Below are 72,089 nucleotides of genomic sequence, written 5' to 3' on the forward strand. Positions count from 1 at the left end.
GCCATAAATTCTCAATAAATATGACCTATCAGTTCTTTTTACCAGGTCCCGTTAAAAATGTATCAGAGACATCAAACAGACTTTCTCCCCAGCTTTGATCAGCCGGAAAACCAGAGACACCCTGAAGCAATGGGACCACTGCCCAGAGAAAACTTTCAAGGCCCTTATTCTCCCTATGCTTTTCATTAATGTTGGCCTTAACCTCACTTACTGATTAAAAAGAAACAAGCAGGTTTGTGCTGTAATTATTCTAAGATCCTGAGAATATATTTCTTCAAAAGGAAACAAGAAAAAGAAAGATCTGGTCCTCTAGAATTTCTGTTACTATTAATCACATTCCTCCTTCTCCTCCTAGTAAAGCTACAAAACTTTTTAAAGCCTCCTAAAGTCTCTTTTTTTTTCTGAAGAGTTTGAAGAACTAGGACCACTGTTATTCATATAAGTCCTAGAGGAGCCCATGTTCAAGAAGGGCCAAAAAGCAGACTTTGGTTAGCAAGGGTGAACCTGGAAGAGACAAGTAGTGAAATAATTTAATTATGTCAAGGACATATACAAAATTTCATAGCTACTTGGCTGCAAAGTTCTGAGCAAATCAAATGAATGAATAAATCCAGTTGCTCAAATACAATAATTTAAAATACATGTAATGATATGGCATTTTGTCTCCTTTCCCGGGATTTCCTTAAATCCTTCTTAATTTGCTTAAGTGCTATCAGATTCCCACAATAGTAAACTATGCAAAACTGGAAAAGATTGAACAAATGAATCTTGAGGCATAAAGTCAAAATTTGCATCAGGCACCAGTGCTGGGCTGGAGAGCTGGTGAAATTATGAGCATACCTGGAGCTTTAAACCTCAGTATTTCCCTTCAGTGTGGCTTTTTATGGCCAGGTCCTTCCCAACTCCAAGCCCTGTGAGAGTGTGAAATGATGGTGTGCAGCCTCTTCATGTAATCTTCCCTCCCTCCCGGGCCTTATTTAGAAATTCCAGAGGCAACTTAGTGGTGAAAGGTGTTCAAGTACTTTCCTCTCCTTTTTATTCTCTTCAGAACAAACACTCAAATACTCAGAAAGGCAAAGCCACTGCCTCCCCCCAGGTCTGGATCTCAAAGCCCTGAATATTTATAGGTCTTTGAGAATTCCAAGTCTCAAGTCCAGGTAGGATGCTATTTTTACTCGGTTGCTGTTTGGAGACTTACTTGCTATGGTTAACACACTAGAAAAATAACTTTTCAGACTATAACTGTAATGCATTCTAACTTGGAAAATGGAGAATGGTACAAATAAGAAAATAAGAATACCCATAATACCACTATCAAAACTTTGATTTCTTTTCCTCTCCGTGGGTGTGCGTGCATATAGACACACAACGTTCAGATTTTTCTGATGCTTTCAAATTTTATATACGATTTTTATTGTGTTTTTATTAGTCTATTATTTTATTATTTCAATATTGGAACATAGGTATTTCCTCATGCCAATAAATATTTTTTTGAAAATATCATTTTAACAGCTCAATAATATATTTTTTTAAAATAATGTGAATAGGTTTCTTATCTTCCTCTTTTTTTTTTTTTTTTGCTGGGAAAGATTCACTCTGAGCTAACATCTGACGCCAATCTTCCTATTTTTTTTTCCTCCCCAAAGACGCAGTAAATAGTTGTATATTTTAGTTGCAAGTCCTTCTAGATCTTCTATGTGAGCTGCTGCCACAGCATGACTACTGACAGACAAGTGGTGTGGTTCTGCAACCAGGAACCAAGCGTGGGCCCCCCAAGCAGAGCACGCCAAACTTTAACCGCTTGGCCATCAGGGCTGGCTCTCAATAATATTTTTGAAAATGTTATTTTAATAGCTAAATAATATTCTTTTGTATCCATGGACAGCATAAGAAAAGTGGTTTTCCTATTTCTCACTAATGTGGCAGCCCTGGAACTAAATAACAGAGAGGTAATTACCACAAAAGGCAGGAAGCTGGGAAAAGAGGCTCTAGGAATAAACAGAAGATAAAGGTTTGGATAGAAAAGATCAGACAAACCTGAGGTGTCAACCTCCTTAAGCACTGCCCTGATCCTCTTAGTCCTTTTCAATGGCTCATACTCTTGAACAAAGCCCAAACTCCCAAGTCCTGCATTCAAGGCCTTCCACAATTCATTACAACTCACTTTTCCAACCTTAGCTCTCATTGTTCTCTTTTACACTCCCCCATGTTTCTGCCAAATGTGCCAATTTACTCGTGTCTACAATAGAAGTCTAAGACTTTTGCTCCCTCCATACCTAAACTCACTCTTTCCCCTTCACTTTGTATGTCTCTGCCCTTCCTCATAGCGACTTGTCTACCTCCTATCCATTGATTCATGACATAGCTTGAAAGGCACCTCCTTCATGGAGCCACACTTGATTCCTTCAATCTCTCCCAGCCAGAGCTAGTGCTTTCCTGCTCTCAGTTCTCATCTCTACCAAAGCATCAAATTTTACTTGCATTATGGCTGTGTGGGCACACATCTTACCACTCCTCTTAGATTACGGGTCAAGGCTTTTGGACATTTTCATGTCACAGTATCATTTTGAGCATTATAATTTTTATTGACACACACTAAGGAATTAATAGCATCCATGGTGTTACATTGTGTCCTTGTTTGAGTAGAACTGCCCTGACTCATCTCTTTTATATTCATCAGAGAAATGTTTTCTGTGGTAGCTGGTCTCCAAAGATGGTCTCTCACATTTCTTCTTCACTCTGTAGACACATGGTCCCATACACATCAAGATGTGGAGCTACCTCCCACATCCAACCCTCAAGATCTGGGCTGGCCTTGTGAATTGGCTTTGACAAGTAGAGTGCAGTGGAAATAATAGTCTGCAACTTCCCAGCCCAGGCCATGTTGTGAGAAACTCACATTCCAAAGCGAAGAACCAAGGCTCTGTGTCGACAGCCACAGCTGAGCTCCCAGCTGACAACCAGTGCTGACTGCCAGCCCTGTGGGTGAATTGTCCTGAACGTTCCAGTCTAGTCCAGCCCCTGGAAAACTGACCAGCTAGCAATGGTGCCTGGAGCAGAAGAACCCAAACCCACCCAGCTGACCCTAGTCAGCCCAAGAATCAGTAGACGTGATAAAATGGTTGTTGTTTTAAACCATAGAATTTTGGAGTGGTGTGTTACACAACAGATAAACCTAACACTAACGTACAAGTTAAACCATGTGGATCGCTAATATTGGACAGTTTTTGACTGGCAATTTCATATAGTTCAACCTAATACAAATAATGCCTTGCTATTACTCTATCCTTCTTAGCTCTTATAACCTTCTTGTCTCAGAACCCACTCAGGAAAGGGTGGTTGAAAGTCATCACCATAACCAAAACACCATAATATGGTGTTTTATTTACAACAGTAAATAAAAGTGAATAAATATTATGTGTTGATCAAAATTGAGCAGTCCAATAAAGAATTATGTGTTGTATATACTAGTGTTCCATATACAATACTAGGGAGAATCATTCTCAAGTTCAGCTTTTACAAGCTTCAGTTCTTTACATACCACCTTCATGATCTGGGACACATCTTCACTCACTGGGACAATACACTCACTGTATGATTATCTACATGGTTTTTACTCAAAAAGATTCATTTTAATGAGACATTATATCCCTTTCATAAATGGAAAGTCAGTGTACTTGTTGGCGTGAGTACAAACTCTTCTTTGTCCTGTTGAACTCCAAGAATTGTTCCCCTTGCTCTTATTGGGTGGTCCTTTCTCCAGCTGAGGGTAGTTTGTAGACAAAAAAAAAAATCACAAAGAAAACTATATGAAGGTGTATCATAATCAAGTTTCTTAAAACAAGTGATAAAAATATCTTGAAAGCAAGTAGAGATAAAAAAGGCATTACATTAAAAGAACAAAGATAAGCAGATTTCTCATTGGAAAACACTGTAATTCAGAAGATAGTGGAGCACTTTTAAAAGACTGAAAAAGAAACCTGTTAACCTAGAATTCTATACCAATAAATATGTCTTTCAAAATGAAAGACAGACCAAAAAAAGACTTTCTTAGATATAAAATACTGAAAGAATTCATCGATAGTAAACGTGTACCGTGAGAAATGTTAAAGGAAGGTTTTTAAACAGAAGGAAAATGGTATCAAAGGAAAATATAAATCTATAGAAAAGAATGATAAGGGCTGCAAATGGTAAATACATGGTTAAATGTAAAATTTTTTCTTAATTTTCAAATATATTTAAAAGATAATTGACTGTTTAAAGTAAAAATAACAACAATGTATCGTGTAGGTTATTACACTTGTAGAATAAAAATGACCTATTAGTACAAAGGCTGGAAGGGAGAAAAGAAAATATACTGTTATAAAGTTCTTATATGTGAAGTGGTATAACAGTAAACTGTGATAAATTAATGATGTATACCATAAACCCTATAGCAACTACTAAAAACAAAAACATAGAGTAATAACTATTGAGCCAACAAAGATGATAAAGTGGAATTATAAAAAAGATATACAATCAATGCAAAAGAGAGCAAGAAAATTAACAACCCAATTAAAAAATAGGCAAAGGACTTGAATAGACATTTCTCCAAAGAAGACATCAAAGGGCCAATAGGTGTATGAAAAGATGCTCAACGTCACTAATCATCAGGGAAATGCAAATCAAACCACAATGAGATACCAGCTCACACTTGTAAGAATGACTATTATCAGAAAAACAAAAGACAACAAGTGTTGGTGAAATGTGGAAAAATAGGAACCCATGTACACTGTCAATGGGAATGCAAAATGGGGTAGCTGCTATGGAAAACAGTGTAGAAGTTTCTCAAAAAATTAAAAATAGCACTGCCATATGATTCAGAAACCCCACTTCTGGATATTTATCCAAAAGAATTGAAATCAGAATCTTGAAGAGACATTAGCACTCCCATGTTCGTTGCAGCACTATTCACAATAGCCAAGATGTGGAAACAATCTAAATGTCCATTGATGGAAGGATGGATATAGAAAGTATGATATATGCATACAGTGGAATATTATTCAGCCTTTAAAAAGAAGGAAATCCTGCAATTTGTGGCCACATGCATGAGCCTTGGCAATGTTATGCTGAGTGAAATAAGCCAATCACAGCAGGACAATTACTTCACGACTCCACTTATATGAGGTAGCTAAAATAGTCAAAAATCAAAGAAGCAGAGAGCAGAAGAGTCATTGCCAGGGGCAGAAGTGAGGGGGAAATAGGGAGTTGCTAACCAATGAGCATAAAGTTTCAGTAATGAAGGATGAATAAGTTCTAAAGATCTGCTGTACAACATTGTGCCTACAGTTAACAATATTGTATTGTATACTTAAAAATCTAAGAGGGTAGATTTCATGTTAAGTGTTCTTACTACAATAAAATTAAAATTAAAAAACCCAGATGGGACACATAAAAAACAAATGATATAATGGTAGATTTAAACCTAACCATATCAATAACAATAAAGGCAAACAGTCTAAACATTCCAATTAGAAGGGAGGGATTGTCATGTTGGCAAAGCAAGACCCAACTGTATGCAATAAATCCACTCTAAACATAAATACACAAATAGATTGACAGTAAAAGGATAAAAAAAAAAGGATACAAAAAATATAACTAGTACTATCTACGTATGCTATGCTAGTACAAATTAAAAGACACCTGAGGTGGCTATATTCGTATGAGAAAAATTAGACTTCAAAGCAAAAATTACTACAAGAGAATAAGAGAGTTTTTACATAATGAATGTCAATTCATCAAGATCATATAATAATTCTAAACAATTTTGTACCTAATAAAAGAGCTTAAAAGTACCTGAAGCAAAACTTGATAGAACTAAAAGTAGAAATAGACAAATCCAAAATTATAGTTGGAAATTTCAATACTGCTCTCTCAATAACTGACAGAACAATAAGACAGAAATATAAAGAAATATAAATGAGGAGCTTATGAGATATTACTGAAGATGACCAATATTCCTCAGGAAGTAGGTTGAGTCTTGGAATGTACCTTTGAAGTCATGATCATATAGACCATAAGAAGGATGAGGTCATTGAGGGAGAGTATATAAAACGAGAAAGGAGTCAGTATGGAATCCATCGTACAACAACATTCAAAGCACATGTGAAAGAAGATTGTGTAGAAAAATGAGAAGGAAGGGCCAGAGAAGTAGGAGAAAAACCAGGACAATGTGATGTAAGGGAAACTAAAAGAGAGAGACTCAAGAATTTAGGAGTGATCAACTGTCGATGCTGAAAATAGAATCAAAAGGGACAGAAGATTGTCCATTCCATATAGTACCATAGCAAGGCTGAAACTTTCACACTATAATTCATACGTACCAAAAAAAGGTAACTTTATTGTCTAATATTGATTTGCTGTTGCCCTCGAGTCAACATCAGAAAAAAAACAAAGTTTAATTAATCGAAAGCATTTCCTTTTAGTTTAAAATAGGCTCATATTTGCTTAACCGTTCAGGCTGCCCTCTTCTCCCCTGCCCTCTTTTCCTCCTCTCAGGTGTTACAGGGCATGTGGAGGCAGTAGGAGTCTTGCGGTCCCCATGCTGTTGGCTGGTCCTTTCTGGCCTCTGCTCGATGACCTCCTCTGTCCTGTAGCTGGTGTAGCTTGTCCTGCCTGGTCTTTTTTAGGCACTAACTACTGAGAACTGCAGACCTTGCCATTGTGTATGGTCCTAATGTTCCCATACTTGGTGGTTTCCTAATTCCAGTTCCAAACCACTTCTGGTTCACTGATTTCCTCAGTCCTCTTCTCCAATGCTGCTTTTCTGTTCCTACACCTCATTAGAAAATGCTGAACCCAGGTCTTCTCTGAGAAGCTTTGGGGAAGGGAGATTTTAGCTCTTATACTTCTCCCCAAACTTATTTGGATGATTCTGCTGCAGTGCTCCTCCCATAATATTTGACCCCAAAGCAGAGAGTGGCAAGGAGGTTTGTGTCTAATATCCTGCCATTCCTTCTCTTTCTTGGCTCCTCCTCTCAGCCTTAGAACAGCTTTTTCTCCATCTGTGTGTCAGAGGCTTACCTTACATTCTTTGTCTTCTCCATGCTATAGCTTATTATATTAGACCTCTATGCTCTTGCTATGTTAGGGGAATTTTTGGAATGTAGAAAGTGCTTTACTTTCTCTATATAGTCTGCCTTCTAAAACCATTGTCTTCCTACGGATTGAAATAAATCCGGCTTGAAATTTAAAACTGAGCAATGATTCTGTCTTTCTCACCTGGGTTCTCTCTGCCTCCACAAAACAATGAATGGGTTAGCGGGGAAGCCTTGGGACAAGTAGCAATTTTAGAGATTATCAGAAATAAAAATATGCTGGCTTCATATTTCGAAATTATTCCCATTATATCAGTTAAGAGATTATTACTGACTTTAGTAGGAGCAGACTCAGAAGCTAGACAAGAGTTTGTTGCATGATGATTGAGAATCAGTGAACTATATGGCTATTCCCTTCTAGAATCTTCCCATGAAAATAAAGGTGAAATAGGGGTGTAACTAGTAGGAAGTGCAGGATTAAGAAAAATTTTTGTTAGATTATTTTTTAAAGTGGAAAAGATTAGACTCTTATAGGAGCTAGTAGAGAAAGGAGGCTGAAGACAGGAAAAAGTGTTTGAATGTTAGACCAAAGTTCCAGAAAAGATGAGAAGAGATGGTTGCAGACAAGAGAAATCCTGCAAAAATTCAAGGCTCAGTCAATGACCTCTAGGGATGAAACCTCACTGAATAAATACTTACTTTTATTAAAACAATGTTTCCCAAATACAGACATAAGAATCATCAGGGGTGTTTATTAAACTTTTAGATTTCTAGGCCCTACCTAATTGATTCTAACTCAGTAGATCTGGGATAAGGCCCAGGACTCTATTTTTAGTGAGTACCCAATGAAATTCTCATGATGAAGAGAGTTTGGGAAATACTGCCAGGACTCTGCTAAATGGCCATAGACTATGCAAGTGTGTAACATAAGGGTTAACTCTAAAATGACTAGACCACTCAAGAAGAACTCAAACACATAAGGAGAAGCAGGGCATTATGAGATTGTCAACAAGGGAAGATGAACTTGTCTGTTGGGTTTTCTGCCTGGGAGCATAAAGTTATTTTCATGGTAATGTAGAAAATGTCTGCAAACCTTGGCAAGGCAATGACAGAAACTCCAATCTAAAGCAACTCCTTGAGTCTGCTGCTTTTTAAGTGGGCTTCACGTGAATATTCCTAAATTTCTAAATACCAAATATGACCTCAAGCCAAAGTAATAATGTTCATTTTTACCACACGTTCAAAGTCCTATATTTAATATCACTTCTTGTTAGATTTTCAGCAGGAAAACATTAAACGTCCTGGTAATGGAATGAATTTTAATTGAATGGAAATTGGATTAAAGAAAGATAGTAATAACATCCTTAATTACAAATCGTGATTTTAAACATCCTTTTACACAGACTGAAACTTTGAGTTGAGAAAGTCGGTTGAAAATCTTCACAAGACAACTCAATAAAGAACTCATTCCCTGTGCCTCCTTTGCCCAGTTAGTCCTCTCCTTATTCTTTTTCTTTTCAAGACTGAAACATTGCTTTTTCGATCGCTGGATCAACTTGGATTTTTGCTCCAGAATGCCCCTAAGAGTTCCTGCCAATGAAGAAAGAACCAAAAACAATAAAATGCTGTCTCCAGACAGCAATGTCCTTCACTAAAAAAAACCCAGACTTTGGTTCCGTTCAATTCGTTAGAATCTTCTCAAGCGCGCCTTACAGATCAGTCTCTTTTGAGAGAAACCACGTTCTTCAAGAGCAGCAAAGCCTGAAAAGCCACTGCAGACATTTTTTTGAGAAGTGAAATTTTCACTATCATTATGGTTAAAATAAAAGACGTTTCAAAAGACATTACAGATGTCCCTCTCCTCTTTGTAGGGAAGGGTAACTATTATGAAATCTTGCAGAAACTACTTCCTAATGTTGGGATTAATTTAAATGTTTAAATTTTTTTCTCAAACTCTTAAAGTCGATTAAGCAAGGGATAAAAAGAAGATCCCTAGGCCTTTTTTTGGCTAAATACAAAAAGAAATTCCCTAAAATAAGTGAAAAAAAATTACCCAAGACACATGTGTAAATTTTCATAGAACCATTGTGCTTGAGAGTTGGAAAGGACCTTAAAGTTTACTAATAGAAACTCTTAATTTTATGCACAAGAAAACTGAAGCTCCTTAATGTATAAGGTGATTGATGCATAAGGTAATTTTAATGGTCACTTCCGTTGGTATTAGCATTTTCCCAAAATCTGCAATTAGCAGAGCAAAAGAGGCATTTCTGGGGATACAATATGGAAAGCAGATAAAAAAAGAATCTGCTTTTCATCAGAAGTTTTGTGGGCCTGTACCGCTTTCTTTTATTTGTAAACAATCTTCAGTTCTATTTCATATTTTTCCTACCTGATTTACCCAGTTCAGGAAAAATGATGGCAACGGTTGTAAGAGGTGGACTGTCATGAGTTTTTTCCAACCTGTTTATTAGTCTTGGTTTGACTATCACAGTATCAGAGCAGGAGATGGCAAACCTGCCAGTCTCATAAATTAAAAAAATGTTCTGGTAATTGGGAACCAATACTACCACAAGTCTGTAACAAGATTTGAACCCATTTCTAAGAAAATCAGACTATGAAACATATTATGAAGGAAATGAATGTTCACCAATATCCTGAAAGTCCTTGTGTGCCTCCCCAAATCAGCCATCTGTTTTCTTCTCACTACAATATTAGGCAAATGAATGAGTTAGTTTCATGTTCATACTTATAGACAATACAAAGGATACCTACTTGAGAGGGAAAGCCCTGGCAGGTACCTTCACTGTAATACCAGTCAGTCAGAAAAAGTTAACAGTAGTGTCCAGTACAAACCACGCCTACTTCAGGGACCAGGAGAGTCAAATAAGAAATTCTCTTCTTCCCAAAGATCCGGCTGCTACTGTCAAAGTGTAAGACTTGCCTGTCTTCCTTTACCCATCTTCAATCTCTATTCTGCTACTTCCCTATAAAGGTTCTTGTAACCAAGATGAGGAAAAGGAGGTGGGGATCTCTCCGATCTCTAGGGGAGAATGATTCATTATTTTTCCCCTTACTCCAGCATCGAACTTCTGGAGGTAGAGAATCCAACTCTATTTCTAAAATGACTTTATAAGTGCCCTGGGCTATTGACAAGGGCTGGGGCTCAGTGAAGTCTCTGGTCATGGACAGGCATCTTTCTGGAAAATGAACAAAGTTTACAGGCAGCTGTTTATTAGAAGGCTCTTTCTAGGTAGTGATGAGGAGAGCTCATCTGACTTCTCTGCGAAGGTGACAGGATGGACTCTAGTGAATAGCAAGGGTTGTCTCTATGTAGACGTCAGCTCCGCTTCGAGGGGCTTCCTTGTCTTTACCTGTCTCTCCATGCTGAAGTCTCTCCTTCCCCTGTGGCCTCCTCAAGCCAGGTTATCCTGATCAGCACAGGTCATACTCCATTTCCTATAAGATCTTTTTTTTTTTTTTTTTTAAAGATTTTATTTATTTAATTTTTCCCCCAAAGCCCCAGTAGATAGTTGTATGTCATAGCTGCACATCCTTCTAGTTGCTGTATGTGGGACTCGGCCTCAGGATGGACAGAGAAGTGGTGCCTCGATGCGCACCCGGGATCCGAACCCGGGCCACCAGCATCGCAGCGCGCGCACTTAACCACCAAGCCACAGGGCCGGCCCATCCTATAAGATCTTATCACATCCCTCTCCTTCCTATTGCCCAGGACGGATGAAAGGTGGGGAGCGGGGTGAGCAAGATCATCTGTTCTCTCTTTGTTCTCTTCCCAACGCTTAAATCCTATGCCTTCCTTCCCTCTAGGCCTTTGATTTTCAAGCATCTACCTTTTTAATGTAAATTTTATTAAAATTACCACCACCTAGATCAAGCAACAGAACACAAATAGAACCCAAAAAGTCCTATTGTGCTCCTTTCCAGTCACTGTCACCCAAAGAGTAACTAATATCCTGACTTCTAACACCATGTATTAGTTTTGCATACTTTTGAACTATATACGAATGAAATCATATAGTGTGTCCTCTTTTGTAAATGGTTACTTTCACTCAATATGCTTTTTTGTGAGGTTCACCTATGTTGTTTCATGTTGTCATAGTTCAAGAAACTACCTTTGAAGTTTAAAAAAGTACATTAACTATTCTTCTTTTGTGTGTGTGTGAGGAAGATTGGCCCTGAGCTAACATCTGCCAATCCTCCTCTTTTTGCTGGGGAAGATTGGCCCTGAGCTAACATCCATGCCCATCTTCCTCCACTTTATATGAGATGCTGCCACAGCATGGCCTGACCAGCGGTGCTTTGGTGCGTGCCCGGGATCAGAACCGGCGAACCCCAGGCCACCGCAGCGGAGTGTGCGCACTTAACCGCTTGCGCCACTGGGCCGGCCCCAGATATTCTTTCTTTTTTATTGAGATATAATTGACATATAACATTATATTAGTTTCAGATGTACAACATAATGATTCAATATTTCCATATATTGTGAAACGATGACCATGGTCTAGTTCATCCCTTACCACACACAGTTACAATTTTTTTTTTCTTGTGGTAAGAACTTTTAAGATCTACTCTCTTAGCAACTTTCAAATAGACGAAACAGTATTATTAACTATAGTCACCAAGTTGTACATTATATCCCCATGATTTATTTATTTTATAACTGGAAGTTTGTACCTTTTCACGACTTTCACTCATTTTGCCCACTCCCCACCCTCATACCCTACCCCTCTTGCCTCTGGCAACCACCAATCTGTTCTCTGTATTTATAAGTTTGGATATTTTTTGGTTTTGCTTTTTTTTTAGATTCCATGTGTAAGTGAGATCATGCAGTATTTGTCTTTCTCTGTCTGGCTTGTTTCATTTGAGCATAAGTCTCTCAAGTTCTATCCATGTTGTTGCAAATGGCAAGATTTCCTTCATTTTAATGGCTGAATAATACTCCATTGTATATATGGAGTATTCATATATATAATGAGTTTTTTAAATCCATTTATAGACATTCAGGTTGCTTCCATGTCTTTATTATAAATAAAAATGCAATGAACATGGGAGTGCATGTATCTTTTTGAGTTAGTGTTTTTATTTTCTTTAGATAAATACTCAGAAGCGGAATTACTGGATCATATGGTAGCTCTATTTTTAATTTTTTGAGGAACCTCCATGTTGTTTCCCATAGTGGCTGCACCAGTTCACATTCCCACTAACAGTGCACAAGGGTTCCCTTTTCTCCACCTTCTTGCCAACGCTTGTTATCTCTTGTCTTTTTGATAACAGCCATTCTAACAGGAGTGGGTGGTATCTCATTGTGGTTTTAACTTGCATTTCCCTGATGATTAGTGATGTTGAGCACCTTTTCATGTATCTGTTGGCCATCTGTATGTCTTCTTTGGAAAAATGTCTATTCAGATCCTCTGCCCATTTTTGAATTAGATTGTTTGTTTTTTTTGCTATTGAGTGGAGTTCTTCATATATTTTGTATATTAACCCCTTATCAGCTATATGACTTGCAAATATTTTCTCCCATTTGATAGTCTTTTCACTCTGTTGATGGTTTCCTTTGTTGTGTAGAATCTTTTTAGTTTGATGTATTTATTTTTACTTATTTATTTTTTACCTTTGTTGCCTTTGCATTTGTTGTCAAATCCAAAAATCACTAAGACCAATGTCAAGGAGCTTACCACCTATGTTTTCTTCTAGGAGTTTTATGGTTTCAGGTCTTAGATTCAAGTCTTCAATCCCTTTTGAGCAAATTTTTGTGCGTGATGTAAGAGAGTGGTCCAGTTTCATTCTTTTGTGTGTGGCTGTCCAATCTTCACAACACAATTTATTGAAGAGACTGTCTTTTCCCCCTTGTGTATTCTTGGCTCCTTTGTTGTAAAATAATTGACCATATATGCATGGGTTTATTTCAGGGCTCTCTGTTCTGTTCCACTGATCTATGTGTCTGTTTGTAAGCCAATATCTTACTGTTTTGATTACTATGGCTTTGTAATATAGTTTGAAATCAGAAAGCATAACTATTTTTTCTATTTGCATTTTTTTATATCAATCTAAAATCTCCTGGTAGCAATGTGGATACTTGTGATAAACACAATCTATCAAAATCTGTGTAATGTCCTAAAGCAGCAATAAAAAAGAACAAACCACTGATATATGTAATGACATAGATGAATCTCAGGAACATTGAGCCAATTGAAGGAAGCCAGACATAAAAGACTGTCTGCTGCACAATTCCATTTACATAAAATTCTAGAAGAGGCAAGACTATTGTGATAGAAAGCAGATAAATGTCTACCAAGGCCAAAGGTGATGGGAGAGCGGGGAGGAGATTTACTTCAAGGGGCCTGAGGAAACTTTTTGAAGTGATGGAAATGGCTTATTTCTTGATTGTGATGGTAGTTAATGAATTTAATTGTATGAAAATTATACCTCAATAAATATAATTTCAAGAATACCATGAATAATAATATAAAAAACATAAATGCCCTAGAAATAAATCTAAAAAAAGAGGAATAAGTCATTTATGAAGTGAAGAAAATAGTAAAATTGTTCTACAAGATATCAAGGATAATGTAAACATGTAAGAACTATACTTTGCTCATGGATTGGAAGACTCAATACTTTAAAAATGTCAAGTCTATCCAAAGTGATCTATAGATTCAATACCATTTTAGTCAAAAATCTCAACAACATTTTTTGTGGAGCTTGACAAATTGTGACTTTAAAATTTATATGGAAGTACTAGAAAATTATACTAGTATTTCTAGTATAAATACTAGAAAAACCAAGATATATTTGAAAAAAATTAAATAGAAGGGGAGCTGGCCCCGTGGCTTAGCTGTTAATTGCCCGCACTCCTCTACTGGCAGCCTGGGTTCGGATCCGGGTGCGCACTGATGTACCGCTTGTCCGGCCATGCTGAGGCAGCATCCCACATACAGCAACTAGAAGGATGTGCAACTATGACATACAACTATCTACACTGGGGCTTTGGGGAGAAAACGGGAAAAAAAGGAGGAGGATTGGCAATAGATGTTAGCTCAGGGCCAGTCTTCCTCAGCAAAAAGAGGAGGATCGGCATGGGTGTTAGCTCAGGGCTTATCTTCCTCACAAAATAAATAAATAAATAGAAGAGACTTGCCCTATCAGTATGAATTAACGGTATATTATTGGCACAAGAATGGACAAATATCTTAAGAGAACAGTATAGAGATCCCAGAAACAGATCCACAAAGACATTTGATGTAAGACAAAAGTAATATTACAGAGCTGAGGGAGGAAATAATGAGTTTTTCAATAAATGGTGTAGGTGTCTATGGGGTAGGGACAATTGTTTTATCATCTTAAAAAGAAGAAATTGGATGCCTACCTTGCATTGTATACAGAAATCAATCCCATGTGAAAAAAAAAATACCCCAAAACTTAAAAGCAAACTACAAAACTTTTTTGAAACAGCATAATGTAATTTTCTACCTTGAGACAGAAACGGATTTCTTATGATACAAAACACAAGCCAGAATGGAAAGATTGATAAATTTGACTATATTTAAAATTAAATAGAGGCCAGCCCAGTGTCATAGTGGTTAAGTTCATGTGGTTCACTTTGGCAGTGCAGAGTTCGCGAGTTCTGATCCCAGGCACAGACCTACACACTGTTCATCAAGCCACGCTGTGGCAGTGTCCCACATACAAAATAGAGAAAGATGGGTACAGATGTTAGCTCAGGGACAATCTTCCTCAAGGAAAAAAGAGGAAGATTGACAACAGATGTTAGCTCAGGGCTGACCTTCCTCACCAAAAAAAAAAAGAAATTAAATTATATTCATCAAAAGATAGCAAAAAAGGGCTGAGAAGACAGGTCACAAACAGAGTAATGACGTATATGGGTCACAAACTGGGTAATGTTGTTTGCAAAACATAAAGCCAACAAAGGACTGGTATCCAGACTATATATATTTTTTTAAATCTCCCAAGAATCAATAAGAAAAAGATAACCAGCCACCAGAAAAACAGCAAAAGAAATGTACAGATATTTCACAGAAGATCCAGTTCAAATGATCCTAACACAAAAGGTCCTTAAATGTATGAAAAGATGTTCAACTTCCATGGTAATCAGAGAAATACAAATTTAAACCATTATGAGAAATCATTTTACACCCATGAGGAAGGCAAATTTTTAAAGGGTAAACAATGTCAAATTTTGGCAAGCTGTTTAATAGTGGCAACTCTTATTCACTTCTGGTGGGAGTATAAATTATTTCAGCCACTTCAGCAAATAGTTTGGCTTTCCCTATAAACTTGAACATGTACATTTCCCACAACCCTACAATTTCAGGAGAATGTATAGACTCTAGAGAAATTGTTGCAACCTAGGTTTCTTACACATGTTAGCCAGGAACATGTAAAATAATGTTTATGGAAGCTTTGTTCACAACAAAAAAAAACCTGGAAACAGCCCAAACATCCATCAATAGTAGAACAGATAAATAAATTGTGGCAAAATCTTAAAACGGAATACTACAGAGTAATAAAAAATGAATGACCTACAGCTATATACAACATGTATGAATTATGCCAAAACATAGTTTTGAGTGAAAGGATAAAGTCACAGGCAAATATACCATTTGATTATATTTATATAAAATTCAAAACCTGGCAAATCTAAATAATGTTCTACTTAGGGCTACTTATATAGGAATAAAATCTCCACAGAAAGCAAGGGAATGGTTAATACGTAATTTAAGATATTGGTTCCTGCTCAGTGAGTGGCATCTAGGCTTTGAAGAACAGTAATGCTCTAGCTCTTGGTCTCAGTGGTACGTGGTACCTAGGTGTTCATTTGTTGCCCTTTAACACGTGCATGCTCATCTGCATTCACTACTCTTGTCTATGCTACATTTAAAATCTTTTAAATTGCAAATCCAAGGACACAATACCACATATTTCAAATCAGTAGTTTAGAATGCCACCAGGAAATCTAAATTTTTACCATGGTCCCATGATAATTCTGATAAAAGTGGTCTCAGGATCACACTTCAAATGCTGCTCATTATTTCTGTGGGTTTGAACTCTTCATTCTTGGAACATGGCATTCCCCAAAGAGCTACAGCATGGTTAAAGGAGGTCGTTTATAATCAACAAACACACAACTCTTCCAGTTCCAGAAATTATCACTTTACTATACAAAAAGACTAAACATTTACGAATAAAAGAAAATTAAAAGGAGTTGCATTTTTAGGCCACATCAGGGAAGTCACATAACAGTCTGATGAACAAAAATCGTTAACAGGTCTCCGTACCATGTCAGTACCATCCAGAGAAATCCAGCCAACCATTATACCACAGGTTCAAGTGTTTAGTACCTGAAAGTTAACCAGTGCCCTCTTGGTTTATCATTTACCTATAAAAATATGAAACCCTTGGATCTTTACAAACCATGAAATTATTGTCAGTGAACTTTATAGGAATTAAATTTTGTTAAAGGAAATAAAATATAAGAAAGATGACATAGGTCAGCTGCCAGTCAATATTAATGTTAAATTTTCCTAAGATGTATTAAGTTACAATAGTCAGTCCAAGCAACACTGTTTAATTATTTTAGGCATCTGAGTATAGACTGTTGCGATTCCATGCAATCTTGCTATGGCATAATTTTATTTTACATATGTACAGATCATGTGATTGTATATACACATCAAGGAACGACTCCAGCCATCACTTCTCAATGGTAGTGCCTATTTCTTGGGCAGAAAGTTTTCCTTTGGCTTCTTGTTCACAGCAAGTGGCGTAGGTAGCCATTTCCTTCCAAGAGTTCACTACATTTAGGGAAATCTAGACTTTCAGCTTGTTGTTTTCCTCATGGAATGATGAGTAATATTAAGGATTTGGACTGATAAATAGTGTCTCTGGTTGAACGTTTCAAACATTAGTTACACTTTTGATTTCTGTGCTTCTACAAGACTGTATGACCCTTTCATATTGGCTTTTCTTGCAAAGTAAATGATCATTCCAATGGCGGGTATTATTAAGGAGGATGCACAATACAGCACGAGAAGTTCAGGAGAAAAATAGTCCTTGTTATTTTCTCTTCCTGGAAAATAACAAAATGGATGCAATTAATGTCTAGTACAAAAAAAATTGTTTAATAATAATAATTACATATTTTATTTTAACAGTACAACTAGTTCTCTAAAGAGAAGTGAATCAAAGTGCTGATAAGCACCAACAGGACCCAAAATGCATATTTCTCTGACTTATCCAAATAATCAGGTGGTATTTGCTATGGACATGATGGGTCTCAAGATGACAGTTGTTGACTTCCACAAACTTAGATTCAGGTTCAATTGTAGAATGGAAGGAAGGGGGTAACTTTTTAGGGTTCATTTACAAGAGCTGTAGTTGGAGAGGCGTGTTTGCTTTGGGAAATACAAATATCTAATAAAGAACTAGGACTCGGATCACCATGAGTTGAAATGACTAACCAGTTCTCTAAGAAAATCCTTGCAACATCTAGAGTATAACCTTGATAGTCAAACCCCCATATATAAAAAAGTGAGGGAATCCATTCTGCCAGTGGATTTTCAGAGATATATAGAAAACTTCATATTTTGTATCTCTGAAGTAGGGCATCTTAATATATGTTATTCCTCTTCAGCACTTATATTGTGTATCGATAAACTGAAGTTCTTTGGATAGTATCATGTTTTAGCTTAAATGTTACTTACTCAGAGAGGCATTCTCTGACCCACATCTCCATCCTAACTTACTTTTATAACCCGCTACCCATTCATAGCTCTTATCACAGCTTATAATTAAATATTTGTATGATTAGCTATTAAATTTGGTTTCCTCCTCCAGACTGTAAATTACATAAGGACATGAATCTATTTTCTTTTTGGGCCACTGTTGAATAGCCAGTACCTGGCTCACTGCTTGGAGTATTTGGCACTCAATAAACATTTTTTTTGAATAGTAATACATATATTTTTTTTTCTACAGCCTGTCATTTTGTCATTGAGTTGTAACTTGGGTACAGAAGGTAATAGTATACAAGAAGTTTAAAATTAGTACTCTTACTAATCTACCAAAAATCATCTGACAGCTGCAATACTATTTAACAACTTAACCTCATAGAAACATCTAAAGAAGACAGCATAGCATTTACTAGAGACTCATCTCCATTTATACTTATGTTTGTATAGCGTCGTATGACCTCACAAGTATTCAGTTTCTTTAAGTGGCATATATGTAGTCTCAGTCCTGGAAGAAATGAGTGATCTGATTTTAGTGATGACTACATTCTCTTTAGAGGTTTCTAATCACTGGAGGTCGACCAAGTAGAAAGAATCACTAGGGTCAGGTGATGGGAAGTCGATTTTTTCAAATTATTGAAGTTTGTAAATTTTACTTATGTTTATTTCATCGTGAGTGTAATGATAATTGCCTCATTTTTCTACTTTCTCCTACTAGAGTAGAACTAGTCATAGTATACAGGTAATATTTTAATGGAATTTCCATTATCATAATCATGGTGAGGCACCAATATTGATGACATGCTGGGCAATGGTATTTCTGCTCCCATTGCTATCTTCTCAATCTAATAAACATTATTTTTTGCTTTAGGTTTTCCCCTCAGACATCTGCAGTAAAACACAAACTTGCTGCTGAGTCGGTTACCAGGACAACCTTCAAATACAATTTTCTATTAGCTGGATAAACACTGGAAATTCTAAAGACTCCCAACCATTTCTATCATTGGAATACATTCAAGCCAAAACAAAACAAAATGAAATAAATTTTAAAACTGAGCTAAACACAAAGGACTAGTTCAAAATACCCAGGAAAGATGTCAAATTTTAACTCCATTCATATGTAGTTATTTTAAACCATATTGAGTTTGGGGGCCTGAATTACTAGCTTAGTGCCTAATATTCTTTGATTGTTTATTTAAGTAATGAGTGAAAATTGGCAACTATGTAAGACTAATTTAGTAAAGTAATTAGAAAAGACAACAATGTGTGAGAGAGAAAGAGTTAATAAGTGGAGAAGCAGCTTTGATATGACTTTAAAAGAGAATCGTTAACTACAAACAGAATTACAAAAATGTTAGGAGTTCAATTTCCTGGGATTAGGCTTAGTTAAAGGTGGAGACATCAAGGATTAAAGAAAATAGGAATGAATGAATTTCAACCTACTCATAATTGAGATCTCAAACTGTCCAGAATCATCCCCAACCTCATTGGAAGCGCTGATTACATACACCCCCGTGTCATTTTGAGTCACATGATACAAGGTAAACGTTCCATTCTTTGAACACATAATAACTTCATTGGCCAGATCAACTCTTTTCAGGATAATCACTGCAGGCGGATGACTAAAAGTTTTACATGTAATTGTGATATTTTCCCCTTCTTTAACATTTCTAGATGGATGTATTGATATTGTCATGTTTCAAGGAGGTACTGTGAAGACAAAAAATAAATGTAAGGCTTGCAATCTTGAGAAATTTGGCCAGATGAGTAAAATTTTTACTCATTTTCTGACTTAGGTTTAAATTTTTTTTATATTGGCAAGTGGTTGCTAACTCTGATGGCCAAGTGCCAGAGGCTCTTAAGAGTTGCCATTTGTTTGCTGTCTCGTTCACTCCAAGTATGGCTTCCAATACACAATGAAAGATCATTAGCACACAAGGAGTGGCAGACTGATTAGTGAAGGCTGACATATTCTGCTTACACCAATAATATCAACAGATCCTACTGTGGGTTCACAAGAGGAGTTAGGAGATGAAGGGGCCCCTGAAGTTTTGCCACTGAGACCACTGGCCCGGCCCTCTCTCTCTCCTTTAGAATAGGGTAGGATGGACAAGGGGCTTGGATTTTTAAGAAGGCAGTTCTGTAGCCTAGAGATTCTTTTATGTTGCTGAGCATCAAGACTGCCACTCCTGATTATTATCCTGAAGTGAGTCAATCCAGAAAATACGCAGTTACTCCATGTTCAGAGAATGGCGTTCTCTTCTGGTAGGAAGCAAAAGGGTCTGGATAGAACCCTTCTTTTTCCATGTGCCAATCCTACTTCTTTAGTTTCCTCATAACCCCCAGGAAAAAGTTTTGAAAATATGTTTAAACACTTAGGAAATGCAAGACCCCAGAGACCAATGATGAAATGATGACTTTGAAAAAACAAGAATTCTACACACACCAGTGATTAATATCAACTTCCTGGCTAAACTCCATAGGACAAAGCAGCTGTGCATGATTATTTTAGGAAATATTAAGAAATAACCACAATCAACATGGAACTCAGCTTCATTTTGCCAACTCATCTAATTTGCCAATTCATCTAATCCTGTAAATTCTTTACAATCCATGAAACCTCTGACTTATTATAAATATAATAAAAAAACAAAAACAAAACCTCAAAACTAACTAACCTTTAACATCAAGTGTTATACTTCTTAACTGCAAGCCAACTTCATTTTTAGATTCACATTCGTACACTCCTGCATCCTCTAACTGGGCCTTGTGGATGGTATATGCACCATCTGTAGACTTTAGTACTGTATCTCCTGTCTTTGCTTTTTTCTTCAGGATTATCCAAGTCTGGGGAACATTTCCACATGTACAGGAGATAATGACAGTGTCTCCTTCCTTGACGCTCTCAGAAGGAAAAGCTGTAAGTTGTATGTCTTTTGGAGCAACTGTAAAGAGAATTGAAAAGGCACCTCTGAATGGAGTGAAATATAAACCAATTCCATATTAATTTAACAACAGCAACAAGAGCTGTCAAGGGGCTATTTGTGCTTACTGTTTGCATTAAATGTTTAGAAGGGTATGTAAAGAAGGCAAGCATTGACTGGATTGTTGTAAATGATCACGTTTTTAATAAAAGAAGACATGTCTTGTGCTTCTCTCATGTCCCTCAATATAATTTTCTACCTAGCCTAGACAAAGAACTGGTGTTTAATAAACAACTATAGAATTCAAATGTGAAAAATAAAATGTCTTTTTGTCACACTGTTGTGCAAAATTTTTCCTTGAAGTACAACTTTTACAGGCTTCTGAGTTTTGAGCTGAATCCTCCCAGATCAAGAAATTAAGCTGTGCAGAAATGGCTTTTTTACTCTCCTTAACAACCACAAGTACCATTTACTAAGTGCCAGGCACTGAGCTAAGTACTTGACATACAACATCTTTATTACTATACAATTCATAGAAAGAAGTATCATATCACCATTTTACAAGTGCGATTCCGTTCAGTTAATCTATTTTGTGACTTGATTTGAGATTCTTTCCCCCCAGGGCTACAGTACCATGACATCCATCCTAAGGGCTTTCTTTAAGGTTGTCAATTGTCCTTCCAAGGTTCTTCCTTTAAAATTCAAGTTCTCATTGAGATGAGGTAACAAAAAATTCACTAATACTTTAGTGGAAATAATATCAAGGGGTAAGAGAGGAAATGACAGCCTCAGAGAAGAAAAGGACCTGGAACCCCAAAAGAGAAGGAATGGGGGAAAATCCAAGCTGATCACTTCATCAGTTTGCCCAAAACTGCCTATGGCTTCAACCTGTCAACCAAGAATTGTTTTGTTCTCAGTCTTGGCTCTCCATTCTGGAGAGAGGGGTTCTGGATTTGATAATTTAATCCACCCCAGTGGTTTTATGCCATCAGGCTGATGAACCAGAGGGCGTGGTCACTGCTACTCTTAATCTCAGAACAAAAGATTTAAACATCTACTTAGGCTTCTGAGCGAATACTAGCAGGCACCTTGAAAGAATACCACTCAGGGTCCAATTCAGCCAGATATGGTGGCTCTAATCCTAAATAATTTCCAAATACATATCTAAATCTTCCTATCCTTGCTTCAACACCATAATCATTGCCTCATAAGTAACTGGAAGTCCTGGCACAATTCCTAGAGCTAGCATTCCACTTGAGGTTAAAAGAATTTCAGGCTAAGTGACTTGGAATGGTTCACGAGAAAATACCATTCCAGAAGTTTTCCATGCATAGGAAACATCACAAGCTCTTCAAAACCCTCAATACATTTTTTTAGTAAAAATTTTGTTTTCAAAGAGGACGTTGTTCAAAACCAGTAGCACAATTGAAATAATACTAGCAGTAACAATACATTAATCACACTCTGCTCACCTTGAATAATTAATTCCACTTCTTTTCTGCTTGTTCCAGCCTGGTTAATCCCTTCACACACATAAATACCAGAATCTTCAATTTTTGTTGAAATTAAGGTCAGAGTTGTATTCTCAGAAAGAAGCTGTGGATCCCTATCATTTTGCAGCCTCCACCACAGGATTTTCGGAGCTGGAAGGCCACTGCTAGAGCATGTCATATTCACAGAACTACCTTCCTCCAGGATGGAGGAGGGGCTGACCAAGATGGTTGTATCCCTGGGGGCAACTGAAAAGGTAGAGACATTTGTTAACTTGATCCCTTATACTCTGAGTTCCAAAGAGTTGTACTAATGTTGCTGGGCTATGGATTCAGTGAATGAGAATAGTTTTTAAACTTTGATAACTTTATCATAGGAAGTTTCTGTCCTCATTTACTTTAGCAGATATAGAATGATAGAGAGTAGAATATGGACACATCAAGGATGTTTTCTAATGGAAATAAGTTCTGTAGAAACTCTCTTGCTACCAAAGAATGGATGGTCAATGATAGCGTGTATTGACATTTATGGTACATTAAACATGACCACAAATTATTTGAATCTCCCATGAGAAGAGTCTTTTTTTCCACCCCTTGAATCTAGGCTAGCCTTGTGGCTTACTTTGACCAATATAACATGGGAGAAGTAATACTGTAGGACTTCCAAGACCAAGCGTTAAGAGGCTGCTGCTTTCATTATCACTCTCTTGAAACACTGTGCTCTGGTGACTAAACTTAGGATATCTTCCTTGAGGGTAAGACATCACATGGAGAAAGGGAGGCCCAGACATCCCACAGAAGGCTCCAGACATGGAGTGAGTGAGGCCATCTGGGACCAGCTATCCCCCGCTGACCTACCAACTGACTGAAAATGCATGAATGAATTCATCAGATACCACATGGAGCAGATGAACTGCCCATCCGACTTCTTCCCAAACTGCCAACTCAGAGAATCATAAGCTAATAAGTGGTTATTGTTTTAAGTGTTGGGGGTGGTTTGTCATAATAATCATTATTTTGAAATTTCTTTTCAGTTGTTTATTTTTCCCCCAGAGGTTTTAACTATTAACCTTATGTTAACTATTGCCTGGAAAACATGATAAAGGAATCCATATTAAATTGTGGATACAGCACACATGTACTTACCATTAACATAAAGTGTCTGTGTACTCTGCCTTTGTTTGGGTTCAAATTCCATTTCATCAATATGTAACTTAGCCTGACAAACAAGAACTTTTCCAGTATCTTCAGTGGAGGGGATGAAGACCATTTCCAAACTCTTGGTCTCTAGGGATTTATTATCCTCGTCATCCAAAAAATTTTTATTCTTCATAATACTCTCCCCCTTAAGTAATTCAATCTCCAGCCGGTCAAATGGATACACATCAGGAACTTTGCAGCTTACAGTGACTGAGTTTCCATCCACTAGCAGATCACTCATCTCAATTTCCGGATCTCTAGGGAATGCTGCAAATATCAAGCAAAAATGATGTTTATACGTGACATTCAACAGAAAAACAGAACTAATCTCTATTAAATGCAAAAGTCTCAAAATGACAGCTTTAAGTCACCTGGGATAGAATGATCATTGATATATAAAAAATGACATAAAGTATAATATTTATGATACTAAATATAAATGACGCTGCAAACAAAAAATACTTAGCACATCAAGTCATCAAAACCATTATATTCTGCGTTTTTCTCTTCTTAGTGATGCAATCTTGCTGACAGACGTGGACTGATCTTTTTGAAGGACACTTCAGCTTCCACCATCTTTTTTAGTAACTATACATTTAAAATGTTTTAAATATTTGCCATGATGTATTGAATATTTACCATATGCTAGTCCCTTAATATTCATTATTTTAGTCTTCAAAACAGCCCGATAAAATGATTTTTATTTAACTTATTTTACAGCTAGAAAGACTTACCAAGAATGTATTCTACAGCTAGGAAAACTTATAAAACTTATAAAGGCTAAGAGATTTTCATTAGGCATCATATCTAATAAGTTGCTGAGTTGAGATCAGAACCTGTATTTCTCTGAGCTCAGAGCCCAGGCTGCGTTTCACAGAGGTGTGCAGTCTCTTGGTATCAAATAAGACTCATGGGGAAGTTCTCAATTTAGACATTTTAACGTCGAGTGGCCAAGTTTAGGCAGCAAGTTTTAAATATTTCTCACACAACACTTGTAGTTAACAAAAAACTATAAAAGATGTAGATTCTAAATAACATTTATAATACATCTTATGCAAATCAATAAAAATGAGACTAAAATAGTTATCAAGGGCAAGACCAAAGCTAAAAAATGTTTTCCCTTAAGCAAAATGTTGTTAAAGTGATACATTCTCAAATATTCCTATTTTGCAATAAGTCTTCACCGCTGGTTCTCATTTCTATTCAGAATGTGCCTACATCAGCAGATCCTGGACTCTGGGTAATATGATAACAATAAAATTTACCCTTCTTTTGAGAGATTCAAATCCCTTTACAGACATAGGGTACCCTAACTCATTCTGAACAAAATCCTGAGGGCTAACACAAGTTTGGGCAGGTTTTCTGGTGGAAAATCTCTACAATATGTTCTCTTGAATTTTGCTGAATAAAACAAGGCAGAGTAATCCTCTCAAAGAAATAACTTGGTGGTCACTTTGCATATTTCGTTCCTCATTCATTATAAACTGAGGAACTACAGCAATGCCAAGCTCATAGAGATTTTTGATTGTAAAGCATTTTTATTGAGGTGGCAAGAACAGCAAGGAGAAGTGGAGTGTGTGCCTGTAGTGTAAACCAACATGGAGATCTAGTGCTATCTCTCGGTTCTGCTTTTCACCTGAGCTGTTGCCACTGACCATCTGCTATGACCAGTATAACTCCCTGTCTTCATTTTTGGCTTTCTCCTGCTCCCCGTTGCCCCACTGTTTCCCATCCTCCCAATCAGCTTTTCAAATGTGACTTCAAAACAGTAGCCTCGGGCCTCACCCCCAGTTCAAGTAGTTGAGCAGCAGTCCCCCCATGCAGTTATCTGAATAGGCACTGATCCACACTCCTTGCTCACCGTCACCTCTGTACACCCCACAGACACACAGAGGGGCTGGGAAGCAGGGAGCAAGTAGCGTGTTCACGTGCATGATGAGAGAGCATTGACAAGACACAAGCTAACGATTGTGGATGCTGTGTACATATGTAATATATACTTAAGATGTAGGCCAATTAAGTTGCATCAAAAATTCTGGTTCAGAGATTTAGGAACCATTCACAATGCTAAGTTCTCGTTCTAAATACATGGATCTCATTGTATATCACACAGTTATATTCTATTTCTTCCAATGGAAATGAAAAAGAAAATCAGTAAACAATTCTGAAAACCACTTACAGTAGAGGTCCACCTTAATTTCCTTTTCCAGTTTCTTACGCCCACAGGTCACGATGCACAGGTAAGAATGTTCGTTCTCAAAACTCACAGGGCTCAGGGTCAGCATGGATGTGGTCCCCTCACTCCTCACTTTCCCACTCAGAGGGCTGTCTATCTGGGTTCTCCAAGAGAAAGATGGGGACTCGCAGCCCATGACACGACATGTCAACACGACTGAGTCGCCAATCTGAGCAGCAATCCGGGGTCCGGGGGAGACCTCAACAGTAAACAGTTTCTCTGGGGGAAAAAGAACAAAATGAAAAGAAGATAAGATTCTTTTCTTCTTTCCCACATTCCAATATATGGTCTTTTTTTCTATCTCCTTTCAGCTAATGTCTGTGGCAAGAAGAAATTATTCCTTTCCACTTTGGGACCAACAGCAATGAGACCACATCTTTTAAGAATCAACTTGTAACAGTCCATTGCTTCATTCATTTAACAGAATGAATATGGATAAAAATTTGCTCCAGACAAAGATTGACATCTTTTCATATCAATGATTCAGTCTCTGCTCAAATGTACTTTATCAAATCCTTGTAATAGTGGACAACAGCTTAACTAATTTAAGAGGTTCCAGGGTGTCAAGCATTACGTAAACCACATTACATATATTATCTCTTTTAATCCTCACAACAACTTCATGAACTGGTACTATTAATCCTTCTCCTCTTTAACTTTCTCCTTCTGCTGCTTCTCCTTATCTTCCTCTTCTTCCTCTCCTCCTCCGCGTCTTCCTTGAGGAAATTTAGGTTCAGAAATGCTGAATAAATTTATCCAGCTTGCAAATGGCAAAATTAGGACTTGAAGCCAGGTGGGTCTAATTCAAGATCCCAGCTTTTCAGTTGCTTGAACAACTAAATCAAATCATCCTCATGTGGAGGTAAAACCAGATAGACGAGAGGTACTGAAAAAAGCTTCCAGATATGTCTTCTAATTAGATACAATCCCCGTAATGGACCAATGCTTAAAGCCTCTGTACCAACGACATAAAATCACACCATTGACAGTCACACAGAATCACATTGAAAGAAAAGGCAAAACCTAAGCACTGAAATGATATACAATCTAAATCTAAAATTTGTTGATGTAATATAAAGATACTTTACAATTAATTCAGAGGCTGAAAACGGAGATGTGAGGGCAAACTCCTACGTCTCAAATATCCAGGAAAGCTCTTTGGCTGCCAGTGCTACCCTTGCTGGGCACACAGGCTGCTGAGGCATGACTGCTGTTTAGAGAGAAAGGGAATTTCGAGTCCACTCCCTGTTCCCCTGAAGAGACTGGGAGTAGCTGGGCAACTCTGAAAGCGACAGACGAGGCTCCAAAGAAAATCACTAAAACTGTCCTTGTAAATAACAGGCTGGAGATGGAAGAAAGAAATCTCAACATATAAATAATCCAAGTACATTACATTTTACAGAGTTTTCATCTGTTCCAGAAGTTATTTTTCTCAGTTCGGGTTGTCTAATTGTGACATTGCAGTATCTTCTAAAGAAAGCTTTCCTCAAATTACCTCAATAAATTGATATACTATTAGATTTTCAAAGAGAGAAATCATTCAGAGCAATAACCAGAGTTTCTGAATTCCTTATATGCTAGCGTGGGAATGGGGAACTTTAAAAACAGATCCACTTCTGCCTGTGAACAGTTCCCAGATCATTCTTTACAGTGACTGCGTACGTCACCATGGGAACTTGTGGCTCCTGCGGGAGTAACTTTTAGGTAACCGAAAGGTCCAAGTTCAATTCTCTCTTCTGTACTTAAGGTTGTTAGTATCCTGTGATGCAAAGTGCAAAACACCCCTCCCTAACTCCAGAACACATTTCCTTTTTACATTGAAATGGGATTCAGCTTATTATGAGGTGGAGTCATTCCAGGATGTGTGATTAGCTTTACGTGTTTTTATTAGTGTAATACCTTTCCTGCTCACCTGAGAATGCTAATCTGACTGAGTTAATCTACTGATGGTGAGTGTGAATTTTATTTTTTTAATCATCCAAGTTTAAACTCTATGTTTTCATATTTTAAAAATCTGTGTTGCTCATGTTTACATTGTATTCATTCAACATTTACTGGGCATCTATTATGTAGCAGGCACCTAAATATTAAAACAGACACACACACACACACACACACACACACATAGTTCCTGACTTTAAGGAGTTTAATGAAAAGATACATTTAAACAGATACATTATTTTGGCTCTTACTGAAGAGTATTTCAATTATCTATGACAGTGGCCATAACTGTTTCATGTCTGTACCCCCAGCACTAAGCACAATTCTTGGATCCTTAGACAAGGGCTCTTAATATGTGTTGAACTGAACAGAAGTACAGACACGTCAGTAAGAAGTATTAAGTATTTGCCTAACACAAACTGGAATTGGGAGGCTGACATGAGCTTTGTCTTCAAGGACGGCGAAGACTGTGCTAAGTGAAGGAAGGGAAGTCCAGGCAGAAGGAACAGTGGGAACAGAGGTACAGGGTCACCAATGAAGCTGCAAAGGTAGTTTCTGACCAGATTGTGAAGAGTTTTATGCGACTATTTTAAGAAATGTGAATTTTAATTTACATGCAGTTGGAGTTTGGTTGAAGTCATATAAAATGAGCTCCTTTTTTTGTCTAAGGTAGGTAACTCTGGTAACAGTGCATATGACCGATTATCTTGGGACAGAATGATAGCAGCGTCACCATTTAAAGACAATTAACTATAGTTGAAAAGTCATGGAGTTTTGGATTAAAATGAGCCTGTGTTAAGCATAGTAAATGCTATTACGGGCTATTTGACTCTAGGCAAATTATGAACTATGCTGAGCCCTAACTTTTATTCACCACATAAGGTTGTGGTAAAGATTAACGAAATAACATATATAAAGTGGGAAGTAGAATTCCTAGCAAATATTAGGTGTACAATCAATAGAGCCATTATTAATCTCTGTGAGACACCACTCACTCATCTGTAAAATAGATATAAAATGCTTTTTAGTTATTTCTTGAAGATTATGGGTAACGTATGTAAAGTACCTGGAATATAGCTGGTGTTCAATGAATGTTGTTATTTAAGAACACCTTGCAAGGGTCCAAGTGACAGAAGACAAACTAAAGCAATAGCAAGAGGGTTGAAGAAAAGAGATTTTAGGGATCGTTATGAGGCAGAACTGTCAGGATTTGGTGATATGCAACGTGCACCTGAGATTGGGAGTAAGCAGTATATTGTAGTCCAAATCTTGGGAGTCTAGAGTGAAAAGAGAAGAGGACGAGATGTGGTAATCTGAGAATACTAATATTTAAGGTGCAGAAGGAAGAGAGAACACCCAGGAATGAGGCAGTGAAGGAATGATGCAAGATGGAAAAGAATAAGAAAAGCAGAGCCATGGAAGCTCTGGGAAGAAAGACTTCCAAGAAGTATGAGTAAGGTGAATATATAATTGTGCTAAAATACATGACAATCAGATGGGTCATCAATAAAACTTAAGGAAGCAATTTTGGCATTGAAGCTGTTTCACTATTGCTCAAATCCCAATGACAGTATCTTTATCATTCCTTTTTCACATTCTACTTACCTTGAACAATTAATTCCACCTGTGTTCTGTCTCTTCCAGCCAGATTAACTCCTTCACACACATAAATTCCAGAATCTTCCATCCTCATAGCAATTAAAGTGAGAGTTGCATTTTCAGAAATAACCTGTAGATTCCCATTATCTAGTGTCTTGCTCCAGAGAATCTGTGGAGCTGGTAGACCTTCGCTGAAACACGTCATTGTCACGGAATCACCTTCTTGCAGCCTTGTGGAGGGATTCACAGAGATAACTGTGTTCTTGGGTGAGACTGAAAAGGCAGGGCACAGTATTAATAATTGCTAAGCATCATCTTGATCCAACAAGGATAATGTATTTCTCTCACAGACTGTATATATGTGTTTTTACAAATCTGACAAACTTACTCTGCCAAACTAGTATAAAGAATTGGAGAATCATAAAACTTAGTCAATCCAGTTTTTGACTAATTTGATTGAGTTGCTCTTTTTGATGTTTGTTGTTTTCAGATGGCCATAGATACTCAAAAATTAAGAAAGATCCTTTGGGTAAGGTGGTTCAATATCCCAGATAAGGTGAAAGTCTCATCTTAGCATCCTTGCCAAGCACTCATCCAAGTCGGCTCAACACTTATGGTGCGAGGCAATCCACTACCTTACAAAACTTCCATTTGATTTTTGGACACCTCTAATTATTAGAACATTTTCTCCCTATTAAGCTAAAAATATTCCTCTTTATAACTAACTTTTACACATTGGTCATAGTTCATTTTTCTGCTGTTACAGAATAAATCAAATCCCTCTTCCATATGACTATCTTTCAAGTACTTAATTATAGGTCTCTTTTCCAAGTTTTATATTCTCTAGGAAAAATACCCCCTATCTTGACTATTCTTTTCAAAATATTGATAAAAGCCTTTCCATCTCATTCTCTTTCAGCAGAACATGCTATAGTTGGTGATACTCCTTTTAAACATGGTTCGGAGCAGAACATAGCATCTTAGTCTAGAACAGAGAACAGTGAGTCCACTCCTACACAACTCTAGGACTACAAGACTGCCTCAAATCCCCTGGCCATCTCAGGGAGTGGGGAGGCAATCAAACCTCATCTGCACCCTCCCACCCAATGCACATCTGTATGTACACATATAGGATAAGCGCTCACCTTGTAAAATCTCTATACCTTGATATTTCAAGGCATATTATAAGAGTTTACAAAACATGATTAAAAACCCTTTATCATTTGAGCCTATTTCTTACCACCCAATCAGGTGGTATTATTATTCCCCTTTGATAGATTGGGAAATAGAGATATTAAGTGACCCAAGTTCACACAGTTAGTGGAGGCAGAACTTAAGCTCAAGTCTTCTTATCCAAATCCAGTGCTTTTTTCATTGAATTTTGCTGTTGACAAATATTATTTTCTTAACAAATAAAAATGGAGTAAAAACTACAAACAAGTTTATTCTTGACTTTAGCTGCTAAGTTTATTGCTGTATACATCGAAGACTAAGTTCCCATAAAGACTAGACTACACCACAAGAGTACTTACTGTAGACTTCCAGTTTTTTTGTAGTTTCCCTTTCTTTGGGCTTAACATCAATTTCATAAACGTGTAATTTAGCTTGGCAAACAAGAGTTTTTCCAATATCTTCATTGGTAGGAGTAAAGGTTACTTCCAAACTCTTGGTTTCCAGGGACTGTTTGTCCATAGGGTCCAGAAACTCGTGACTCTTCATGAGATGGTCTCCCTTCAGTAAATGCATCTCCAGCCTGTCAAATGGGTAAACATTTGGGACCAAACACGTGACTGTGACTGGTTTCCCAACCTCTGGAAGGCCACTCAAACGGATCTCTGGGTCCTCAGGGAAAGCTGCAAAGGTCAAATGAATACATGTGAGTGAGCTTTTTGCTCCTGTTGTATACGGTCCCTTACTGACTTAAAGCAATGCAAGCCAAGTCTAATGTTTTCGTTAATACAGTCTTGAATCATTGTTTAAATAGTCTTCCCTGGTTTTGAGTGGGCTCACGAATCAGAATCAATCACCTTTTAGAGAGTTCTTCAGTTCTTATCCTGCATGTACTGAGGGTTGCGTGTTGTTGGAGTAAAAAAAGGGAGAAGAAATCAATGTTTATTGAATACTCATATGTGCCCATTACTGTGCTATTCATTTAACATAAACAATCTTATTTTACCCTCACAATAACCCTAAGAGATAAAGACCACGTTTCACAGATATGAAAACATAGACTTAGCACATTTGCCTAACTTGCCTAAGGTCACACAGCTAGTAAATGGTAAGGCTGAGATTTAAACTCAGGATTTCTATTATTCTGTATAGCTACTGTAGATTTGTATTATGTTATATCACATTCTCTTATTTTAGTCAGGGCAGATATATTTCCATTTTACAGATAAGGAAACTGTGGCTCAGAATGTCATTGCAAAAATAGTTATTGGGCAAAGTATGCTAAGAACCGAAAAGAACAACTTTAAATAATTGGCTTCTGAAAACGGTGCGTCTGACAGGAATTCATCCACCAGAAAGGCATACCCGTGCAATTTTTAAATTCTTGAAGGCAGATTTGCCTCCTGAAATGCCTAACTCAATGTATTAACCAGTACTCCACTTGAACCTTCCGGAGCCAAGAAAATGCCCTATTTCAGTCAGCCATTGCCTGCTTTGCAAGGGCTACCTTTTCATTACAAATTATCATGATGATAACAGCTTGGCTGGATTCAATACTCTGTATAATAAGAACACAAAGGTCCCAACTCTAAAGAATATTACAATAGAACGTGGAATGAAGACAGGACTGTTAGACATAATGAGAGACAGACATACTTGAAGAAAAATCTTAGGCAAGATAATTAAAGCCAGAAGTGCTTTCATTTCTCTTTTTTAAATCTACAACTATTTGGTACTTGTGAGCAAAGGCAAAGGAACTGGAAATGCTTTGCTATGTGAAAAAACATAGTATTTTACATTTTTCCACCAATAATTTCTGTCCCTCATATTCTGTAAGAAATGTGCCCATAATCCACACAGTTTGCTGTCAGGTAATATAAGAACTTGCTACTTTTCCCTGTATTTACATAAGGGGGCCTTTCCAGGAGCTCAGGAGGCTGCACAGACATAAAGTATGCATGTACAACCAGCCTAATTGAAAGCAGCTGACCAGGCACAGTTTCTTGGCAGTGTTAGCAACACATGGGGCTTGTTGAAGAATCAAAGTTACTGGGCAAAACTGAGCTCCTCCACAGCAGAAGAGAACCAACATAATTGTAAGATAATCAAATGAGGTCTTCATGAAGAGATGACCATAAAAGATTCCAGTTTTTTGAAAGAGTGGTCATCAGTAACCAAAGGCAAGTGATTTATTGAGTTTTTTTCCTCCTCTCACTAACTTTATTTGCTGGGTTGAGAACGGATTGGGATGCATTTTGGTAGAATGGTAAAACTAGGGGTATTCATTCATATTCACGAGACAAATCTTATTCATTATACAAATATTCTTGAGATTGAGCAGTTGAGCATTAAGGCTTAATGGCACACACACGCACAGATTCCTAAATTTATCTATAGCAAAGTCAAATGAGTGAAATGTTTGCAGATATTTTTCTTATGTCTATGGGGAAAAGTTTTGTACAAAAGCCTGCTACTAAATTATAGCTCTCCTACTTAAACTGATTTTAAACATTAAATTGCATAAGAATAAATAAATGGAAAAACCGCTGAAGGATGGAATTCCCATAAATCATTTAGACACATGGCCAAGTAAACATGAAAGGATATAGTCAAATAGAAATTAAAAAACAAATTAAATAAAAAGAACCTTAGAGATCTTTATTTTACGGCTAAGAAAACCAAAGCCCAGAGAGATTGAGTCTTATCCATGGTCACCATGTTTGTGGCAGAGTTAGAAATAGAAGCCAAGATTTGGGTTCCTGAGTGCTAGACTCAGCTGTCTCTGGCTTTCTTAGTACAATATATCCTCTAGCCAAGAATCTGGACATGAATATCCTTTTAAAATTTTTTCTTTAAAAAATATCCTTTTTAAAAAACTTTAAAGCAAATTGAGAGAAAATCAAAGATTCTCTAAAGTACTCACAGTAGATCTCCACCTTGATTTCTTTTTCCTGTTTACCAGATGGACAAGTCGCTGTGCACAGGTAAGAGTGTTCATTCCCAAAACCAACAGGATCCATGGTCAGCGTGGAACTGGTCCCCTCACTTCTCACCTTTGCATTCAGTGGACTATCTATCTGGGTTCTCCAAGAGAAAGTTGGGGACTCACAGCCTGTCGTGCTGCAAGTCAGGGAAACGGTGTCACCAATCTGAGCTATAATTTTGGATTCAGGGAAGATCTCAATTTTAAAAGCTTGAGCTGTGAAGGCAAAAAGAGAAAAGCAAACTTACTACTGGTTTTTTTAGTATTCTATTCCCTCTTCTCTGTTCTAGTATAATGTCTAAAATACGATCTGGCTGATCTCTTTCCTAAACTGCTTCGAACTAACTGCAAGGCAGCCAAAAAGCATTGGCGTCAAGGCCAAAGAAGGTGTTGGAACCATCTTCACTTGGGAGAACTCTCAGTTCCAACCCTGATGCCCATTTATCAGAGTTGTTTTGTTATTTGCTAAATTTGATCTCCTTATTAAGTACCGGAAACTAAAGAGAGAGATCTTACTAGAGATAGAATCCAATTACTCATTTGACATTGGAAAAAAGGTATTCACAAAACATGAATTTGCAGCTCCAACTATGACAATATAATGGTATACAGCAATATACAATAGCACACTAACAGTTAGGTTAAATTAAAATTTCCCACTGTTTAAAAATCCTAGTGCCTTTCTTCTCTACCATAGCAAAACGGACTGAAGCCAAAATCAGAGCTAAAATGGAACGTGAGCATTTGGAACAGATCAAGAAGAACTTACAAGCTGCAAACACCATCCAAAGTATGTTTGAGGCTCCAAAGATCACGACCATCTTCCTATGCATTTTAAGTTGCTTCTGTGATGAGAAAATAATGGTTCCAAAACCCTTTCTTCTGTCCCACCTGAAGTGCCTGGGAAGAGTCTTTAGCTCCTAAAGCCAGTGAGGCTCAGTGAGGAGTGAAATAGAAAGTCTGCTTGCTCTTTATAAAGGGTCTTGTTGCAGCAGTGTGGAGGCGGAGGGAAATCCCTCCAAGGGGAAACCCGGAGCAGAGCCAGAAAAAAAAGTTTAACTGACACCCAGCCAAGTCCAGTGTTAACCCCTTCAGTTGCTCTCAGTACTGAAAATACTCTCTCTGCCCTAGGAAAATGGAACACTTCCAAAGGTATAAAATTAAAGCTTTTCCTGATTTTCACTCCAAAATGATACCTTTGCAAGAAAGTTATAAAGTAATACTCACAGCAGAATAAGGCTTTCTGAATCCAATGGGGGAAAAGAGAGAGAAAGAGAGAGAGAAAATAGTAAATTATACTTTGGTTTTTGAAGTGGTTAAATAACCACTATGTCATGTGAACTGATTAAGATATATTTGCAACTCCAAAATAGGGACTAAATTTTCTCTTACAAGAAAAAGAAAAAGGTCTTATCTTTTGATGAGTTATTTTCAAAAAGGGAGACAAAATAACTTAGTTTTATACATTTTACTCATAAAAATTGTTCTTTTGACAACAAACATCAACTTTCTGAAATGATTTTATTGAGTGGAAAGTAAAGGAATGCTATCAAAACAGGAGAAATCATTTCTCTGTTTTGTTTCAGAAAATTTGCCAACCCTTTGGTTCAATTGCTGGGTAATTGGAAGCAGACTTAGATGCAAATGCATGGAATTCATCTGAAGTGGTAAATCTCCTGGACTGTGAGATTTTACCGCAGACACAGTTAAAACATGAAAAATAATTTGTTTTTGTTATATGGGAAATGATGATAACTAATTTTATGCTCTTTTTTCCCATAGTGAAATTACTTTTTGAAAGCTGTTTTAAAACGGCTGTTTTAGCCTTGCACACACATAGCTCAAGTCTATGCAAAATGCTTGCCCATCAAAAAGAAACCGGAATAGCCACTTCCTTATAATATACACAGACAGGTCTACTGCCCCCACTGGATCATCAGTTGCTTTCATGGCCAGGATCAGTTCTTATTCATCACCACCTCTGCCTTCCCAATATCTAATGCATGATTTTGCACTTAGTGGATACAAAAAAAGTGCAATAATAAGTATAAATTAAAATTTGGAAAAGAAACTTCCCAAATACTAGAAATGATATGTAAATATTGCATGAGAAAAATGTTGGATTCTACAAGAAAATCCCAAAGCTCACAGACTCATGAGGATGTGTACAATAAACAGCTCTGTACTATATGATGAAGGCCATAACTGAAGTTTGGAATCTACACCTGTCCCTACATGGCTGGGGAGGCTTCTGGACCTCCTCCTGCAGACTGATGAGGCTCCTACTAAAAAACAAGGAGAGAAAAAGAAGTGGGAGAAGCTATTCTAGGGCTGTGATGATGTACAAGTGTGACTTCACCCACCAAATATCTAGAGATCAGAAAAATGGCTTCAGGCAAAACTAGCTGGTTAACAAGTAACCCAGAGCTCCTTTACAGTGTTGGTGTCATAGGAGATGATCAGAACCATTTATGTTGACTGCTGAACTTTAGAAGATATCTAAAGGGGCTTATGGAGTTTTATTGCATTTCTCCAAGGTGCAAAGACAATAGAATCCAAAATGGGATCACAAAAACCAAGTCATGGTAAATAACTTCAGTTCCGAGTTTGGATCTGATTTCAAGTTTGGAACACTGGAGAAATGCCTAATCTATTGAATTGGTTCATAGTAGTTCCAGCAAAATGTTTGATAAAGTTCTTCACTGTATCTTTGAGTTGGATGCCATTTGAGGTTCTACCTGCTTCTCTAAAGTTAAATTAATTGTACTCTCTTCTGTGGCCTCTCTACACTAATGCATACTGGCAGCAGAGGGGCTGTCATGCTGAATTTATCTGTTAACATGTCTATCTTTCTTAACTTACAAACTCAGATGATTTCATTTTTTCATCTTAACATCTATCCCAGAATAAGGCATTCATTAAAATTTGTGGAACAAATGAGTGAATAGAGTCGCAAGTGTAAGGTTAACAGATTGGGACTAATCTGCCTGGGTAGATCATTACTTTCTATTGTCTTTGAAATTGTTCAGTTCAACATTTTTGTCAGTAACATAGAAGACATGATTATCTAATTTTTTCATAATGTAAGACCGGGAAAGATAGTGAACCTTAGAGACAACAGCATCAAGATAAGGAAGATCTCAAAAAATGTAATAATGGTCCAGAAGACGAAGTGAAATTTAATGGGAATGCATTAAAGTCTAGCATTTGAATGTAAAACATCAAATACTTGAGTACAATACGGAGGAGAGTTGACTTGACCATAATCCATAGGAAGACCCTCTGGTGGTTTTAGTTATCTATAAAGTGAAAATGAGCCAACATTGCCATGGGAAACCAAAATATATGCAATAAGCTCAAGTTGCACTCATAGAATTCAACCTTCTAATCACCCGAGGCCATGGTCTCCAAGACCATATTGGGAGCAAAGGTGTCTGATTCAAGATGCCACTTCTTATGAGAGAGATTGAAAAAATAGAGTGTCTAGAGGAAAGTGATGAGGATGGTAGACAGCTCCAAAATCCCTGACATAATAGGAGCTGTTGAAGGAACAGGATGTTTCGTTTGGGTAAGAGACACCTATGAAGCTATGTGATAACTGAATGACTGATGGGCAGAGGAAGGATTATACTTGTTGCTCTGTGTTATACCAAGGGCTAAAATAGGTCTCATTGGTAGGCAGTTACTAAATGATTAACTCTAGGGGGGCCAGGAATGTGTGTGTCCTGTTCACCATTAAAGCTTCAGCACTTAACATAGTGACCAGTAGATAGTAGGGGCTCAGTAAATCAATATTGAATGAACAAATAATAACAATTTGAAAGAGAGCTTGACTCGTAGTCCAATAGTCCCGAGTTCAAATCCAGCTACTCCATCTAGGAATTGTAAAACCTTGCACAAGTACAGATAGCCTCTCTGCACTTGTTCACACATGCTCAAATAGTGATAATAGTACCATTTCAAGTGATTCACATGATTTTTATGACTATCAAATAAAGTGATTGTGTGAAATCTCTTTAAATAAATACATAAAGTGCTATATAAATGGCACATAATAATATTAAGATACAACCATACTTAGTTCATTGTAAAGAAGGACTTTCCAGTTATTAAATCTTTTCAACAATGGAATGGGTCACCTTGTAAATTCACCAACTCCTAGTCACTAGCAGTGGTCAAGCAAGGTTAGATGACATCTCCCAACAATGTGATAGAGGTCAAGTTTTGCCTTATATGAAACATCCAATTGGATGGCCACTAAGGTGCCCTCCCATGTTAAGAGTCTATCATTGTGGGCAGTGCTATCCATTCTTTCTAGCCTAATTTCATCAGTCTTCTCATTGTCCACGTGAAAATCCTAAGCATCTCCTGATGCTTCTCTGAGATGCATCAGGCATACTTCTTTCAGCCTGTTTACTAACTACTGAGTTTGTAGCAACTCCAACTCTTTCATGACTTCTAAGTAGTCAATTTATCACAGGCCTCCCTGAAGCTGTTTCCTAACTTTTTTTCTTGAGTGACCTAACACATCTAAGAGGAGCGACATTTCCGGTAGTAACAGTGGCTCATTGTGAGAGTGATTCTCACCCAGGTGAGAAGAAAAGCAATTCCTTTTTTGGAGGGCGTATCAGAATGGTGTGGGGGAAGTGACAAACCACTTCAGTAGGTTCTAAAATGTCAATTCCTCCCCTTGAGAATTACTACTTTAGATAGAGTCAAAAGATGTATGTCTATGTCTCCATTTGGCTGTGTGTAATAGAAATCTTTTACTAGGGACATAATAATGTGAGGTCCAGGGGTATGCAGTTCAAAGCTGGATCAGCTATGTGAAGTAAACATCGAGGACCAAGATTGATTCTAGTTTCTGGTTCTGTCATCCTTAGCATATGGCTAACCCTCAAGATCCTAAGATGGCTGCTCCATCTCAAACATTACATCTGTATTTCAGGAAGGAAAAGAAGGGAAAAGCGAAGGGCAAGAGGACAAAGCCAGTGGAGTTTATCCCCTTTTAAAGAGCTTTCCAAGAAATCCCAGGTGGCAACTTCCACTTACATCTCATTGAAAAAGTGGGAGATTGAATATTTTAACTGCCCCAAATAAACCAGGATTCTGTTCAGAGTAAAAAAGGAAGATGGGTGATGGGTAGGCAATTAGCAGTGTCAATCATAGTTGCCTAATCCAGTTCAATTCACAAAATGTTTGTTGAGACCCCGCTGTACAGACACCATGCTAGCAGTGGGAATATATATGTAAATAAAGACATGGACTCAGTTCCTGTATCAAAATGAAGAAGAGTTGCACAGTATCAAGAAAGAACTGTCACATAATTCAAGTTGTGACTCACAGAACAGCCATTTATTTATCTTTTGTCTGTAATTAGGAAATAAAATGTATTTTAGCAAGCTAATATGAATTTGAAATTTTCTGGAAAGCAAACTACAGGAAGGATCATTGGTTAAAAGCCTACTTCACTATGGATTTATTGTGACTTTCTGTATTTTGAGAAAAATGTTACTTATCATTAAGAGGAAAAGTGTCAATTTAGTAAAACACATGTACCTGAAATGAGTGATTTACTGAATTTTTAATCTGGCACTGAATTATTACCTAAAATAATAATAGGAAGAGACTGCCAGTATAAAAACTATTCTTCCTTTCCGTTTTGTAAATGTATTTAACAGAATCCAGAATGTAATCATTTATGCTTTGACTATCCCATGTATTTAAGTTCAGCATTTCATATGGACAAAGGTGCCTTTGCGTATTTCAGTTCTCCTGTTTGGGATGACCTTCCCTTACTCTCTGGTAATCTCCATCTCTGGCCTTCTTAAAAAACACCTTGAGGGGCCGGCCCGGTGGCGTAGTGGTTAAGTTCACAGGCTCCACTTCGGCAGCCCGGGGTTCGCAGGTTCTGATCCCAGGCGCAGACCTACACGTTGCTTACCAAGCCATGCCGTGGCAGGCGCCCCACATATAAAGTAGAGGAAGATGGGCACGGATGTTAGCCCAGGGCCAATCTTCCTCAGCAAAAAGAGGAGGATTGGCAACAGATGTTAGCTCAGGGCTAATCTTCCTCACAAAAAAACAAAACAAAACAAACAAACAAACAAAAAACATCTTGCCTTGAAATTGTTCCATTACTCACTATTTCCAGCCTGGGCTTTACTTTCTCAACAGATTTTAACACTTGGGGTATAGAAGTCTTGCCCATTTTTACATATTCCCTGGGCTGATGCTCTGTCTGCCCCAAGTGCCTGTGAAGTGATGTGAAATAAACAATCGCATGCTTTCTGAGCTGCTGGGTGCTGTCTAATAGATAATTAGTGAGGCAGTAATTCAGAACATTTCTTTCAGTTGTTAATAACACTTCACATTTGTGTAGCTCTTTACCTAGAGAGTTTTCCAAAGTGCCTTAAGATTATTGCCTGTGAACCTCACAGCAACCCTACGGGAGATGTAAGGTGGCTGTTTTTATCTTCACAGTGTTGATCAGGAAACTGAGCCTCAGAGAAGTTTCATTGAGCAAGATAACACAGACTGTGAACTGGGTCTTAAACCCAGCTCTTCTCACTCTTTGGTGCACTACACCAAGTTGCCTCAGTCTCAGTGCGTGTGGGAGAGACGCAGGTTCCCGTTGATGCCACTTAGAGGGTCCAGAAGCTCATGAGCTCTAACTCCAATCTCACACTATGAATATGACAGATGATCCAGGAGACTACACCCACTTCTCAATTTGATGACTATAAGCTTCTTAATACCACCTTAGGGCCATTTTTGACATTTAAATACTGGAACAGCATATGCTGACCATTCAGCATCTGCTCCAAGTATACAAGAAGGAGAGGGATGGCAGACAGCATGGGAATGCCTTGTCCAGATTCACTCTACCCAGGTCTGCCCAAGTCTCTAACTCTAACTCCAAGACTCTAACTCCAAAGAAGGAATTCCCTTTACCCCTTGTCAGAGCTTAGAAGGAAAATTAATGGAGCTCCTGAGCGTCAAAATCCACTTTCCACCCATGTTTTTGTAGTTGCATCCAGTCAGCCCTAAGGGGGATCTTCCTGGAAGCCACCCCATAAGACCATCCCCCACCACACTTCCCGCCTCCAAATGAATCCAACTCCATTATTCATTTGCAACATGAGCAACACTAAGGAATTGAGGAGATGAAAATATTCAGGTCCCCTCCCATTCCAGAATGATTGCAAAACATCTGTTTACGTTGTGAGAGGAGACTTGGAAAGGACATTTTATGAGCTTGTGGGAAATAGGGACAAATAAATACATGAGAAAGAAAAAAAAGGCAAATATCATGAGAGAAAATGACCCTCAATCAAAACGTGTTATATCTACTAATAAATTGCTTATTTAATTTGGGAATGATCTCATAATTTACAATGATCAGAGTTTTGTTTAGAAATCAAATAAAAAAACTTTTCTGCCATTTGACTAAAACATAGACATTTCCCCCCCAAAACACAACACCTTTGGAAATCTCCCTTTAAAATTTGATGATTTTATAAATTTACATGCTAAATTAAAGTTCTAATTTTCATAAACAACATATAAGGTTTTATTTTGGAACCTAGAGCCATTCCAAGGACCGTAGATCAGCACTGCACTGTTAAACTGTTTAAAAGATATTTTGACATTTGTGGGGTACCATGAAGCAAACAGAAATAGTCAGGAGTAAGGACACCTGGATTCTTACCTCTATTCTGTACATAAAAGGGCAGTCTAGGGCATGAGTCTTAACTTCTAAGGTCCCTTCATCATGATTTCTGGGCTAATCATGAGTAGCTAAAGAATCACACAAATTGGCCAAATATCTGCTGGTCCAGGCGTTACGACTCTAAGCAAACCAACATAGATCCTTTTGCAAGGAACATATTCCTTTGTTCCTAGAAATGCAAATCCTATTTCATGTCTTTAGGTCATTGCTATTGTTTTTTATACTTTAAACAGACTTTCTGCTGTTGGCAGAGGCGCTGAGCTCTTGGATTTACTCTGTATGTCCCAATGTTTCTATTTGAGCCCCTGGACATGGATATGTCTAGTTCCCCTCCACAGCTAAGATTGATGACAAAATGAATATTTATTGAGTGCCTCCTATGTGCCAAGCACTGTTCTAGGCACTCAGAAATACAGTGGTGACAAAGCAAACAATATCCCTACTTTTCATGGAGTTTACATTCTAGTGGAACTAAATAAAGAAACCTGAAGAGCCAATGGAATAGCAGAGGGAAGTTAAGATAGAAAGGACAGGGAAGCAAAGCAAATACCAGGGGAAAGTATACAGTGTTTGAACGAGAGGATGGTGAGTTTCTTTCAGAAGCTGCTCCTCCCCTCTCCCCTTTCCTCAGACTATTTAAAAATAAATAAATGATATTCTTAAGTCACACACCTAAAAGCCTCCCTGGCTTGGCCCCAGCCAACTTTAGCTACAGCAGTGCAGGTTCTGCGTGGTGTAATGTTGGGTTAACCAAAGTTGGGAGTTTTCTAGGTGAGAACAATGAAGGAAAAGAGGGGCACAGGAGGTGAAGGTGAGTCTGGAACATGGTATAGAGGGACAATAGAACAGAGTCAAAGAACTGTTCATTTATAAGTGTAGCAGAGTAAATGAATTGGAAAAATGTAAGGAGGTGGTGGTCAGAAAAGGGGAATCTTGATATCAAGATTTCAGTGAGTAATATTATGAGCAATGACAAGTTTTAGAGAATGACTATGAGAGGGAATGACAAGGGCTGGGTAGAGGAAATGATTATGACAAGCAAGGAGGTCAAGGAATTCAGAGACCAGGTCTGTGAGGATATTCAGGTTACTAAGAATAAAGATAGGAATGGTGGAAAGGAAGAATTTGAACCAGGTGTCAAAATCATTAATGAATTAAGTAGAGTCACCAGAAGGTATCAGGAGGTTAAAGAAGATGGGCTTTGGGCAGTAGTGGAGAGGAGAAATGTTTGGAACCAGCAAGAGAAGAAAGAGGGCCCCTAATCTAACCTCCAGCCTCAGTGGCATGTGGGGTCACCATCTAACAGGGCTCCAGTGGAAAGAGTGTTATCAAACCAAGCCAAGCTTCCATTAGAATAAAAAGATGAAGGAAAGGCTTAGCGAAGGTAGAGACTATCAGAGACTTTGCAGATGATTGATCTTAAACTCTAGAGGGCACAATGAAAGTCTTGGAAGACCCAGAATTAGCTCAGACTAATGAACGTGCAGAGAGGTATTCGTAATGAGTCCAGAAGTTTGGATTTGTCAAGAAGGATATAAGGAAAGACAGGATTCATCCTGATGGTCTCTTAGAGGAAGGCCTAGGATAAGACCTAATTATCACCATCTTCTGGGTGTGGCTTCATAGGCAATTTGTAGCGGTAAGACTACGATGTGCAGGGGAGGGGTGGTATTTCCAGGAGCTCATTGAACTTTGGAAGAAAAGCAGAATAGAGGAAGGTGGTCTTAACAGGAATAACTTGTAGTCTTTCCTTAAATCACATAGCAGAATCGTTAATATTTGCTGACATTGCTCCAAAGAGATATTTGGATAGACTTCCGAGGGTGTAAACAGGTACTAATGATATACACACCAAGTCTTGGCTAGCTAAAATGCCCCAATTAATCTTGCCACCCCATGCCATTTAAATATCTCATGTTCAAAGATTAACTGAATTGTTGAAAGATATTATAAAGATATCTCAGATTTGTAAAGTGCTTTATAATTGTTTAAATTCTTTAATAAGTTTTTCTCACGTGAACCTCCTAACAATTCTAGGAAGTACGCAGGGCGAGTATTTTGATCTCTATTAGATGGAGGAGGAAACTGAGGGTCAGAAAGGTTAACTGACCTACTTGAAGGTACACAGCTAGGTAACAGGAAAACTAGGACTAGATGTGAAGTTTCCTGATTCCACGGTTAGTGTTCTTTCTGCTGCAGCACACTGCAAAACAGTATCAATTTAGCTCAACCCGAGACCTTTTTCGGTCTTCCTGTATGATGGCTGTCGAGCAAAGCTTTGTAGGTAACTTAGGCACCACCCTTTCCTGGGTTGTGGTATCGTCAGCTGTAAACTATTTTTACTATTTTTCCTTCTGATTTCACAGAAACCAACTTTCCATTTCCAAATCACACTTAAAATTCACTACCACTACTACGCTAAGCAGATGTATTTCCAAAAAGTAATGTTGTGAAGTAAATCAACGGAATTCAAAAATTCCCTGCTTTCCATCTCTGTATATTTTTGTTGGCTCAGAACAAGCTGTGGAAATTCCAAGATATCCATATAAAAAAATTAGAAAATCTTGCTTGCGATTTGCCATGTTATAGCTAAAATAGGACTTAAGGAAAATATCCTGTTTTTGAAGACTTTGTGCCAGGATAGATAGGGTAAATGCTAAGTGAGTGACATTTGTAACAAGAAATTGTAACACAAATATTGTGTTGTCCTTATGGAGATTAAATATATTTTCTCAAAATTTCCTAGGCAGGCTTTTAAGAATCCCAAAGGGAAATAAACAAATAGGGAGGAATGCTGAATGTAAAATGAAAGTAGACAGCTTCGACCTAAAGGATTTCCCATTTGAAGGGTTTGGGCACCTAAGAATTAGGGGCTCTATGATTTCCTCCATCCCAGGGCTCAGGCCATCTTTGATCAGATGACAATAATCTTCATAAGCTTCATGTCAGGCACCGGGCAACCTGACATGTTCCATGAGTCTCAGGACTCTGGGGGAGAAATGATGGAGTCAGCAATTTTATTTTCTTCTCAGGGCTATTCTTAAGTTTTTTCAAGGAATGGCTACAACACTCTTTTTTTCAGATTAGCAAACTGGACAAAACTTAGAAGTAATTGTGCTGTGTAAGTCATCTTCAAAGCAGTGAATCCAGAAAGACCACTGTGAAGATCTATTGGATGAAAGTTCCAAGACCATAAATGAGATGTTTGCGTTGAAAGAGAACTGAAAATCATCTAGTCCTGTAGTTCTCAGCCACAGATGGTGATCAGGTGAAAGCGATGCTATTTGGAAATGATTTGTTTTTTAAAAATGGATTAGATTTCAGGTATTTCCTGTGATGGTCATCATGCTTACTCACTTGCATTCTGAAGTGCTTTCTTGATTGGAATTGAAGAGGTGGAGTTACAGCCAGCTTGCTGTGAATTGCTCATAACCCTCAGTCTATCTTATCTATGACATGGTGAGTAAGATAACTGACATTCTGTTAATTATTATAGTTGTTGCACTTAGTAAGAAATGTCTGTAATCATATTTGTTTTGCATCCCTGGAAAATATTTATGGGTTTCACCCAAATCTGGCTTTGTGTAAGTGAAAATCATCTATCCTATACCGTGGTGGGGAAAAATTTGAGTCCCTCTGATCAAGCCCAACTCCACCAGATGTAAATGCAGCAATCAATGACCACCAGAATCACAGTGACAGCAGCAGAGCCAGGGCTGGAGCTCAAATCCTGAGAAGATTCTCTTTCCACTAATCTCTGGTGACACCAGAACATCTGCCTTTAAGGTTACAAGTTAAAAATAAAACACTTTTTGAGTAGTTCCATTGAATGTCAGCAGGAAAAAGGAACACATCACCATTTTGAGGAAAAGGACAAAAAATAATTCTTTGAGGTTCAGATGTGCAAAGAGAGTAAAACAGATAATAATAAATTTATAGAATATAGCATTTTATTTGTTGTAAAAAAGGAGAGTAACATCTAAAATATTTCAAAAAGTAACATCTTGTAGCCACAACATATTCTTTCTCCATGGCACTTAATAAGTCTATTATCTTATTCATTCCTGCATTATCCCTGGGAGGTAGGCCCATTTTACAGATTGTAAACAGTAAAGAGGCCGTTTCATAATTTTCCAGTATTATATAGTGGGAGGCAGGATGGCACAGCAAATCCTAGTTCCACCACTTTTTTTTTTTTGCTAAGGAAGATTCGTCCTGAGCTAACATCTGCTGCCAATCTTGCTCTATTTCTTATGTGAGCCACCACCACTGCATGGCCACCAACAGACTAGTCTGTAGGTCTGTACCCAGGAACCAAATCGGGGCCATCTCAGCAGAGTGTGCTGAGCTTCACCAGTAGGCCACTGGGGCTGGCCCCACCACTTGTTTTTGGACAACCTCAGGAAAGTTACTTTGCCTTTCTAGATCTTGGTTTCCCCATCTACAAAATGGGGATAAAAATAATAGCCATCTAATAGGAATGTTTTAAGACTTACACGAGATAATAACACATTTTATGGTAAACAGAAAATTTGTTGTTGTTAGTGCTGTTGAGTCAATTCTGACTCCTAGCGACTCTGTGTACAGCAGAGCAGAACACTGCCCACTCTTTTCGTGCCATCCTCTCGCATTCAGACAAGACTATATCAGACAATGCTCTGCTGCTGTTCACAGGGTTTTCATGGCCAATCTTTTTGGAAGTGGGTGGCCAGGTCCTTCTTCCTAGTCTGTCTTCATCTGGAAGCTCCACTGAAACATGTCCATCATGGGCGACCCTGCTGGTATTTGAAATACCGGTGGCATAGCTTTCAGCATCACAGCGACATGCAGCTACCACAGTATGACAACTGACAGACAGGTGGTGTGGTTCCCTGACTGGGAAATGAACCTGGGCTGTGGAGGCAAGAGGGCTGAATCTTAACCACTGGACCGCCAGGGATGGCTAAACAGAAAATGCTCAGTAAATATCAACTACTCCAGAGAGAATGGGAGGTCGTATCTGAACTCTGATTTGTGATCTTTCACTATTAGATTCTGCTGAAACCTGATAGTACACTATCCAAAATACACCAATCTTTTTATTATTTTAGGCCATTATGTGAACTAGATTGTGTACAGTTTTGAGCCGTGAAGAGAAGAAGAATGGGGAAATTGAGCGACTGTATGTGAGTTTGCCCTATTCTCTATTTTCTGTGTTGCTGGTGTGTGTGTGTGTATGTGGGTGTGTGTGGTGATTATTACTGGAAAACAGGATCTTTTGGAATCTGAAATAGAAGGTTGTGGCATCATCACAAAGGCTGCCCATCACATACTGTAACCTGGGGACAAGGTTGACATGGAGAGATTCAGATCACTGCCTCAACACTGGGCAAATGATGTTCTATAACAGTGGTTCTCCAAGCGTGGTCCCCAGACCAGGAGCATCAGCATCACCTGGAAACTTGTTAGAAATACAAATGTTCAGACGCTGTCCCAGATCTACTGAGTCAACAACTCTGGGGGTGGGCCCAGTAATCGGTGGGATTCTGATGCTGCTAAGTATGAAAACCACTGTTCTCCAAAAAGTCCTTCCTAAGGAAACCCACTTTGCTTCCTAGACTATCCAACAAAGGGGACCAGAAACACATTCCTGTGGCCCAACCTGCTTCTTAGTACAGAGCCTCCATATGTATTAATAGTTGTACTCCAGAGAATATTAAATCATAGAGAGAAGTGTCAAGATGGAAGGAAACAGTATTTTATGTTCCTGATTCAAAAAATTAGAAAATTAGGGCAATCAGAGGCATGATATTCTGAGTTCTTATTGTAGTTTGCCTTTTTGTCTAGGTTTAATAGCTAAATAACTTATGAACTGGACAAGATCTTGGCATTTGTCTAGTCCAACTAGACCACTAAAGCCCTGAAGAGCCATCACGTTCCCCAATATATAACACAGTTTACAGCAGAAAGCACAATTACAACCCAGGCCCCTGGCCTAAAATTAGCTCACTGCTTTTGCAGTGGACTAATATGTCAAGGTACTTTTGAAAAATAAAAATGTCATAGCAATTGAGGGAACCTAAGAGAATCTTTCTTCTGAAATTCCAATCTGGCTCATCACTGAACCCAGTTTCCTAATGCTTAGTTTACAGGCTCTACAGAAGACATTTGCTCAAGTGACTGGTGACACTGTTATTATCTGTAGGGGCTGACTATCCAAAAAGTACGGAGGAAATTGTCCTAAAAGTCATAGGCTTAGGTGGTAGGTGGATGGATCAAAAACCACTGGGGAAGGGGATAAGAATCTCTTAGATAAAGGCTTATAATGTTTAAAACCTCCCACTCCCCAAACACAAATACCTGCATCCCAGGAGACTCTACGAGGAGTCTCCTCTCTCTCCCCAAGTTGAGATTCAGTCATTGCTCTTGATGAAGTGAATTTCCATTGTGAATTATAGGATGCATTCTCCCTCGTAAGAGCATTCTTTGATTTAGCACCCAAATTCAAAGCCCTGTAAAAGATAGACATGTCTGTGTAAGAATGTCTGGAATGACTATATCAGGCTTTCCTGGGGACTGAGAACCTCGCATTGATAAGAGAGGTATTGCAGTGTGGCCACTGGGGCTGCCATGTGACAGCATCAGAAGAATGTGGGGGCCTTGTGCTGAATAAGATTAAAAACAAATAGTACATACATAAAGACTGAGTAAATTACATAATACGATTGTTCTAACACTCAGATTATTTATCATTAAGTATTTATAAAATATTTTTGAGGAATCTATCATAAGGTGGCTTTATTCTATTTTCTTTTCTCAGCACATTTAAACCTAATCTCCCTTTTCAAAAGCCTATGGTGTCAGGCCTTCCATATGCCTCACATACAAGGGGTACCAATTAAAAGCTTTATTGCCCTTTCCTTGACAGATCTTCAAGAGTCGGTCATCTTCTTGGAAATTCATCTTAAGGCCTGTGCCAGCAAGTTGCATGCATTTGATTGTCCCTGATTTTAATACAGAGGTATTATTTCTAGTACACAAGAAAACAGTTAAACCAGATCACTAGCGCTGCCATCAGTCAACAGGGAGCTTGTATATCCCACATCACTAACTTAGCTCTACGAGTTGCTAATTATACTATATTCACAAGGGAGAGAATGGTTAGACAGCCCACAGGACATGTAATGCGACAAATCTAATCCACTTTCCAGTTTCAGGATAGGACAAGTTTGTGCAGACACTGTGATGTGGTACGAAGAACAGAGAAGAACCCTGTAGTCAGAAGAGAAAGGTCCACTCTTTACTCATTGAGTGACTGTGGACATCTCTTTCAATGTCTCATCCCTCCATTTATTCAACTGTTAGATTGTGATGATAACAATAATACCAACCTCACTTATAAGAAAAAGTGGCAAAAAAAAAAAAATCCCCAAACTAGAGCGTTTTAAGGATATTTTAACCTTATTCTCAGCAATTCTATTCCTGGAGTAGAATTATAGAGTCCAAAGAGATTCTCACACAGGTCCTTAAGGGCTGTATACACGGATATTGACTTCAGCATCCTTTGGGGTGAGGTAACCAGAGGCAATCTAGGTGCACATCACTGGGAGAGTGCACAGGGAAAACTATTTATCATAGTAACATAGATGAATCTTAAATACATGGTCCTGAGTAAAGGAAAATTTAAAAATAGATAGAAATATATAACATGATATTATTTATGTAAATTAAATGTAACAAAACCATTTGCATTTTGCAAGAACACATGTGAACAAAAAGATATAAGTTTAATACATTAGAATGGCTACCTGTGGAGAGAGAGAATAAGAATGAGGAATAGACATAAAATGGAAAAAATTAAAAAATAAAAGAGAGGTCTTGCTTTGACTAGTGATGATAACGTGCCCTGAACTGAGGGAATCATTAACTCAATCCTCTGCATCTGACGTCCAGAAAGGGAAAAAAATATATTATATAAATGGTATTTGTTAAGAAAATAATTGTTGCATCCTGCTCCAAACTCTTCATCTCTTTCTTTCAACTCTTCGTTGAAGAATTTCCCTTCCTCTGATCCTTATTCATTAACTATAGCAATTTTTCCCACTAGTGAAACTGATATGAATAACTCATTTATACTCTTTTTTTGTATCCCGTTGTCTTATTCACTCTAATTTTTCTATCTATTTTTTTTGTTACTAAATAGAAAGAAATGCTTAAAATAAAAGGCTCTCCCCTTTATGGCGGGATTTAAGGCCAGGGCAAATGGGTGAGCTATTTGTGAGCATGGAGGGTACTCCACTGGTGCCAGGTCATAAACATCAAATGTCCTCAGAGATCCGTGACTGTAGATTGAAAATTTGAATAAGATCTCATATAATTAAAGAAAGAATCTCACAAGTGGCTGATTATTCTCTTCTCTCTTTGAAAGTTGGCTCAAATCAGAAGTTTCCAGGTCAAGATAGTTCCTCCACCATTCATTCCCAACACACACGTGGATTCTTCAGTGAATATGTCTACTTTAATTTATTAGCGTCTGTGAGATTCTGTGAATGGAGCAATAAAGGAGGAAGGAGGTGGAGTTGGAAGAGCTGAATAACTGAGATGGGCTGGCGGTAACAAATAAAAGACCGATTAAGGTAAAATACAACGTGTGGGATGCGTTGTCCAGAAAGCTGCCCAGTAAAATCTCTCCCACCAGGCACCCTCACACTGCCTAGTCATCTCGTTTCCTCCCCACCACCAAGGAAGGGAAGCAGTTACAGTGAGATGCTCTCTTTTATGTATTAACAAAAGGGCAGGTGTTTGTAGGTGTACCGCGGAGGAGGCTTCTGACACTTCTTATTCTGTGGATTATGTTTAACTTGTCACCTTGTCATCTTTCTTTGTGTTTCTTGTATTCCCCCTTTAACATTTTCTCCTTGTTTTGCTGACTCCTTGGTTCCATGAGATGTCAAGGGTCATCAAGCTTTCATAGGTCATTTTGTCAGGAAGATCAGTCACTGAACTTGTCCCCTTCCACCTGGTAACTTCTTTGGGAAGTTTAAAGTGTTGCAGACATTCTTCTTATTCTTTGCTCAGTCTTGATTACTCAGTCTCCCAGTTCTTGAAAAGCAATGAAGGAGCATAGTATCTGGTCTGCCCTCAAGAGGTTTATCTTCCAAAATATCTTCCAAAAATAGTTTACAAAAAGAGCATTAAGAAATAAGATCATTGACATCTCCTGTTCTCTCTCTTTCTTTCTACTTGACTTAGGAGCATTTCTGTAGTAATTATATGACCAGCGTGCTCTGTGACTTCCAAGAAAGATACAGATATTGAATTGTCAGTTGCTCAAAAAACAAATGATTTTAAGGCCCCACTATTTCTGGTATCCATGTGTTAAGTGGTTGAATTTAATTGTAGTCATTTGTGGGAGTTTAAACTCTATTATAATGTCCAAATAAGAATAAAATTCTGTCTATATCGTTTGCCTGGATTTCCTGTGGCCTAGTATTGCTGGGCACTGGAAAATTCATCTCGGAGACACACAGAAATGCGTTGGCCAGGCTGGACGCTGCCAGTTGTTCTTACCATTCACAAGCCAGGGTTAGAAATTAAAGGCCCAGGGAGGTTTTTTCCCTTTTGGTGTCTAAGGAAATACTGTTACAATTTATGGACACAAAGAGAAGAATAAGGCAGATGAATGATACTCCAAAATAATAAGAACAGGTGTTGGTCATGTCGTAGCCCTCCCTTGTCATCTTTAGGAGCCATTGAGGCAACAGAAAAATATCTAATATGTTGCTGGGACAAACTGTAGATCATCTGTAAAGAAATAAGTATAAAACTGACATCAGAGTTTACAACAGTAATGTAGATGAAAGAAAACAGTAGATATTGTGGTGAAGGAAAAGAACTTCAGGCTTATACTTTCACAACCAACTAGGCTATTTTTAAATGTGGTAGAAAGACAAATATCTTTTTATGCCTGTAAGGTCTCAGAAGTTTACTACCCAAGAACCTCTTTAAAAACCTTTTGGAGAAAGGGCTCTAGCAAAAAGAATAAGAAATCCAGAAGGACGCTATGAAAGACATAGTGTTTAAGTTGTCTAGTACTGCATAATAAATCACCCCAAAACTTAGTGGTTTAAAATAACAATAGCATTTATTTGCCCTGTAATCTGCAAACTAGGCAGGGCTATGGGGACAGCTCATCTCTGCTCCACTTAGGAGTATGGCTCAAAGGCTGGAGTTTAAGGTAGCCAGACATGTAACATTGACTCAGGACTCGCAAGGCATGTGCCTCAAGAGAGAAAGCCAGGCAGAAGTCATATTGCTTTTTAACTTAGCATGTTCCATCTCATCTGTCTAGAACTATGAAGGGTATGAGATTTTATTTTACTTTCAAACTAACAAATTAGGCTACAGCAGTTTCACCGATGCTGGCAAAAGGCACAAGATTCCTAGATCAGAGACAAAGGATAATTTATTACTTGCAGCAATAGCAGTAGACAGAGACTAAGCATATTCTTCCACCGATATGTTGACCTCCAGTTCCCAAAAGGTGATGCAAAGAGGGTCAAGTGACAACTTCTCACATACTGGGTTGCATTACAGGAGAGGATCATCGAACTTAGGAAACCCATACATATTTTACTAGACAGTAAGCATGCTTATCCTTTACTGTGGAAAGACTTTATCTCTATTTTCCAGGACTTTAAGCAAAACGTGCCCTTTGCTCCAAAGGGAGATATTATTCTATTTTCTAATTCAGTTCATTATAAAAATATTCTTCAAAAATTAGCTTGGAAAAACATATGGTCAATGTCTCTGCTTGGAAAATGTGATGAAATGCAAGAGACTCATGGAGGATTGTCCCTCAGGAGTCTTATCTCTACTGCATTCTATTTGTTAGAGGGATAAGTATTTACCAAGGAAGATTGAGTCACAGGGACTTCTCCTTCCAACAAAGATGGAGTAACAAGGACCAGACTTACTCTCTTGTCTGAAACAAAAAACTGGAGAAAGTATAGGAAACAATGGTTTTCAAGAAATTGGAATCAGACAATGAGTGATAGTAACCCTTGAAAAATGGAAAACAAACAAGGTAAACCCTATGATTGCCCCCAACTACTGATTTGAGAGAGTTTTCAGACCTTGACACAGGGAGAGGCAACCCAAGCAGAGCTCAGCAAATTCCCTGAGACAGAGCAGAGAGTCCAGGAGACCAAGGTGGTTAGAGTTTCTAGGGCAGAGTACTGGAGACAAGAAAGTTTCATCCAGAGGAAGAACCCAGAGATCTGAAGAGGGACGCTCTTGAGTATTCAGCACAGTGCTGATCAGTGCATGTGTATAAGAAAACTACCTGAGGCCAAGAAAAGAACCACCTGAAAAGATTACACAAAATAGTAACCAGAGGTTGCACAAGCCTGGGAAGAGTGCCTGTTCCCAGGCAGGAAATTTTGATAATTCATAGAACATTAGATTAAAAACTCAGAAGCATCTTGCCTTGGTAGTGGGGACTAATTACTCTAGGATAAATGCTGCTCCAGTCCCCTCTAATAAATGTTAAGAAAATTATTATAACTGTGTTCCATATGTTTAAAAAGCTAGGGAAAATGGAACATGTTAAGTGGACACGTGGAAAATACATTAAAAAAAAGAACTTTAAAGAGATAAAAATTACGTGTTAGATGCAAAATGCACTGAATGTAACTAATGACAGATTAGACACTGCAGAAGAAAAATATAGTGAAATTGAAGATGTAGAAGCTTTCCAAAATGAAGCAGAGAGGGTGAAAAAACTAAAAAATATGAATGAAACACCAGTGAGAAGTAAGGATGACTTCGAGCATCCTAACGTACATGTAAGCGGAATACCTCTCATTTAGGAGAGGGGACAGAAGGGTGCAATGGAAAAAATATTTGAGGAAATAATGGCTGAAATTTTTAAAATTTTGATTAAAACATGAAACCCACAGATCAAAGTCAATTTCTTAATTTCGGTAAATGATCTATGATTATTTAAGACGTTAACAAAAGGGAAATTGGTGACGAGTATATGAAAACTCTCTGTATTATTCTTACAATTGTTCTGTAAGTATAAAATTACCTTAAAAAGAGAAATAATTACCGTGGAACATAAAAAAGCGAGACCCAACTATCTGCTGCCATGAAACCCGTTTTAAATATAAAGACAAAAATAAGTTAAAAGTAAAAGGATAGAAAAAAGATGCTGAGTTAACAGAAACTGAAACAAAGCCAGAGCAGCTATACTAAATCAGACAAAGTAGATTTCAGAGGAAATATTACAAGGAATGAAGGTAATTTCATAAAAATAAAGGGTTCATTCATAAAGAGGACATAACATTCCTAAACATTTATGCATATAATAACAGAGTTTCAAAATACTTGAAGCAAAAGCTGATAGAACCATAAGGAGAAATATATATCCACAATTATAGTCAGATATTTTAATAGTCCTTTCCCAATAACTGACAGAGCCAATAAAAAGACAGTAAGGATATAGAAGACCTGAACAGCACTTCACCCAAAAACGGCTGAATATAGATTCTTTTCAAGAATACATGAAAGATTTACCAATGTATACTATATCTGGACCATTAAACAAATCCCAATAAATTTAAAAAGATTCAGGTCATACAAACTATTCTCTTTAATCACAGTGAAATTAAATTAGAAATCAATAAAAGTAAGATCTCTGGAAAATTTCCAAATGTTTGGAAAGTAAATAACACAATTCTATGTAACCTAATGGGTCAAAGAAGAAACTAATGAGGAAATTAGAAAGTCTTTTGAATGGAATGAAATTTAAAACACAACATAAAATTTTGTGGGATGCTATAAACACAGTATTTACAGAATCTATAATACTAAATACCTAAAAAAAAAAGAAAGGTCTCAAAAACCTCATCTTTTACCATAAGAAACTAGAAAAATGTTGACAAAATATAAAGGTCAGATTGGAAATCAATGAAATAGAAAATAGAAAAACAGAAATCAAAAGCTGGTTTTTCAAGAAAAAGCAATAAAATTGAAAAACCTCCCGCAAGACTGACAAATAAAAAAAGAGAGAGAAGATACAAATTACCAGTATCGGGAATGACAGAGTTAACAGCACTGTAGATCCTACAGGTATTAAAAGGACAATAAGGGAATATTATAAACAACTTTATGCCAATACGCTTGACAACTTAAATGGAATGTACAAATTTCTTGAAAGACACAAACTACCAAAGCTCATTGAAGAAGAAAAAGATAAAGTGAATATCCCTATATTAGCTTGTTGGCTTCACTAGTTCAATCTATTAAGCATTTAAAGAAGAAATGATACCAATTCTACAGAAACTCTTCCAGAAAGTTGAAGAGAAGGGAATAGTTTCCAATTTATTCTATGAGTCTGGCATTACTCTGATAGTAAAACTAGAAAAAAATATACACTACAAAAAAAGAAAACTATAGACCAATATCTCTCATGAACACAGATCAAAAAACTCTAATCAAATTTTAGCAAATCAAAGCAACAATGTATTAAGAGGATAATACATTGTGACAAGTGTGGTTTATCCTGGGAATGCAAAGTTGAATTACAGATTAATCATTGTAATTAACTACATTAAAAAACTAAAGATGAAAGTCCATATGAAAATCTCAATAGACACAGGAAAATCATTTGATAAAATCTAGCATCCATTCCTGATCAGAAACTCTCAGCAAACTAAGAAGTGAAGGAAACTTTGTTAACTTGATAAAGATCATATTCAAAAAGCCTACAGCTAGCATCAGACTTAATGGTGAAAGACTTTCCTCCCAAGATCAGGAAAAAGCTAAGATGTCCACTCTCACCATTTCTATTCTACATTGTATTGGAGGCCCTATACACTAAATCAGGCAATAAGACGTAGGGGAAAGGCATCTAGATTGGAAAGGAAGTAGTGAAATTGTCTTTATCCACAAATGACATGATTGTCTATGTAGAAAATCTTGTGTAATATCCAAAAGTAGAACTAACAAGTGGATTTTGCAAGGTTGCAAGATACAAGATTAACATACAAAAATCAATTCTGTCTCTATATATTAGATATGAACAATTGGAAATTAAAATATAACAAACTATACTCTTTACAATAACATCAAAAAATATTAGACTTAGGTAGCTATGCATGACCTGTACACTAAAAACTATAAAACATTACTGAGAAATTATAAAGGAGACCTAAGTAAATAGTGAGATATACTACACCTATTGGTCAGCAGACTCAATATTGTTAAGATGTCAGTTTTCCCAGAGTGATTTAGAGATTTAAAACAATTTCAACCAAAATCTCAGCAGGCTTTTTCTTTTTTAGAAACTGATAAGCTGATTCTAAAATTCATATAGGAATGCAAAGGACCTAGAATAGCCAAAATGACTTCGCAAGGGGGAATAAAGTTAGAGGACTAACACTACCTCCTTTCAAGACTTATCAGAAAGCTACAATAATCGAGACAGTGTAGTATTCATTAAAGATAGACAAACAAAGGGCCGGCCCTGTGGCTTGGCGGTTAAGTGCGCGCGCTGCGATGCTGGCAGCCCGGGTTCGGATCCCGGGTGCGCATCGAGGCACCACTTCTCCGTTCATCCTGAGGCCGAGTCCCACATACAGCAACTAGAAGGATGTGCAGCTACGACACACAACTATCCACTGGGGCTTTGGGGGGAAAAAATAAAATAAATAAAATCTTAAAAAAAAAAAAAAAAAAAAAGATAGACAAACAAATAAATGAAACAGGATAGAGACTCCAGAAATAGATTGACACCTATATGGACAACTAATTTTTGACAATGGTGCACTGGTGCAAAGGCAATTCAGTGGAGAAATGATAACCTTTCAATAAATGAGGTGGAACAATTGTACAGTCATATGCCAAAAAAGAAAGAGAGAGAGAGAAAGAAGGAAAGGAGGGAAAAAAGAGAAAGAAAGGGAGGGAGGGGGAGAGAAAAGGCGATGGAGGGAGGAAGGGAGGAATGTTGCTACATACCTTGTTCTATGTAAAAAATTTAACTCAAAATGGATCATAGATATAAACGTAAGAACAAAAGCTATAAAACTTCTGGAAGAAAGCATAGACGGAAGTCTTTACAAATTTGGGTTAGACAAAGATTTCTCCCATGTAATACCAAAGCACATAAAAGGAAAAAATTGATAAATTGGACTGCATCAAAATCAAACTTTTGCTCTTTGAAAGATAACTGTTAAGAAAAAGAAAAGACATGCTACAGACTGGGAGAAAATATTTCAAATCATATATCTGATACAGGACTTGTATGCAGAAATAGCCTAACTATATTAAATTTTGGAGAGGATAGGGAGCAACTAGAATTTTCATACACTGCTAATAGGAATTTAAAATGCTACAAACACTTTGAAAAACAGTCTCACAGTTTCTTAAAAAGTTAAACATATACTTATCTTATAATCCAGCCATTCTACTCTCAGCTATTTTTAGCAAGAGAAATGAAAGCATATGTCCATACAAAGATTTATACACAAATATTTGAAGCAGCTTTATTTGTAATGACCAAGATCTGGAAACAACCCAAATGTCCATCAAAAGATGAAGGGATAAACAAATTGTGGTATATCCATACGATGGGATACTATTCAATAGTAAGAAAGAATGAGCTATTGATACACACAACAATATGTATGAATCTCAAAATAACTATGCGAAGTGAAAGAAGCCAGTCGATACAGTACATACTGTATGATTCCTTTTATATACAATTCTAGAAAGTGAAAACTAGTTTTAGAGACAGAAAGCAGAGCAGTGGTTGCCTGGAGACATGGAGGGTGGGGGAGGGGTGCAGGAGAGGTGGGGGAAAGGGATTTCAAGGGGCATAAGGAAACTTTTGGGGAGATAGATTTGTTTCTCATCTTGATTTCATGGGTGGGTACATACGTCAAAACTTAATGTATACTTCAAAAGTGTTCAGTTTATTGCATGTTAATTTTATCTCAGTAAGGCTGTTATAAAAAAAGGAATAAGTCATTAATGGGTCCATGTGCAAGGAGAGAAGAATTACATCCCCCACTTGTGGGAGGAGTGCAAAGAATTTGCAGACATGTTTTAAAGCCACCATATGTATAAAAAGTGGAGCTAACAAACTTAGTAAAATTTATTGCTCTCTCTCAAAAAAAAAAACAGAACCCAAAAAACAAAAACAAACAATTCCAATTCTCAAGAACATTTATATCAACCCAGAACTAAATTATAACAAGCAAGGGCTAGTGATAGAGGACAAAAAGGAATTTTAAAAAAAAAAAGGAGATAAAAATGTGTTGAGATGCTTGTCTGCTTGTATAGGAGGGAAATATTAAGGGTAGTAATTTGATAGAAAAAAATGGGTATGTGTAAGATAACCATACAAAAAACAAAAATAGAATATATAACTTTTAAATAGCTGGAATAAAATTTAACCTACCCAAACAGAGGCTGAAAAGGATTGTTTTTAAGGAAAACAAGGTAACTGGAAGACGTGAAATAAGTTGGCAGAAATAAGTTTTAATATAAGAGAGATCACAATGAGAATATATGGATAAACTTAGTGATCAAAAGAGGAGAGTCTCGGTTTGTGTTTGCAAAACCAAGACCAGGAGTAAGTAGTCTACGAGAGTCACACATTTACAAGAAAAGTATAAAGAGAGTTGAAAATAAAGAAAGGAAAGGCAAATATGAACCAAAAGAAAACCAGGATAGAAATTTTAAGATCAAAATACACTTTCAAATAAAAACAAATAAAAACATCATAAGAGTTTAAGAGGGATGTTCTATAATGCTGAGAAAATGAACAATAGTTAAGAAATTACAACTGGTAGTTGGAAATACTAAAGTTACTGCACAAAAGGGGGTTCCCAGCATTCCCAGGGGGATGCGTACAAAAACCCAATAATTACAGCACCAGCTTCTGAGACAAGAAAAGTCTTTATTGTGAGGTTGACCATCAAGGAGACAGGAGGCAAGGCTCTCAAATCTGTCTCCCTGATCCAGGGCTTGGGGCAAAATTTAAGAGGTTAGGGGAACGGGCTGGTATGTGGAAGCCTTGGTGAGGCAGGTTTTGATTGGAGGGCTTTAAACATTTATAGTAAGGTGTGGAAGGGGCTTTAATGCTGGATCTTTCTACACAATGGACCCCTCACTTCTGATGAGAGTCTGACTTTCCAATTCTGGTCCTGTCCTGGTCCTTTGGTTCCATGGTAGGGAGAATCTTTGGTTCTGGGTGTTATTTCAGGTCAAGATTTTCTCCTCTGTTCATGCTCTGGCTACATGACTTGCAGTTTTGTCTTTCCCCAGAAAAAATAACTTTAACCTTCTGTTGATAAGATGGGGACAGTTTGAACTGGTACTATAGTTTACACTAACATATCTCTCTCAGGAAGTGATATATGAGGCAGAAAATTTCTTGAGAATTAAAATTAACTAGCTATTATAAAAAGAGTGGGGATTTGATATCAATTCAAACTGATATCATCTCTATTGGGTTCCAGTTTTCATTTCTATTTACTAGCTTTCCTCCTTTCAGCAAGTCGCTTATCTTTGAATGTCAGTATCCTCTTTTCAATAACGGGATACACAATACCTAGCTGACCAACTATGTGACTTTAAATTTGCCTCTCTGATTCTCAATCTCCAATTTCTAAAGTGTATATTTAAAAATACCCCCTCTGCCAAGCTCACCAGTTTGGCAAGCCTCAAATAAGAAAATGTATGTAAAGTGTTTGGCACAATGTGATGCCCTATAAATGTTATTATTGTTGTTGTTCTTATCATGATAGCAGCAATTTGCTCACAGTTTGGCTGTACTGTTTTAAAAATTAGAACATGTCAATATAATAATACTATCATGTATGTATACTGAATATACATATTTTCACACTATTTTTAACCACCTGGAGAGTTAGGAATTGATATCCTCACTGTACAGACACGACATTGTGATTCAGAGAGGCCGTGGAACTTGATGAGGGTCATCCAGTTAGAAAATTACAGAGCCTGTGTTGAATCCATATTTTTCCAACACCACTATTAACTACAACGCTAGGTTCACCAAGTAAAATACATGTAACACACATTCTAATCAAATAGTGAATAGACACTCTGAAATGAGTTTGGCTCCTTACTCCTTCAAGAGGTGTGGAGGGCATAAGGAAGTAATTAGAGAAGCAGTCAGCTTTTATTTTTTGAGATTGATTTATTTTATTGTATATAAATTATATGTTAACTTACATAAAAGGAAGAGGGAAATAGGATATGGTGACATAAGTAGAAATATACTGAAAATATTAATTTTTGTGCTTTGGCAAATATGTTACAATTTACAACTTTTTTCCAGTTTTATTGAGAAATAATTGACATACATCACTGTGTAATTTAAGGCACACAGCATGATGGCTTGATTTACACATATTGTGAAATGATTACCACAATAGTTTCAACTAACATCCATCTTACCATATAGATACAATAAAAAGAAAAGAAAAAAGAATTTTATCCTTTGGTGAGAACTCTTAGGATTTACTCTCTTAACTTTCCTATATATCATACAGCAATGTTAGCTATAGTAATCATGTTGTACGTTACATCCCTAGCACTTGTTTATCTTATAACTGGAAGTTTGTACATTTTGACCACCTTCCTCCAATTCCCCCTCCCCTCACCCTCCGCCTCTGGTAACCACAAGTCTGTCCTTTTCTATAAGTTTGTTTGGTTTGGTTTTTTTTTAGATTCCGCCACATATAAGTGAGATCATACAGTATTTGTCTTTCTCTGTCTGACTTATTTCACTTAGCATATTGCCTTCATGGTCCGTCCATGTTGTCACAAACATAGGATTTCCTTGTTTTTTTATGGCTGAATAATATTCCATTGTATAAATACACCACAACATCTTTATCCATTCATCTGTCATTTCCATGTCTTAGGTTGTTTCCACATCTTGGCTATTGGGAATAATGCTGCTATGAACATGGAGGTGCAGATATCTTTTCAAGTTACTGTTTTTGTTTCCTTTGGATATATGCCCCAAAGTGGAATTGCTGAATCATATGGTAGTTCTATTTTTTGAGGATCCTCCATACTGTTTTCCACAGTGGTTGTACCAATTTACAATCCCACTAACAGTGTACAAGTGTTCCCTTTTCTCCACATCCATGCCAACATTTGTTATCTCTTGTCTTTTTGATGATGGCCATTTTAACAGGCATAAGGTGATATCGCATTGTGGTTTTAATTTGCATTTCTCTAATGACTGGTGATGTTGAGCACCTTTTCATGTACTTATTGGCCTTTTGTATATCTTCTTAGGAGAAATGTCTATTCAGGTCCTTTGCCTATTTTTAATGGGGTTATTTGGTTTTTTGTTATTGAGTTGTATGAGTTCTTTACGTATTTTGGATTTTAACCCCTTATCAGATATATGTTTTGCAAATATTTTTTCCCATTCCATAGGTTTCCTTTTCACTTTGTTGATGGTTTCTTTTGCTGTGCAGAAGCTTTTTAGTTTGATATAGTCCCACTTGTTTATTTTTGATTTTGTTACTTGTGCTTTAGGTGTCATATCCAAAAAATCATTAAGACCCATGTCAAGGAGCTTTATTCCTACGTTTTCTTCTAGGATTTTCATAGCTTCAAGTCTTACATTTAAGTCTTTAATCTATTTTGAGTTAGTTTTTGTGAGTGGTGTTAAGATATGAGTCCAGTTTCATTCTTTTACATGTGAATATCCAATTATCCGAGCACCATTTATTGAAAAGACTGTCTTTTATCCATTGGGTATTCTTGGCTCCCTTGTCAAATATTAATTGGCTGTATATGTGTCAGTTTATTTCTGGGCTTTCAATTCTGTTCCATTGGTCTATTTGTTTTTATGCCAGTACCATACTGTTTGGATGATACAGCTTTATAGTATAGCATGAAATCAGAAAGTGTGATGCCTCCTGCTTTGTTTCCCTTTCTCAGAATTTCTTTGTCTATTCAGGGTCTCTTGTGGTTCCATATAAATTTTAGGAGTGTTTTTTCTACTTCTGTAAAAAACGCCATTGGAATCTTGACAGGGGTTGCATTGAATCTATAAATGGCTTTTGGTAGTATTGACATTTTAACAATATTAATTCTTCCAATCCATGAACATGGGATACCTGTCCATTTATTTGTATCTTCTTCAATTTCTTTCATCAATGTCTTGTAGAAAAGCAGTCAGCTTTCCTTGCATCTCAGAGCATGAGAGAAACTGCAATGTCATAAACTCAACGAGGTGTCTAATGCCCTGAGTCCTCAGCCCACGGTAGCCAAGAATTACACAGAAAGCCCTTATACTATCAACCATTCCACACAATGCTCTATTTCAGAAGAAATGTATCAGAATATTTTCCTCTCCTATACATGCAGTTTTCTCAGAAAGCACAAAATGAAACCAGATGCTGAAACACAGGAGTGGTCTTTCTTAGCAGGGGTGGAAGCAGCTGAATCCTCTGGGTTCTGTTCTTCTCTGATTTATCAAGAGCATCCAGGAACCCACCGCCTTTCCCGAGCAGAAAAGACCAACCCATGTGCAATGGACACAAGGGGCTAAAGAATCTCAGTGGTGGAGTTGTTTGAAAGATATCCAAGGCATCTGCAAAGTACCTTGTCTCAGCGTTAGTGAAAGGCAAGACTGTTAAAATTGTGAGGAAGCCACTGTAAGTCCTCCCCCCCAATCGTATATCTCAGAATCTTCTTGTTGGGAAAGCCCCAATTCCCCGTCCCCTCGCTGGCCAGCTTTCACCAGCTTCCTCATTGCTCTGGTTACAAACTTGTCTTTAATCATTTACACCTCAGAGAAAAAATAAAAGATTTGTTCTGGAGCACTTACTTTTGAAGCTTCATCTCTAATTGTTGACTGGGAAACTCAGTCACCTGATCAAAGCAATTGTGAGGAAAAAGAGGAGGAGCTTTGAGAGGAAGAAGCTGAGGGTCCTTCCACGCCTACGAAATCTCAGAGCTGAGGCCAGCTGACTTACTCCTAGGACTGCAGGGCAAAGGAGTGGGCAATTCCCTTTTCACTTGCCAGCTGTGAGTACCAAATCACGCTAGCTGAGGATTTTGAGGAAGGAAATTTTGTGGCTACCTTGTCAGTGAGAAAAAGAAAATCCCATTAAGGGTGGGGAGGCTATTTTACTGGCCACAAAGAGGAAATCTAAATATTTTCCCACCAAAGCATGCAGCTCTGCTATTTTTAGGCCAGGAGTAATTAAACCAGAATTATGAGAAAAACAAACACAAAATATGAGATTTTTATAATTAAATCACACATTTCAATACCAGATCTTTCAGCAGAAGGTAAGATTTCAGAATTAAAATAGTCTTAGCTTTTTAACCTTTAACCATAAAAGTGCAAGTTATCTACATTATGGATTTCTCCAGAACAGAAAGTGCAGTAGAGTGGGATGGGGTAAGACACTTGACTTTCTTTCACCCACGAGTGTGTAGTGGCCATGAATGCAAAGATTGTGTATTTCTCATCTTTGTATACTCAGTGTTTGGCAGGTAGAGGACAATGGATAGCACAAAGGTTTTAATTTGTTTGTCAACTACAGTCTACTAGTAGTTATTAATGGGAGCTCTGTGGTGAGGATTCCAAGGCTCAGGGGAAAAGAGTGCTGTGATCCATTAGTGCTGTCTTCCACGGGTATGAGTCAGGGAGAGAGAAGGTACAGAGACCCAGATGTATTTGCCATTTCTTTGGTAAAAATGTTCAGTAAGTGATGACCAAATGAATTTGCCTGTGGTAGGAAAAGAGGTAAAGGAAATTTTGCCAGTGTAAGAATTTATTCTGTGAGGTCCAGAGGACTTCTCTGCAGAAAGAAAGAACCATTTGAGGGGAGTTCCGGTTTCCATTTATGCATGTAAGGAGCTTGGAAGTTGCCACTTCACCCTAACAAGTTAAAAGCTGAACAGACTGAAAAATCAACAACTGTTCTGGGGTCCATAAAAGAGGAGAAAATGCAGGGCAAATCACAGCCCCCAAGATTGGAGGGACAGAACAGAAAATACAGGGAGCTCTGGCTTACTAGATCAGACTCACCGGTGGAAACCACCAGGGAAATCAGTGCCAGGGTAGGGAAATCTGAACTGTAAGTGATGAATTGCTGGAGGCTCAGTGCAGACAACTCTGAGAGTTAAAAACTCCAAAGGGACCCAATCATGGGTCATCCCCCTCACCCCACAATATTGTAAGAATTACCTTCAGTAGTTCAATCAGGTTCCCGTAGTAAAAATCTTCTCCTGCTTCATGCAGGGAGATGGGAAAAGGAACAATTTTGAAATAAGCCAAAACACTCTGTTTTTCTTAACATAGCTTGCCCTCAGGGGAAACTAGTTAGCCAGAGCCTAACCTTCTGGAGTATTACCAGAGCCTAATTGACATGAGAAAGGAAGTATCCAACTCCAGCCAGCTCTAGCCTTCCATGTGGATGAAGGAAAATACTCAACCCCAGCCCACTCTAGCCATCCTGTTCCACCCAAGGGGGGAGAGAAAAAAAACTGAGAAACACCTGTGAAGTTCACAATCCAGAGACATAGTCTCACTAAAAGACTGAGACCTAATCATAGGACTATAGAACACTTCCCCTTCCCCACACCTCACCACCACATTGCTAAAGGCCTATTTACAGCAGTTCCTTTTACCTGGTACGTCATGTCCAGCTATCAAGAAAAAATTACAAGGTATACCAAAAGGCAAAAAGCACAATTTAAAGAGCCAGAGAAAGCATTAGAACCAGACTCAGATATGGCAGGGATATTGGAATTATCAGACCAGAAATTTAAAACAACTATGATTAAAATGCTAAGGGCTCTAATGGATAAAGTAGACAGCAGACAAGAACAGATAGGCAATGTAAGCAGATAAGTGGAAATCCTAAGAAAGAACCAAAAAGAAATGCTAGAGATAAAAAACACTATACTATAACAGAAATAAAGAATGACTTTGATGAGCTTATTAGTACACAGGACACGGCTGAGGAAAGAATCTCTGAGCTAGAGGATATATCAACAGAATCCTTGAAAATTGAAAAACAAAGAGAACAAAGACTGAAAAAAAAAAAACAGAAAGAATGTCTAAGGACTGTGGGACATGTACAAAAGGTGTAACATATGCATAATAATAATACCAGAAGAAAGAATCAGTGAGCTATAAGACAAATCAGTTGAAATTATTTCAAGGAGCAAAAAGAAAACAGAAAGAAAAGGAATGAAGAAAGCTTATAGGACTTACCAGACACCATCAAGAGACATAATATATTCATAATTGGAGTCCCAGAAGGAGAAGAGAGGGAGAAAACTGCAGAAAGCTTATTTAAAGAAATAATGGCTGAGAACTTCCTAAGCCTGGAGATAGATTTGGATATCCAAGTTTACGAAGCTAATAGACCATGCCAAAATTTCAATCCCAAACAATCTTCTCCAAGAAACATTTAATAAAACTGTATAAAATCAAAGACAGAATTTATTAAGCAGCAAGAGACAAAAAATTATCTCATACAAGGGAACCCCCATAAGGCTATCAGCAGACTTCTTAGCAAAGACCTTACAGGCCAGGAGAGAATCGGATGATATATTCAAAGTGCTGAAAGAAAAAAACTGCCAACCAAGAATACCCTGCCCAGCAAAGTTGTCCCTCAGAAATAAAGATGAAATAAAGACATTCCCCAATAAACAAAAAATGAGAAAATTCATCACCACTAAATCTACCTTACAAGAAATGCTGAAAGGTGTTCTTCAAGCTGAAACAAAATGATGCTAATTTGTAACATGAAACATATGAAAATATACAACACACTGGTAAAGGTAAGTATATACACTCATGCACCACATAACAATGTTTCAGTCAATGACAAACTGCCCATACAATGGTGGTCCCATAAGATTAGTACCATATACGTGTGTAGTAGGCTATACCATCCAGGTTTGTGTAAGTACACTCTATGATGTTCACACAAGGACAAAATTGCCTAACGATGCATTTCGCAGACTGTATCCCCATTGTTAAGCAACACATGATTGTAGTCAGATTCAGAATACTCTAATACCGTAAAATGTAGATGTGTTAACTATTTATCCCTAGTACAGTCATACACTATATATATATATATATATATGTAAAATGGAATATTATTTAGCCATAAAAATTAAGGAAATTCTACCATTTCAACAACATGGATGGATTTTGAGGGCATTATGCTAAGCGAACTAAGTCAGAGAAAGACAAATATTGTATGCTATCACTTATGTGTAGAATTAAAAAACAAAATTCATAGATACAGAGAGCAGATTGGTGGTTACCAGATGTGGAGGTTGGGGGGTGGGCAAAATGGGTGAAGGAGGTCAAAAGATATAAACTTCCAGTTATAAGATAAATAAATCATGGAGATTTAATGTACAGCATGATGGCTATAGTTAACAATACTGTACTGCATATTTGAAAGTTACTAAGAGAGTAAATCTTAAAATTTCTCACCACAAGAAAAAAAAAGAATGAAAAATTAAAATCATATGATCATCTCATAGATGCAAGAAAAGCATTTGACAAAATACAACATCCTTTCACGATAAAAATGCTCAACAAATTGGGTGTAGAAGGAGCACGCCTCTACACAACAAAGGCCATATATGACAAACCCATAGCCCATATACTCAACAATGAAAGGTGGAAAGCTTTTCCTCTAAGATCGGGAACAATACAAGGGTGCCCATTCTTACTTCTATTCAACATAGTACTGGAAGTCCTGTCCAGAGCAATCAGGCAAGAAAAAGAAAAGGCATCAAAATTGGAAATGAAGAAGTAAAACTGTTTTTGTTTACAGATGATATGATCTTATATACAGAAAATCCTAAAGTTTCCACCCAAAAACTGTTAGAAATAATCAAGGAATTCAGAAAAGTTGCAGGATACAAAATCAACACACAGAAATCAATTGTGTTTCTATACATTAACAACAGGACATCTGAAAAAGAAATAAAGAAAACAATCCCACTCACAGTAGCACCAAAAACAATAAAATACTTAGTAATAAATTTAACCAAAGAGGTGAAAGATCTGTACACTGCAAACTACAAGACTTTGATGAAGAAGACAAACAAATGGAAAGATATCCCATGCTCATGGATTGGAAAAATTAATATTGTTAAAATGTCCATACTATCCAAAGCCATCTATAGATTCAATGCAATTCCTATAAAATTCCAATGGCATTTTTCACAGAAATAGAAAAACAATCCTAAAATTTGTATAGAATCACAAAAGATCACAAATAGCCAAAGCAATCTTGAGAAAGAAGAATAATGCTGGAGACATCACACTTCCTCATTTCAAACTATAGTAATCAAAACAGTATGGTATTGGCATAAAAACAGACACATAGGTCAATGGAACAGAATTAAGAGCCCAGAAATAAACCTTTGATATATGGCCAACTAATATTTGACAATGGAGCTAAGAATAGTCAATGGGGAAAGGGTAGCATCTTCAATAAATGATGCTGGGAAAACTGGATAAGCACATGCGGAAGAATGAAACCAGACCTCTATCTTACACCATTCACAAAAATTAACTCGAAATGGATTGAAGACTTAAATGTAAGACCTGAAACTGTAAAACTTCTAGAAGAAAACATAAGAAAAAAAGCTCCTTGACATTGGTCTTGGAAATTATTTTTTTGGATATGATACCCAAAGCACAAGTAACAAGAGCAAAAATAAACAAGTAGGATTACATTAAACTAGAAGGCTCATGCACAGCAAAAACATCATCAACGAAATGAAAAGAAAAGCTATGAAATGGCAGAAAATATTTACAAATCATATATCTAATAAGGGGTTAATATACAAAATATAGAAAGAAGTAATACAACTCAATAGAAAAAAAAAATCCAATTAAAAAATGGGCAGAAGAACTGAATAGATATTTTTCCAAAGAAGATATTCAAATAGCCAATGGGTATATGAAAAGGTGCTTAACATCATTAATCATTAGAGTAATTCAAATCAAAACCACAATGAGATATCACCTCATATCTGTTAGAATGGCTATCATCACCAAGACAAGAGATAGGTGTTGCTGAGGATGTGGAGAAAAGGGAACACTTGTGCACTCTTGCTGGGAATGTAAATTGGTGCAGCCACTATGGAAAACATTATGGAGGTTTCTCAAAACACTAAAAATAGAACTCTCATATTATCCAACAATTCTACTTCTGGCTATTTATCTGAAGAAAATGAATATACTAACTCAAAAAGATGTATACACCCCTATGTTCACTGCAGCATTATTTACAATAGTCAAGATATGGAAACAACCCAAGTGTCCATCAAGGGATGAATGGATAAAGAAAATGTGGTATATACATACATACAATGGAATGTTATTCAGCCATAAAAAAGAAGAAAATCTTGCCATTTGTGACAACATGGATGGACCCCGAGGGCATTATGCTGAGTGAAATAAGTCAGACAGAGAAAGAAAAATGTATGATATTATATATATGTGGAATCTAAAAAAAAAAAAAATGAAACTCATAGAGAAAGAGATCAGGTATGTGGTTACCAGCGGTGGGGGAGGGGGGTATTGGATGAAGGTTGTCAAAAAGTGCAAACTTCTAGTTATAAGATAAATAAGTACTGAGGATGTAATATACAACATGACTATAGTTAACACTGCTCTATGGTATATTTGAAAGTTGCGAAGAAAATAGATCCTAAAAGTTCTCATCACAAAGAAAATGAAATTTTGCACCTATATGAGGTGATGGATGTTAGCTAAATTTACCGTGGTAATAACCATTTCACAATATATGTATGTCAAGTCATTATGCTGTACACCTTAAACTTATACAATGCTGTATGTAAATTATATCTTAGTAAAACTGGAAAACAAATTTCAGAAAAAAGAAGCAGAGAGAATACTTCCTAACTCATTCTTTGAAGCCAGCATTACCCTAATATCATAACCAGACAAAGACGTTATAAGAAAATATCTTGGCATACCTCAGAGACATTGAGGGTTCGGTTCCAGACCACCACAATAAAGTAAATATCACAATAAAGCAAGTCACATGAATTTTTTGGTTTCCCAGTGCATATAAAAGTTATGTTTACACTATACTGTAGTCTATTAAGTGTGCAATAGCACTATGTCTAAAAAAAACAATGCACTCACCTTAACTAAAAAATACTTTATTGCTAAAAACTGCTGACCATCATCTGAGCCTTCACTGAGTTGTAATCTTTTGCTGATGGAGGATTTTGCCTGTAAGTTGATGGCTGCTGACTGATCAGGGTGGTGGTGGCTAAAGGTTGGGGTGGCTGTCACAATTTCTTAAAATAAAACAATGACGAAGTTTCCCACATCAATTGAGTTTTCTACTCACAAACGATTTCTCTGTAGTATGCAATGCTGTTTGATAGCATTGTACCCACAGAACTTCTTTCAAAATTGGAGTCAATCATCTCAAACCCTGCCACTGCTTTATGAGCTAAGTTTATGTGATATTCTAAATCCTTTGTTGTCATTTCAGCAGTGTTCACAGCATCTTCACCAGGAGTAGATTGCATCTCAAGAAACCGCTTTATTTGCATAAGAAGCAACTCCTCATCCATTAAAGTTTTGCCATGAGATTGCAGCAATTCAGTCACATCTTCAGGCTCCACTTCTGATTCTAGTTCTCTTGCTATTTCCACCACATCTGCAGTTACTTCCTCCACTGAAGTCTTAAACCTCTCAAAGTCATGCATGAGGGTTGGAATCAACTTCTTCCAAACTCCTGTTAATGTTGATATTTTGACCTCTTCCCATGAATCATAAATGTTCTTAATGGCATCTAGAATAGTGAATCCTTTCCAGAAGTTTTTCAGTTGACTTTGCCCAGATCCATCAGAGGAATCACTATCTATGGTATACCCTTAAGAAAATGTATTTCTTAAATAATAACACCTGAAACTCAAAATTACTCCTTGATGCATGGGCTGCAGAATGGATGTTGTGTTAGCAGGCATGAAAATAACTTTAGTCTCATTGTACATCTCCATCAAAGCTCTTGGGTGACCTGATGCATCGTCAATGAGCCATAATATTTTGAAAGAAATCTTTTTTCCTGAGCCGTAGGTCTTAACGGTAGGCTTAAAATATTCAGTAAGCCATGTTATAAATAGACGTGCTGTCATCTAGGCTTTGTTGCTCCATTTATAGAGCACAGGCAGAGTAGATTTAGCATAATTCTTAAGGGCCCTAGGATTTTTCAGAATGGTAAGTGAGCATTGGCTTTAATTTAAAGTCACCAGCTGCATCAGCCTGGAACAAAAGAGTCAGCCTGCCCTGTGAAGCTTTGAAGCTAGGCATTGACTTCTCCTCTCCAGCTATGAAAGTCCTAGAGGGCATCTTCTTCCAGTATAAGGCTGTTTCATCTACATTGAAAATCTGTTGTTTAGTGTGGCCACCTTCATGAATTATCTTAGCTAGATCTTCTGGATAACTTGCTGCAGCTTCTACATCAGCACTTGCTGCTTCACCTGCACTTTTATGTTATGGTGATGTCTTCTTTCCTTAAACCTCATGAACCAACCTCTGCTAGCTTCAAATTTTTCTTCTGCAGCTTCCTCACCTCTCTCAGCCTTCATAGAATTGAAGAGAGTTAGGGCCTTGCTCTGGATTAGGCTTCAGCTAAAGTTAATGTTGTGGCTGGTTTGATTTTCTATTCAGACGGCTAAAACTTTGTCCATATCAGTAATGTCTGTTTTGCTTTATTACCATTCACATGTTCACTGGAGTTAGCACTTTTAATTTCCTCCAAGAACTTTTCCTTTGCATTCACAAGGTAGCTAACTGTTTGGCCCAAGAGGCCTAGCTTTCAGCCTATCTTGGCTTTCAGCATGCCTTCCTCACTAAGCTTAATCATTTCCAGCTTTTGATTTAAAATGAGAGATGTGCAACTCCTTTCATGTGAACACTTAGAGGACATTGTAGGATTATGAATTGGCCTAATTTCAATATTGTGTTACCTCAGGGGATAGGGAGGCCCAAGGAGAGGGAGAGAGATGGGGGTTGGTGGAACAGTCAGAACAGACATAACATTTATCCATTAAGTTCATCATCTTATATTGGCACTGTTCATGGTACCACAAAACAATTACAATAGTAATATAGTAATAAAGACCACAGATCACCATAACAAACGTAATAATGATAAAAAAGTTTAAAATATTGCAAGAATTACCAAAGTGTGACACAGAAACATGAAGTGAGCAAATGCGCTGATAGATTTGCTCAACACAGAGTTGCCACGAACCTTCAATTTGTAAAAAATGCAGTATCTGTGAAGTGCAGTAAAGCAAAGTGCCATAAAACAAGGTATGCCTGTATATTCTACCATATGATCCAGGTATTGTGCTGCTTTGTACTTACCCAAAAGAGATGACAACTTATGTCCACACAAAACCTGTACAGGAATGTTTATGGCAGCTTTATTCACAATTGCCAAAACTTGAAAGCAACCAAGATATCCAATCACCACCAAGAAGGTGACTGGATAAATAAACTGTGGTAGATCCAGACAATGGAATATTATTCAGCATTAAAAAGAAATGAGCTATCAAGTCATAAAAAGACATGGAGGAAGCTTAAATGCATATTATTGAGTGAAAGAAGCCAATCTGAATAGTCTACATACTGTATGATTTCAACTCTATGACATTCCGGAAAAGACAAAATTATGGAGACAATAAAAAGATCAGTGGTTGCCAGGGTGGGCAGGAGGAGAGATGAATAGGCAGAGCACAGAGGATTTTTAGGGCAGTGAAAATACTCTGTATGATATTATAATGATGGATATATGTCATTATACATTTGTTCAAATCCATTGAAGGTACACCACCAAGAGTGAGCCCTTAGGAGTTTGGATGATTATGATGTGTCAATGTAGGTTCATCTGAGGTTAAAAATGTACCATTCTGGTCAGTGATATTGATAACGGGAGAGGCTATGCATGTGTAGGTGTAGGGGGTATATGAGAAGTCTCTGTACCTTCCTCCTAATTATTGTAAATCTAAAACTGCTCTAAAAAAATAAAGTCTGAAAAAAAAAAAAACATTTGGCCATGCTATCTCAGTGTCTGATCACTTCTACCAAAAACAACCAACCAACCTCTCAAGCAGGGAGTAAACATCTCCTTTCAGTTGTGGGTCACAGGACAAAATCTATATGTAAGTTGCACGGTTGTTTGTTTAATAACAAGCAAGTATGGCTGGACAGGCAGAGCTGGTGGTGGAACCCAGAGTGAGTAAGGACCATATGGAGGCTTTATTCACCACCCATCTTCTTTGACTGTAAATCCTCAAAGAACTCATAGTTTGATAATGAACGTTTAGTGGAATTAAACTCAAGCATCTCAAAATTATATTATTAACTGCATTCACCTTCAATCACAAAGGCTGATTGATCCAGGTCTGCTGGCCTGACACCTGGAGACTGTTAATTAAACAATAGCAATGGCAGCAGGTGGAAAGGTACTTCAAGTGTGCTGAGCAAAAATATTTTTTAAATAACTATTTTGGCTGCAAACCTCAGATCAATCACTTTCAGGTTAGATGGGTCCTTGGGTCACATTTTGAATGGCAAAGAGATTTCCTGGACAAGAATACTCTTCCTATAGCTTCACTCCAATTGCAGGGTAAACTCACTGTAAGACATTTAATTTGTTTTTCCTAGCAAAAGCATGATTGATTGCACCCAAATGAAGAAGGGGATTCAGGAAGAGGAAAAGATAAATGGGCATTCCTCTGCCCAAAGGAGACATTCAAACTCTTGTGTTTAGCTCACAAGATGGGCTTGTTCCCCGTCCTCCACACATTGCAGTCTCAGGGTCCAGTAGGGAGCAATTACCAACAATGTTTATGTGCATAAGGCATGGAGCACCATGCAGC

The 72,089-nt window shown here is 37.5% G+C and overlaps 1 protein-coding gene across 1 annotated transcript; it reads right to left on the reverse strand.

Annotated features, from left to right (window-relative positions):
- Window positions 1-16,258: 16,258 nt before the first annotated feature.
- VCAM1 (vascular cell adhesion molecule 1) lies at window positions 16,259-34,312 on the reverse strand. Its single transcript, XM_014780107.2, has 9 exons — window positions 34,158-34,312; window positions 33,329-33,604; window positions 30,768-31,088; window positions 29,242-29,508; window positions 25,639-25,914; window positions 23,406-23,726; window positions 22,242-22,508; window positions 20,524-20,790; window positions 16,259-17,184 (listed from the first exon to the last, which is right to left on the reverse strand). Exons 1-9 carry the CDS (start codon window positions 34,219-34,221, stop codon window positions 17,024-17,026), a joined length of 2,220 nt encoding a protein of 739 aa, XP_014635593.2. The 5' UTR covers window positions 34,222-34,312; the 3' UTR covers window positions 16,259-17,023.
- Between the last annotated feature and the right edge of the window lie 37,777 nt (window positions 34,313-72,089).

The sequence above is a fragment of the Ceratotherium simum genome, chromosome 2, assembly GCF_057802395.1.
Source record: "Ceratotherium simum simum isolate JZ-2026a chromosome 2, ASM5780239v1, whole genome shotgun sequence".
Taxonomy (NCBI): Eukaryota; Metazoa; Chordata; class Mammalia; order Perissodactyla; family Rhinocerotidae; genus Ceratotherium; species Ceratotherium simum.

Bases quoted from the DNA above. Each gene is read 5' to 3' on its own strand.
- VCAM1 (XM_014780107.2), bottom strand. From the start codon at position 34,221: ATGCATAGGAAGATGGTCGTGATCTTTGGAGCCTCAAACATACTTTGG. The intron at 33,605-34,157 runs GTAAGTTCTTCT...TTGCCTTCACAG, and splicing joins TTGGATGGTGTTTGCAGCTT to CTCAAGCTTTTAAAATTGAG. The intron at 25,915-29,241 runs GTAAGTAGAATG...TTTTTCCCCCAG, and splicing joins GGTGGAATTAATTGTTCAAG to AGAAACTGTTTACTGTTGAG.